Genomic DNA, 72,089 nt, shown 5'->3' with positions numbered 1-72,089 from the left:
TACTAGCCCTTGTCCACTGACTCTCCACTGGAGTGGTACCCTTCCTGGGCAGACCCCTGGCAAGCTTCCCGGTACTCACGGACAATGTTTTTCCCTGGGTTGCTCTGCCTTCAGCTCCACATGTCAGTACCCTGGAACTCCTGGCTCAACATCACACACTCGGTCCGCTAGGTCGACTGCCTGTGACCACCTTCCTTGCTGACAAGAGGAGAGACAGCCATCAGCCTCCTCCTGGGACCTGGCTTCCCACCCAAAGATGCCCTGTCACATGTGCCCTTGGCTTTTTTAGCCAATCCCAGGATGCAACACTCTCTGTGCCAACCCACTGGGACAGCTACAAAAGCCTGTGTGTCACTGGCTGGGTTTCCTCCAATGTCCAACAGGCTCCCCTATTGAATACAGTGGGGACACTCCCTCAGACCAGATAAATCCCATATGGACACATGCAACAGGCAAAACTAACAGTCAGGCTCCCCTGATAAGCAGGCAGGGCAAACAATGCTTTTACCAACCTAGGAGGGTGCTACAATTCTATTACTGTAACCAAAAGGCTTTTTTAGTTTTAGGTGGAGGATGCTGAGTTCAATTGCCTACTTGTAATTTTTTGTCTGTGACCCCACTAAAGATATTCACTAAACTGATTCCTGACTCCAAAATGTATTCTTGTCTTCCATATGCATGCACTATATATATATATATATATATATATATATATATATATATATATATATATATATATATATATATAGTACAAAGCAGCCCTGGAAGAGGACCAGATTTTTAGCTAATCATCAAGAATTGCAAAGTGTCACCAGCACACTGGCATGTGCAAAAAAGCAGGTCATTTATTGTCAATAAATCATAGCGCAGCCTCCCAGAACCTTTTAGGACCCCTTTATCAAGGCAAAAATGAAAATCAACTACTGTGGGCCCAAGATTTAAGCAGCACAATGAACCAATCCCCCACCTCCATTAATGCAATAACACATAGTAAGCAAACACTTAGCAAAAGCAAAATCATTATACATAAACAAAAAGTAAAGAAAACAAAATCCCTGTATAGAAATCCTGTGACTGCAGTGGTTGTTTGTCATTGTTACATTAATAAAGGGGTCCTCTGTGATATTATGATGCAAAAGGATTCCCTTTTTGCTCATGCCAGTGTTCTGTGACACTTCACTTTTTGATGACTGTCTTTAACACAGAAAAATCTGTTGGATGTCACCACATCGCCATCTACTGAATCTACTGGATCATATGATTTCCAGGTTTTCAGCCAAAGCCTAGTTGTCATGCTGGGAGTAGGAGAGTGATAGATCTCAGTGCCATACCGTTCAATGTATTGAAGACCAAAAGGGTACTAAAAACCCTGGCCAGTTCCACCTAAAACTGCAGACAAAACTATGGGTGAATTTCTGCTTGAAGGGCTCACTCTGTGGTACTTTGGGGTGTTCTTCAGGCTCTTAGCAAGCTGTGCTAACCTCTGTTAATCACCCCTATTTACACTGGGTCTAAAAGTGTGTACTAAGCCCAATAGTTCTCACTTTTGAGGGGGGTCGGGGGTGGATGTAGAAACACTGTGGGAAGGTGGTTGAGCACTGTTTGCATCATTTAGACTGGGCGAAGAACAAACCTCAAAGCAGAATGTAAAGCAGAGTAACCCATGTTCCTCTTAAAGCGAAGTTCTGGGCAAAACATTTTTTTTTACATAACAATACCCCTGGGACAGTCAGGGGTAGTGGATTTAAGCAACAATAGCCTCTGAACTGTCCCCTGTTTAACCTTTAAGAAGAAATACTTACCTTGAAAATGTCTTGCTCAGCGCTGCCATCTCAGGTGTGGGCAGCAGAAGCCGGAGCGTCCCTCCTCGTGTCCTCTTCAGTGATGTTGGATTCCCAGAATGCCCTGCTCGTCCCTTCCGGGCTGACGCGCCATCCCGCAGCTGGTTCTGCGCATGCCCAGAAGCTGTTCAGCAGAGAATGACGCGCCTGAACCGGGAGTGACGAGTGACACCGGTGCAGGCGCATTGACTCCTGGGATTGATGACGCTCATCTCCCAGGAGTCAATGCAAAGGAGGAAGTGACGTCAGGGGCCACGGCCGCAGAGGGAGGAAGAGGAAGGAAGGTAAGTTTATTTTCATTAAAAACAAGGTAAGTGAAACAAAAAAAAAATGTTTAATTATCTAATTCTTTTTCAGGTTTTTTTAAGCTAACGGACGGTGGAAATGTCCTTTTTAGGGTGGAACACCGCTTTAAGTAAGTATGTGTAACCACATGGGGCTATAATGCTTTTCTCTTACACAGCTGATCTAAAAGCAGTGAACCCATTGCCGACATAATAATGCAGCCCACAGTTGTAGTGAACAAAGCTGAAGTGCTCCCATACACCCCTTTTTAGCAAATACCAGAATTGCCATATCTCCAGTCTGGGTTTGTACAATGTAGAAACCCTTTGACAATTAGAAAACAGCCCTGAAATTGAAAAATCGGGCAAAGTATAATTTATTAAAACAAGAGAGTAAAAAAAAATATCTATCTATCTATCTATCTATCTATCTATCTATCTATCTATCTATCTATCTATCTATCTATCTATCTATCTATCTATCTATCTATCTATCTATCTATCTATCTATCTATCTATCTATCTATCTATCTATCTATCTATCTATCTATCTATCTATCTATCTATCTATCTATCTATCTATCTATCTATCTATCTATCTATCTATCTATCTATCGTATATATAAATATATATGTTATACACACTGTATATATACATGTTGGAGGCTGCAATTACCTGCCAGCTAAAGGCAGAGCTATTTGCAGAGCATAACACATCTCTGCAGACTCAGAGGCAGTAATGAAATTAGCACTGTTACTGCTCTAAATGGAGACCACTGCTGTGCCAGGCAACAGTCATCATCTACCTTTAAAGGTTAAATCGGTATATGTATATTTATACTGTGTATACTCCTAACAAGGACAGATCAGTTAATATTCTGTGCACTGTGGACATTAAAGGTCAACACTTTGTACAGTGAATGGGTTGGTTAGTGGGGCGGGCATCGTGCCTTACAAACAGCTGACATTGGAGGACTGAGTTTTAAAGAAAACAAAACTGTGTATTGCTTAAGCCTGTCTTTTGCGTCTGGAAGCGTCCATTATAAGTGGGCAGAAATGAGCAATAAATCACGCTTAGTCTTGGGCTTTATTACACAGAAAACAAGCCAGTTCCCTGGAAAGCACTTTATTTACAGTGTGTGAAAGGACAGATAACGGAAATATTGGTTGGAATCTACAGGCTGACAGGAAATATTGAATCACTTACGTTTTAAAGCCGTCCTTTACTAGGATTCTCATAACCCATCATAATAACCAACAAGACAGCTCTTCCCCATAAATCTGATGTTCCTCTCCAGAGGAGGATTACAAAGGGCTTGGCAGGCTGTAATGCAGATATAGGCACTTTTATTAACTCAAACAATGCCAATGAGCTTTTGGGTATCCAAAAATTAATAACATATCTAAAACAGAACAACAGTTTTTATTCAACAGCTGTCTATCCTTGCCTTATACTAACTTTAAGTAAACCCACAGCTTGACTGTAGAGATTTAGGTATTTGAATGTTTATAGCAAACAGCAAACTATCTTTCACAAAATTCCTTACTGATCTCTGTAGTTGCAGGCATTGTGGAGCTAATTATCCTCAAATTTTACAGCAGAAACATTGAAACCATTTAATCACTTGCGGGCACTTATACCCCTTTCCTAACCAAACCAATTTTCAGCTTTCAATGCTCTCACATTTTGAATTAAAATTACTCAGTCATGCAACACTGTACCCTTGTCCTTTTTATTTACACAAATAGAGCTTTCTTTTGGTGGTATTTAATCACCACTGGGTTTTTTATTTTTTGCACTATAAAAAGACCAAACATTTTGTAAGTTTGTTTCTGTCATAAAATTTTGCAAATTAGTAATTTTTCTTCATATATTTTGGCCAAAATTAATACTGCTACAAATCTTTAGTAAAAACAACCAACATCAGTGTATATTATTTGGTCTTTGTGAAAGGTATAGAGTCTACAAGCTATGGTGCCAATCACTGAAAATCTCATATCTTGGTACACTAAAAAGCCAGGACAGTACAAATACTCCCCCAAATGACCCCTTTTTGGAAAGTAGTCATTCCAAGGAATTTAGCAAAGGCATGGTTAATTTCTTTTAAGTAGTATTTTTTTTCTCACAATTCTTTGCAAAATGAATATTTATTTATTTTTTCTTTTTCTTTTTATTTGGTCATCTTAACAGGTTATTTCTCTCACATAGCATATGCATACTTGCAACTACACCCCAAAACACATTCTGCTACTCCTCCTGAGTATGGCGTTAACACATGTGTGAGACTTTCTCACAGCCTGGCCACATAGAGAGGCCCAACATGCAGGGAGCATCATTAGGTGTTCTAGGAACATAAATTACACATTTAATTTCCTGACTACCTATTAAACTTTTGTGAGGCAGTGTAGGGTACTGATGCCACTGATGAGCACTGTAGTGGCACATTTATTTTTTGACTACCTCTTACACTTTTGAAGGCCCTGGAGCACCAGCATAATGGAAATGCCCAAAAAATTACCCCATTTTGGAAAACAAACACCCCAACGCCTAATCTAGGAGGCATAATGAGTCTTTTGAACATGTCATTTTTTTCCACAAGTTTTTGGAAAATGTGGAAAGAAAATAAAAACACATTTGTTTTACACAAAGTTGTCAATTTAGAAGATATTTCCAACACATAGCATGTACATAGAAAATACATTCTACTACTCCTCCAGAGTATGGCGATACCACATGTGTGAGACTTTTTCTCAACCTGGCCACATACAGAGGCCCAACATGCAGGGAGCACCGTCAGGTGTTCTAGGTACATAAATTGATGGGCACTGGTGTGGCATGGAGGAGGTACAGATGAAAAACTGATGTGGAATGGATGAGGCAAGGATGGGCAAGGATGAGGCATTGATGGGGCATGGATGAGCATTGATTAGGCACGAATGAGCACGGATGTGGCACGGGTGGGGACTAGATGAGGCATGGATGGGCACAGATAGGGTATAGTGCATTAAAAAAGTGCAGCTCTATGTTAAAATAAAATAAAATAAAATAAAGAATTATCTTAACACAAATAAACAAAGCTATACATATATACTCTTGTGTGACTGATGGGTGTGAAAATATCCATACAAAGAGAAATGAAGAGAAATTATACAAAAAGGTGGCTATGACAAAGAAGTCCAATTAGTCAACTGTAAATCCTCCAAAATTATGCAAAACATCCAGTGAAACTGAGTGAAGAGCCAACACCCACAGGGAAGAGATAAAGATTTGCAGCAAGAGGGTCAAACACGCATGATACTAATCCACAGCTCCCACATTCTGGGGGGATCCAGTTGGCAAGCTTCACACAAATTATGATAAATCACTGAGGACAGATGACTTGGACTTCCAGACAATCCAGACAGTCCACATTCCATGTAAAAAATGGAGACACCAACATAGTGTAATACCGCTTAATAAAAATGCCTTTTATTAAAAGTCAAGGGAAATTTCAAAGCTCCAAAAAGCAAAGGTAGTACATGGGTGCCCTGGAAAACGATGACGGTTGATAGAAATGTAGGCCCCTTGACTGGTTTTGTCTGAATAGACTTTCTCAAAAGGGAATATTCAGACGAAAAATAAATGTTCATATAGAGTCCATATGAAAAAATTCTCCCACAGAGATAGGAATAAGCCTGTCAGGAAGGCTCTGGCAGAGGATGAGTTAAACCCAAAGGCTAATCCTGGCTCCACCCTTCTTATCAAGGAAGATCACTATTTAAGCTGGATCAGCACACAGGTTCAGTGCTGCTTTGTCTTCAGCCTTGGATACCTGTTTACCTGCACTTGTTCCTAGTTCCAGACCCGGCTTGTCCTGACGATTCTCTGATCTCCACCTGCACCGACCTTGGCTTGTCCCGTGACCACTCCTCCTGTCTGCTCCTACTGGCTTATACGTTACCGATTGGCTCCTGACCCGGCTTGTCTTACTACGCTTCTGTCATTCCCAGATCCGTCCATCCTGCCTGGGAAGCTCCTCCTGTTATCCAGGAAACCCTGCTTCCAGCACCTGCTGCCTGCACAACACCCTGCTCATCGGACTTCTCTGGCAACCTTCACCAGTAGCCATCGTCCGCTTCAAGCAAAACTCCAGGCGCTCGTGCTACTCTACACTCCGGTGTCCCCTGTTTGCACTATCAGGGGTCCCGAGTCAAAGGCGCAAGGGAGGCCTTCCTCACAGTGTCAGGCTCATCTCCAGGTACGTGATAAAGCCAGTTAATAGATCAGTGGATGAAAAGCTTTCCCTTTCCAAATAGAGCAATGATGTAGGTAATGGCACCACCGAATCATGGATAGATGATCCTCAGAGAGACCCGATGCACCAAAACGTCATATAGAATCAAAGACAACACAGAATAGTGCTCTCTGCTTTTACATTTATTTAGCTAAAAAGAAGTTATAACACTCACAAAAGTGCATACCAGTGCACTCAAATGGTAACCAGGCAGATAGCTGTGGGTGACATTAAAAGCATTATTCCTCCTCCAGCACGTGTTACGCCCTCGGCGGGTCTGTGTCAGCGGAAACAGAGTCACGCCGTAACCCTTCACTTAGATATACAGATGCTGCTGTCAGGGAAACCCTAACGCTGCCCATGTCTATATAATTTAGGAAGTGGCATTAAGGAGTCAGATTAAAATTAGCAGCAAAAGAACAAAATGCGCATACAAATGGGAAAAAAAAAGTTAGAAAATATCATGGGAATACTTTTTGCCTAATTCACAGAACCAAGCTGGAAGTGGCTGAGAGTAAAATACAAATTATGCTTTTACCTGGTTCTGAATGGACATAGCAAAATTACACTCTAATCCATAGGGGACACCAAGTAAAAAACCCAACCAAATATAAAAATCAACCCACACCTATCTTATTACAGATGGTTTTCCTGGAGGGCCAGTGCACATCACATGAGGTCCAGTGCGTTTCTTTCCTGCATCAAAAATGCATGAGTAATAGGTTATATGCTTTTCAATGGCATAGTTCACACCAGTGCAGTCAGTTCCAGTGCGTTCCAGTTCCAGAAAAAAAGTAAAACCTGCTGCATTTTTCTGCACTGAACTGTACTGGAACGCTGTAAAATGCTTAAAAAATGCATCGGAACACACCTAAATGCACCAAAAATGCACTGGAACACACATGTCTCTATTTAATGCAAAGAAAAAAGAGGGGGGGGGAAATGCACTGGAACGCATCAAAAATGTGCCAAAAACGCATTATAAATGCACCGGAAAGCATCCGGACTGTGTTTCTATGGTGTGAAGTGGCCTGGATTTGGAGATATTTAAGGACTAGTATTATTTAAAAACTCAGAATTACTTTAAACCCACTGACCGCAATGGATATATTCCTCTTGACAGTTGCCACCAATGTTGTTATGTAATATAAAACAAAATGGAGCGCTCCAAACAAGGTTAGGTAAAAAAACAGATATGAAAAAAGACCCAAAGATAAAATTCATGCCATAATCTTCTACCACGGTGTATGATTTATACAGTCAGGTCCATAAATATTGGGACATCGACACAATTCTAATCTTTTTGGCTCTATACACCACCACAATGGATTTGAAATGAAACAAATGAGATGTGCTTTAACTGCAGACTTTCAGCTTTAATTTGAGGGTATTTACATCCAAATCAGGTGAAAGGTGTAGGAATTACAACAGTTTGTATATGTGCCTCCCGTGTGCCTAATCTTTGGATGTGGTTGAGCAGTTTGGCAATTAGGATCTATCTGGATCTGAGGCTGTGTGATCCTCAATAAATCACCCAATGTGCATTAGACCATTATGGAAATAGTGGTCCATACCATGTGGTAAGAGTCAGTGTGTTCATCGGTGATGGTGGAGGATTATGCTATTGCACCTTTATATGAATCATACACCATGGAGGAATATTATGGCATGAGTTTTATCTTTGGGACTTTTTCCATACCTGTTGTTTTACGGAACCATGTTTGAAGCGCTGCATTTTATTTTATATATTGTCATTTACTACAACCAGTGTATTGTACTAGCTGCTGTCCTTACCTACTTATAAAAGCGTGGGTTAAGTGAGTTTTTTATTTTATTGTTGTTATGTAATATTTCATAATATTGGCTCTGTTTTCCCCATTTATATGAGCTCTTTGTTCTTCTGCTCCCAATTCCAAAAAAGTTGGGACACTGTACAAATTGTGAATAAAAACAGAATGCATTGATGTGGAAGTTTCAAATTTCAATATTTTATTCAGAATACAACATAGATGACATATCAAATGTTTAAACTGAGAAAATGTATCGTTTTAAGGAAAAATAAGTTGATTTTAAATTTCATGGCATCACCACATCTCAAAAAAGTGGGGACAAGGCCAAGTTTACCAATGTGTGGCACCCCCTCTCCATTTTATAACAGTCTGCAAACATCTGGGGACTGAAGAGACAAGTTGCTCAAGTTTAGGAATAGGAATGCTGTGCCTTTCTTGTCTAAAATTGTAAAATTTCAAGCAAGGGGGGCATATAGGGACACATTCATTCATTCGAAATTGTGGAGGTAACCATAAAATTGTTTATGGATTCTAATTCAAGTGCCTCAATGGAGATATATAAAGATGGGTCAGTAGAGTTATGGTATGATGTAAGTTGAGTTATGGTATGTTGTAAGTTGAGTTATGGTATATTGTAAGTTGTGTTTTTTGTGCCACGGAATAATAGATCGATATATTAGGGACCGCAAGACCCACCTTACATTTAGGCTGAAAAAGTGTTTTTGCAGTTAGCTTAAGGTTTATTTTTATCACAAATAAAAGTAAAAAGCGAATTTTGTATTAATTGCAAAATATGAGGAGGGATCCTAATTGGGAGAACACAAAATAAGGAAAGCAACTAAGGAAGATAGACCGTTTTTGCAGACGTTATATGTCCCAGCCATGATATCTGGTATATTCCCCAGGTTTCAAGAAGAACACGCAAGCGACATAGAACAGAAGGGTGATTGGCTTCTTAAAGGGTATCGTAGGAGGGTTTAATAGAGATGCCCAATTAGGGCAATAAAGTAGATTCTCATGGAAAAGGAAAAGTTGTTTTGATTTTAGAAAGAATGTTATCTGGGAGGTTAATTTTGAGAGATTTAGATTTGGCATTATTAATATGTAAGCCAGATATATTATGAAAATGTTCCAATTCTTTAATCAAATTTAGTAAAGTTATTAAAGGGTTTGCTATAATAACGAGGACATTCTGTGAAAAGATTTAATTTATGATGATAACCGGCGAGTTCCATACCTTTTTAATATTCACATTATTTCAAAAAGCTTTTGCAAGAGGTTCAATTGCCATTACAAATAACACCAAGGGAAAGGGAGCATCCTTGTCTAGTTCTTATTTTTATATCAAGGTAAGTTGAGCAGAAACCAACATATTGCACAAATGCTTTTGGTTTATCATAGAGGTAATTAATCCAGTAGCAAAAATTTGGACCAAAGCCCCATTTTTCTAGGTGAAAAATAAAAATTGACCAATGAATTGTATCAAAGGCTTTCCTAATGTCCAAAGACAGCAGGGAAATGGGGGATTTTCTAGATCTAGTGGTATGAATAAGTTGTAGGATTCTATGCAGATTTTCACTTGCTTGTCTCTTGGGTATGAAGCCAACTTGGTTTTTACCTATTAACTTATTGTTACCAGTGTTCAAACTAGTCACCAAAATCTTAGCAAGAATCTTGGCATCGGAATTAAGTATAAGTAGTGAAATAGGGCAAAAATTAGACCAGGTTATGATGTCACAATTTGGTTGGGTATCATACATAGAGAGGCAAGAAATCTACCATCATCTAAGACGTCTCCATGCAATAAAGCAATGTAATAAGATGATAATTTTGTGGCCAATATTTTGTCAATTAAAAAAATAAATAAATAAAGGGCAGATAGGTCATATGGGCCCAATCTTTTTTGCCGATAGTTCTACCTTAACTTCAATAAAATAGTCAGGAACTGGTTAGCAACCAGCAACTGTTGAGGCAATGAACACCATGGTCAGAAGTAGGTAAAGTATAGAATAGTGTATACAGTGCAGGAATCTGTATGGTAAGGAGTACAGGAGTCAGGGGTGTAAAACACACAGAGTGCAGGTACGCAATACGCAGTTTGCAAGGGTCAGGTGTATGTAACGCACAACATGCAGGGGTCAGAAATATGTAACACATGGGGCGCAGGGGTTTAGGAGTATATAATGCACAAGATGCAGGGGTCAGAAGTCTGTAACACACAGAGTGCGTTAGGAGTCAGGAGTATGTAACTTACAGAGTGCAGAGGTTAAAGAAGTATATAATGTAAAGAGTGCAGGGGGCAGTGGGTCTTTGTGCTTCTCTATGCAATGCAAGCAGATCATAGGGAGTAGGAGGGGCTGGCATGGGACTGTATATAGCTTCCTGAAAACATCTCAGCACCTTTGACAGTGCAGTAGAAATGGTCTATGCCATTTGCCATACAATAGAAGATGGGCATGTCTTATGAGCCCCGATAGACCACTGGGACACACAGAGTTCCATAATCTAAATGCAATGGCTACTGAAGGCAGGTTCATACATGCTGCAACACATCTAGGATTAGAAATTTAAAGTAGAACTATGTCAAGACGGTTCTCCTTTACAGAAACAAAAGTACTAAAAGACAAGGAAGGGCATTACTTATTAGTGAAGGGACACCTGGGAGAGAATCTGGTATCATTTTTGGTTTACTGTGCCCCTAATATGAACCAGGTGACCTTCTACCATTCCCTACTTTGATCTGTAACTCTGGAGTTCAAAGGTGATGTTTTTCTAGCGGGTGACTCTAACTTATTGCTAGATCAAATTTTAATCAAATCTCATACATCTCAGCTACATTCTTCCCCTAAGCAGAGCCACAAAGTCGCTCAACTGTTACATCACCATGATCTTTTTGATGCCTGCAGGGAGGCCAACCCTACCTCTCGAGACTACTCTCATTTTCTAGAGCACACAACTGCTATTCCTGTATTATACTCTAGGTCCTAGAGTGTCTCCAAAACAAAGAATGACCTCTTTCAAGATGATTGCAGAGCTAAAAAAGCACTGCTTCTTAGTTTTGGAGCCACTCTAGGTAAATATCAATGGTAATTTAAATTATACACCCCTTGATATTTATATATGGGGATTGTGTAGTTCATCTGTTGTTTCCTCTTTCAGAGGTAGTGAGATTGCATGGTGCTCCTTAGCATTCATTTGAACTATTCCAATATACCTACATGTTTTGAAGTTAAGGCACCCTGCGTAACCTGTGGTTTTCATTCAGGACTGGGGTGACTTCTAGGTAAAGCAATTTTTGTCTTCTGTGCTTACCTCTTATGTATACCCTTGGCTTTAAAGGCATATACTCATTTCATGCTAGTAAAGTATTGGTGAAAATTAAATATTTATTGGAGTCATGTTTACAGTCTCCCACAGGCTTCTGAAACCCTGGGCTCAGTTGTCCTTGATGGTATACTGATATCTAACCACAAAACACATCCATAACAAAGTTCAAGTGTCTCCAACTCAGTTTTATATTTTGAAATCTGGTTGTCACTGCAGACCTAGCAATGTGAGCATTTTTGTTTACAGTTATACAATTTTTGAGATATAAATATGTTTCTATATGTTGTATATAATTACTAATTGTTTGTTATTGTTTTATTAGTTTTCATGAGCAATATCCAGAACTAGATATCTCCTGAAGAGGCTATGTATATGTAACGAAACATGTCAAGAAAAACTAGAATATTTGCTTGATCAACATGTAAAAAACGTTCCTTTATTTGGTTTTTAACATTTGTATGAATAAAATTTTATATTTTGTATTTTAAATACTACTATTTTGGTTTTTATGGAACCTCAAAAACCCTATTATTTGGTACAATTCACTCTCAGCTAAGATAGTCTCAACACCTTGGTCTGACCATGACCCTGTTGTTTTATTATTCTCTAATTTGACGGTCAAATTAGCTAAATCCCATTGAATCTATCCTTAGTGATGAATCGCATTGTCTTGATATCAGTACCCAGTTGAAAACCTATTTTGGTAACAATAAAGCGGAAGAAACTAATCCTGATGTCAACTGGGCAGCACATAAAACTTTCTTCAGAGGTTTTCTGATTCAGCTGTCATCTAGAATTAATAAAGCTCGCAATAGGGTAATCGCTGCCAAAACTAAGGAATACCAAGCCCTAGTTCACCAACATAAACTTCCCCCCCCACCCTGATCTATTAAACAAGCTTGTACAAGCTCTCACAGAACTTAACTGTTGCCTAACTACAAAGGCGGAGAAAGAACTACGCTGGGCTAATGATACATTCTTTACCTGGCGTGATCGACCAGGCTTGTTGTTAGTGCGTATATTTACCCCTAAACACACATATACAGCCCTTCCAAAAATTCGACTCCCAGGAGGCAATCTTTCTCAAAATCCCCCCAAAAAATCTTCAAGAGTTTCAGAATTTCTATACTATATTAAATAACCCACCTTTATTGAAAAAATAGTTACTGAGACAAACCGGTACAAAGAGCAACAATTAGCTACTCTGCATCAGAAGTTTCCAAGAAGCAGAAAGTGGGAACCAGTGACCACAGATAACATTTGGAAATTTCTGGGCCTAAAAATACTTCAGGGAGTGGTGGGGAAACCCCTACGGAAGTGGTATTTGACAACTAATACATTACTTGCCATTCCATTCTCTGGCACGGTCATATCAGAGTACAGATTTTTCCTGATCATGAAAAATTTACACTTTAAAAACAACATAAAAGTATTTGATGAAACTACTCATCCTGCACAAAAACGAAAGAAAATGTGGGAAGTATCTTAAATGATTCTAAAGAATTTCCAACGGAGCTATGTGCCAGAAAGAGATAGCAGCATAGATGAAAGTCTAATGGCCTACAAGGGAAGGCCCAGCTGCGTACACAACATTGCATTAAAGAGAGCACAATTTGGCATAAAAATCCTACATGCAATGCGAATAGTCAACTGGCTACATTTGGAATTCAGTCATATACACTGGAAAAAGGGACAGAATTCAATCCAAAATACAGCAACTATGGAATAGCAACATCTTCCGTTCTTTCACTCATTGAGCCATTGCTAAATCAGGGCTATTGCGTAACAACCGACATCTTTTATATGTCTCCTGAACATTATGAGTTTCTTCTGAAACCCAAAACAGATGCCTGTGGAACCGTTAGGGCTAACCGGTGCAACATGCTGCCAATGTTTGGTAATAAGAAGCTGAAGACTGTAGAAATGGTTGCCTGGCAAAAAGGCAAAATGATGGCACTGCGATGGCGTGACAATGCCTAATGGGTAAAGTTCATAATACCTCCACTGTTATGGTACGCATGAAAGGTGGGAAAGAAATCATGAAGCCACAAGTAGTGATAGACTACAATAACACCATGGGAGGTGTCGACAGAGCCTATCGAGTAATGACATTCTACCCATACCCAACAATGAGGAAACCGCAAAAGAAGTCTAATGACATCTTCTTGAGCAATGCTTGTGGAATGCTTACATTCTGCTAAAAAAAAAAATGGTGACAAGCCTGTGATTCATTGTGACTTCATGTGGAAAGTTGCCAAACGTATCTTTGTGAACCACCAAACACAATTGATGACTGTGAATAGAGCTGGACGTCGTGCTGTTGGCGTTGTCAACCTGGAATGCCTGACTAGTCGTCACTTCATGGACTACATTCCACCAACCGAGAAAAAGTCAGCGCCTACAATGTGCATGGTTTGTTGCTCGAAGCGAGATGACAGTGGAAAGAAAATCATAAAGGAAACCAGGTTCCATTGTCCCGAATGTGAAGTTGGACTTTGTGCAGTCCCATGTTTCAAAATTTTTCGTACCCGGGATGTTTACTAAGCAAATATGCAGAATCTAGTATTACAGTGACTAGTAATATTGCACCCTTGTTTGGACAAATTTCAGTGTTTTTGGTTTGATTACATTATTATTTTTACATTATAATTTAGGATTTCGTGTTTCAAACTCCATTATACCCAGGATGTCTACTAGACTATTGTTTGGACAGGTTTAAGTGAGTTATTCCTAAGAATTACAGGCCTACAATAAAAAACAGCAAGTTTCCATGCAAAACAATGTACCGCTTTGACATTTAAAAATACTGACATAATCAGACCGCCAGGGAGGTTAGTGGCATCCCAGTCTTAGTCCGCAGGGTTCAATATTGAGTTGGCCCATCCTTTGCAGCTATAAAAGCTTCAACTCTTCTGGGAAGGCTTTCCACAAGGCTTAGGGTCCTTTCACGTGGCCCGCATCCGCCGACGGAGGGGGTCTGCTCAGTGGGGGATCGATCCGCTGATCCCCGATGAGCAGGCGGATGACAGCTCCATCTCCGCTCTGTGTGGGGAGATGGAGCTGTCAGATCCCGGCTGTTCTTTATGGGGGAATCGGATGAGAACGGACCGCCTGTCTGTTCTCACGTGATCCCATCTGATCCAAATAGGGTTTTCAACCGTCCGCATTTGATAGATAGGATCAGAAGCGGATAGCAGCGGGTGTCAGCAGAGATGTCTCCGCTGACATCCGCTGCCCCATAGGGATGCATGGAGCATTCGATCAGGTCCGCCTGAAAAACTGACAGTGTGTCTATGCAAATGTTTTGACCATTCTTCCAGAAGCACATTTGTGAGGTCAGGCACTGAATTTGGACGAGAAGGCCTGGCTCACAGTTTCTGCTCTAATTCACCCTTAAGGTGTTCTATCGGGTTAAGGTCAGGACTCTGTGTAGGCCAGTCAAGTCCCTCCACCCCGAACTCGCTCATCCATGTCTTTATTGACCTTTCTTTGTGAACTGGTCCAAATCATTTGGTGGAGGGGGATTATGGTGTGGGGTTGTTTTTCAGGGGTTGGGCTTGGCCCCCTAGTTCCAGTGAAGGGAACTCTTAAGGCATCAGCATACCATGACATTTGGAAAATGTCATGCTTCTAACTTTGTGGGAACAGTTTGGGGATGGCACCATCCTGTTCCAACATGATTGCGCACCAGTGCACAAAGCAAAGTCCATAAAGAATGGATGAGCGGGTTTGGGGTGGAGAAACTTCACTGAGTCCTGACCGCAACGCGATAGACACCTTTGAGATGAATTAGAGTGGAGACTGCTAACCAGGCCCTCTCATACAACATCAGTGCCTGACCACACAAGCGCGCTTTTGGAAGAATGGTTAAACATTCCTAAACCTTGTGGATAGCCTTACCAGAAGAGTTGAAGCTGTTATAGCTGCACAGGGTGGACCAACTCAATATTGAACCCTACGGACTAAGATTGAGGTGCCATTAAAGTTCATGTGTGTGTAAAGGCAGGTGTCCCAATACGTTTGACACAATAGTGTATTTCCCACTGGTAAGACTTCTATTAACTTCCTTTCCCAAAGCTAAAACATGATGGGAGAGAAAATCCCTTCAAAGTGAAGGTCTCCCTGGTTGTCACCAGAACTAGTTTACCTATTGAAAGATTTCCCTTCCAATCCTGCCCTGGAGTCAACCCAGAATTAGGGATTCTTTTAAACTCTCTCTGATAATGGTAAACAGAATAGAATAAATAAACAAATAGAGAAGGTGAATCTCCTTAACGTGGAGCAATCAAAACTTTTCAAGTACACTAAAAGCTCTGCACTTTATCCAAAGCTAAAAAAAAAGTTTTGCTTTTAGTTACATGCTAAGGTAAGACTATGTAACCAAGAGTTTGATGGTTGGCTCTATCAAATCAGATCATTTTCTAGAATACCTAAACTGGGCTTGTTCTGAATACATTATGCATATGCACTGATGCATAACTTTGTCGCCTATATTTTGAATGTCCACAGAAGCCAAGCATAGAAACATAACATTAGAATATTGCTTCTCATTTGTGCTCTAGGCCCCCTCTCTCAGCTGGTGGTCTAGGTGGGCCCAGTGATGGTTTAAAATTGCAGCTAGTAGGTAAGGAATGGCAGGCTTTCAATATAGTTTAGGTTTGCCTAATAGTGATTTTTAAAATTAATTTAGCAATCTTTTTGTAGACATTGAAATGCCCTAAACAAAGGTAATAGTATAGAGCTGCAGTTTGTCTATAAATGTCACAATCATATTTAGTATCACCTAAGGAGCAGGAGTTTCAGTGAATCACAACACACAGCTATAAGTATTTTCAGACTGGCAGAGTCTCCTTCAACTGACACTGGAATTTATTGTCGTGTAAAAGTAGCAAAATAAAACAAGCATAAAAAAGTATTTGATAGTGAGCGATATTAAAGACGGAGAGCTGAGGCAGCAAAAAAATGGGCTCTTTGTGAGTGGAACTTTTCTTATGTTCCTGCTTGACCTTACTGCGGAGAAAGTCAGCAATTGACTTCAGGAAGGGAAATCATAAAAAAAAAAAAAAAAATCTATATGCTCAGGTTCCCTCTCTCTCCCTTTCTTTCTCTACCCCCTCTATGCCTCCTCCCGTCTCTACCCCTTCTCTCATTCTCTCTTTCTCTGCCCCCCCCCTCCTTTGCCCCCCTCTCCCTCTGCTTCTTTCTTTATCTGGTTCTCTTTTTTAACCCCTTCTCTCTCTTACTCTATTTTTTATGACTACCATCTCCCTTTTTCTTTCTCTACCTCCACTTTCCTTACTCTCTGTTTTTCTGTCTGTCTCCCTCTCTCCTTCTTTACCTGTCTTTGTCTCTTTTGTGTCCCTTCTCTCCCTCCCTCTTATTCTCTAACACAGAGGCGTAACTAGAACCTTCAGGACCCCGGTGCAAGAAACTATGAAGGGCCCCCCAGACCCCTGGCCGGGGCCCTTCCCTTCAAGCCTGGGGCTCTTCCCACTGATCCTGGGGCCCTTTATTACGGTCCTGCAGCAGGACCCTTTCACAAGTTCTGCAGTGGGCCCCCTTCCTGCCATCTTGAGGCCTGACAACAGTGGTGGAATGCCAGGGCCGGTCGCAAGTGTGACCTTTGCAATCCTGGAAGTTCACCCACTGGTGTCAGTAATATTTATTTTTTGGTATTTTCATTGTATTATTTTTTATCATTTTAATTTATTTTTTTACAATGTCACTGACTATGACTCTGTCCATTCAGAAAAGGAAGGAGCTGGTAAATTACATATTTACCGACCCCTTCCTGGTTATCTATTGTGACACATCCCCTGCAGCAACCGGCAGGAGAGGGAAGGGAGCACAAGAGGGGGGTGGGGCAGCACAGTAGGGGGGGACCAGGGGAGCACACAGGGGCCCAGAGACAGCAGAACACAAGTGAACTGGATAGGAGGAGCGGTGGGGGCAGAATACAAAGGAACCAATCTCCTCCATTTTACTCCTGTAGCTACAGGAGGAAAAAGGAGAACAGTGATTTCTCTACATGCTGCCCCCGTCGCCCCTCCTATCCAGGTGTACAGGGGAGACTCACAGGCCCCCTAGAGCATGGGGCCCGGTTGCAATTGCAACCCCTGTAGTTACGCCCCTGCTCTAACACTATCTCTCTTTCTCTCTCCCTCTCTTTCTCTGTTCCTTCTTTCTCTCTTTCTCTTTCTTTCCCCCTCTTTCTTTTTGTTTACCCCTTCTCTCCCTCCCTCAACACTACACCCCTTTCTCTACCCCCTCTTTTTTCCTATCTACCTTTCTCTGCCTGTCTCTCTCTCTCTCTCTCTCTCTCTCTCTCTCCGTTTTTTACCCCTTCATTCCCTCTCTCTTCTTCTCTAACACTACCCCTTTCTCTCTCTGTCTCTCCCCTTCTTTCTCTAACCCCTTCTCACTCCATCTCTTTTGCTACGCTCTCTCTCTCTCTCCCACTCTCTTTCTCTGCCCTTTAACTCTCTCTCCCTTTGGTCCCTTTCTCTCTCTCTCTCAATTTCTCTCTCTTTTCCCTTCTTCTCTATACCCCTTCTCTGTCTTTTTTTTTACAGATTCTCATCTCTCTCCCTCTCTCTCTTACTCTTACCCTTCTTTTTCTCTTTTCGTCTATTTTTTTCTCCAGCTTTCTTTCTTTTTTTTTTTTTTTACCCCTTCCCCCCCTTCCTATTCTTATCTATCACTATCTCCTCTGTCTCCCTCGCTGTCTCTAGCCCTTCATTCTCATTCTTTCTCTCTTCCCCTCTTCTTACCCCTTTGTTCTCTTTCTTTCTCTGCCCCATCCTCTTTTTCTCTCCCTCTCTTTTTCTGCATGCTTCTCTCTCTTTCTCTCTCCCTCTAAAATGGAACAAGTAAAAGAAGGTCATTTTTAGGGTTTATATATACTGTAACAGTTTCAATATTTTAATGTAAATGTGCAAAGCAGATCAGCTTGCTGTAAATGATCTGATCACTGTGTTAACATTTAAAGTCGTATCTATGCACAATGTGCATTTATTTATATACATGAGGGCAGTCATATTTTGTCATTACATAAACAGGCTCTGAATTTATGTTTTCTGTTCAACACAGTAATTTAGTGCTCCCTCTTCAACGTAAGTTGATTAGCCCGCTGAGTCACTGAAAACAATGCACTCCCTGTGTGGCTTATCTCAACAGCTGCTAAGTAAGAAACAGATAAAAAGCATTGACCCAATGGGAGCTCCCTCTAGTGGATAGTCTACAAATTTCTACATTTAATACAGGACAAACACATAGAAGAGCAAGATTCTAAAATGTGTCAAATCAAGTCATTTTAAAGTATAAACTAAGAACAATAATTCAAAATACCTCCTAATTAAAAACCCACATTTGTTTGCTTTAATGTTTGATCTCTAAACACTTTCTTTGAAATGTCATTTGTTTATGTGTATCACTTTATTTAATTGTTGGTTATAGGATACATAACTTTATTACAGTAAGAATTTTTTTTTTTACCTAACTTTATATGAGGCAAAGCCTAACTTCTCTGTTCTCTGAAAAGTTTTCCTAATTATCCGTCTCCGTGGTGTATCAAATGGTGTTTTGAATTACTGCAGTTAGCGGCACAACGCCTTCCATTGTCAATATAGCTAAGCATTAAACCTCTGCATTAAACTGCTGATCATAATGAGGAAATCACATAAAGTGAAGACAAGCAGTAGAAGGTCTAAACATTCCCAGTCCCTAAAGGCTGAAGGTAATATGGTTAAAGTGAAAACAAACAAAATGGAATAAATGAATTTCTTATAGGTATTTTGCTTTCTCTTTATGAGGAAAACAAGCTGTGGCTGTAACAGAGATACAAGACGTGTAAGCGTATACATAGAATCAGAATTCTAAGCATTATTATTACATAGAAGCAATGGATACTCAATACATGTCACGTGACCTACAGTGGCAGACCTACAGATCTCATCAAATGTTCACAAGGGACCATATGTTATCCTATATAATACCATTACCAAGAGTCCTAAGAAAACTCTTGTTAATTGTTTTACATGAGATGACTGACATATGGTCCCTTGTGAACATTCAATGGGATTTTGGATGAAAGGTGAGACAGTCTAAAAAACACACTTTTTTTGTCATAATATACAGAAATTGTGCTATTTTCTTCATTGCAACTGTACATGTTTCACTTATTACAGTGTATGCTCCATGTAGTCGATAATTCTCTCTGAAGAAGCCACAGAGGCAAAAGATGTCAGAGTATCTCCTTGGAGTCAAATCTTATCACAAGGACTACTATTATGTTACATTGTTTTTAATGTTGTGATTTTATGGAATTAAAAAAATCTCTCATCTTTTTAACCTATTTGTTGATTTTTTTGGTACCTTAAAAGTCCCATATTTTAAACGTGTTGGTCCATAAATATTTTTGGTGGAGACCATAGTACCTTGGTGTTGTTCAATGGGTTTTATGTCAGTATAAAGAAGAACCCAGCAGTAACAGCTAAAGGCTTGATGACATTACTGGAACTAGCAAACACCCCTATTAATGATTCTACCACATGTACAGTATCTCACAAAAGAGAAAACACCCCTCAGATTTTTATACATTTTTTTTATATCTTTTCATGTGACAACACTGAAGAAATGACACTTTGCTACAATGTAAAGTAGTGAGTGTACAGCTTGTATAACAGTATACATTTGCTGTCCCCTCAAAATAACTCAACACACAGCCATTAATGTCTAAACCACTGGCAACAAAAGTGAGCACACCCCTAAGTGAAAATGTCCAAATTGGGCCCAATAAGCCATTTTCTTTCCCCGTTGTCATGTGACTCATTAGTGTTACAAGATCTCAGGTGTGAATGGGGAGCAGATGTGTTAAATTTGGTGTTATCACTCTCACTATCTCATACTGCTCACTGGAATTTCAACATGGCACCTCATTGAAAAGAACTTTCTAAGGATCTGAAAAAAAGAATTGTCGCTCTACATAAAGATGACCTAGGCTATAAGAAGATTGCCAAGACCCTGAAACTGAGCTACAGCATGATGGCCTAGACCATACAGCGGTTTAACAGGACAGGTTCCACTTTGAACAGGCCTCGCCATGGTAGACCAAAGAAGTTGAGTGCATGTGCTAAGCGCCATATCCAGAGGTTTTTGGGAAATAGACTTATATGAGTGATGCCAGCAATGCTGCAGAGGTTGAATGAGTGGGGGGTAAGCCTGTCAGTGCTCAGACCATATGCTGCACACTGCATCAAATTGGTCAGCATGGCTGTAGTCCCAGAAGGAAGCCTCTTCTAAAGATGATGCACAAGAAAGCCCGCAAACAGTGTGCTGAAGACTGGTAGACTAAGGACATGGATTACTGGAACCATGTCCTGTGGTCTGATGAAAGCAAGATAAACTTATTTGGTTCAGATGATGTCAAGTGTGTGTGGCAGCAACCAGGTGAGGAGTACAAAGACAAGTGTGTCTTGCCTACAGTCATGCATATTGGTGGGTGTGTTATGGTCTGGGGCTGCATAAGTGCTGCCAGCACTGGGGAGCTAAAGTTCATTGAGGGAACCATGGATGCCAACATGTACTGCAACATACTGAAGCAGAGCATGATCCACTCCCTTGAGGGGCTGGGCTTAGGCAGTATCCCATCATGATAACGACCCCAACCACACCTCAAGAGGACCACTGCCTTGCTAAAGAAGCTGAGGGTAAAGGTGATGGACTGGCCAAGCATGTCTCCAGACCTAAACCCTATTGAGCATCTGTGGGGCATCCTCAAATAGAAGGTGAAAAAGCGCAAGGTTTCTAACAACCACCAGCTCCATGATAGAGGAGTGGAAGAGGACTCCAGTGGCAACCTGTGAAGCTCTGGTGAATTCCATGCCTAAGAGGGTTAAGGCAGTGCTGGAAAAAAATAGTGGCCACACAAAATATTGACACTTTGGGCCCAATTTAGACATTTTCATTTAGGGGTGTACTCACTTTTGTTGCCAGTGGTTTAGACATTAATGGCTGTGTATTGAGTTATTTTGAGGGGACAGCAGTTTTACACTGTTATACAAGCTGTACACTCACTACTTTACATTGTAGCAAAGTGTCATTTTTTAAGTGTTTTCACATGAAAAGATATAATAAAATATTTACAAAAATGTGAGGGGTGTACTCACTTTTCTGAAATACTGTAAGTATTTTAACAGGCAGAGTATCCATGGCAGAACACCACAGAGGAAGCCTCTGCTCTCCAAAAAAAGATTGACAAACTGCAACACTACTAGGAAATTGTTTTGTAAACTATGTATGGCGCAAAAAGGGCACAGCTTACCAATAGAGTTGGGTAAACCATTCAGCCCGAGCATGAGTTTGGGCCGAACATTGGCTGTTCGCCCAGTTCAGCGAACACCCAAATTTCAGGATGTTCAGTGGGCATTCACCCCGCTGAACGCCCTGCAATGCACTGCGCATTGCGCAGTGCATTCTGTGCCCTCATTGGACAAAGCTTTGCCCAATTAATGTGCAGTAAAAGCTGGTTGTTAAGGAGTGGGGCTGGGAAGCCGGTCACAGCGTCCTTAACAACCGATTAGTCGTCAACTGTCAATGGGCTTCCCCGCTATCAGCTGAATAAAAAAATTATATAATTGCCATTAAAAAAAATTGTATTAAAAAAAAACTACATGAGGTCCCCCCCAAAATCCATAGAAGACCCTTATCCGAGCATTCAGCCTTGCAGGTAAGGAAAGGGGGGGGGGGGGGTGAGCGATTGGTTCCCCCTCCTGCACCATTTCAAGCCACATGCCCTCAACATGGGGGGGCGGTGCTTTTAGGCAGTCAGGTGTAATCATCGTTAAGGCAGCTCTCTAACTTAAAAGTGAGACTCCTTTGAGAAAAACACATGTTAACTCTTTGTAATCTGTGGCCAAATGCCTACACTCTTGACACTAATGCACTACGGACACATCTTCTCTTAAAGTTTATCTCGCCCTAGGTGTGTGGCATTTCTGAGCCAGTACCACAGAGCTTGTACCAGTCTGCACCAACTTAGCAGTCCCATCACCTCCCTCCCAGTGACTATGATCTGTATGTTGCTATTGGATACAGGAAGCACACTTCTGGTAAACCCATACTTGTTCTTCTCCAGAGGTTCCTAGGTACTCTGTGCTGCGAGGATTGTCCCAGTGTGGGGAACCTGAAGCTAGTGAAGGAGCCAAAGATCAAACCCCTTCTCTACCAGAGTCTCCATCTCCTAGGCCATGTCTCCCACCTCCTTACTGGTTAGCTGCTTAAGCACTAGACACAAGTATGGTTATCTTTAGCAATGGCAATATAGCCTTCTTTGGATAGATTCTCTGCTCATTCCCCCTCTCCTGCTTCTTCTCTCACTTCTCTTGTCTCAAGTTGTAAGCCCTGTTCTTTGGTACGTCATGCATGCACCCCTTTAGCGACCTCACAACAAACTGCAAAGAAAGTGGTCACAGTTGTGACCACAATAAAACTCAGCAAGTAACAGTGCCCCAAAGTCTCTCTCCCACATTACATACAAAAGGTGAAGTATACTTTCAGTAGTATAGTCCAGTTTTCGCCATACAGAGAATACCATAGCATAGCAGAGTATAGGATATTCTATTATCACACAGAAAATCCAGTAGCAGTAATAGTGACAATAAGATATATTACTCTCTCAAGCTCGGAGGTGATAAAGTAAGGGGACTAGAAACTCAGCCACCCCAGATTTTATTAAATAGTAGAGGGTGATATCTTAGTTCAAAGGTAAGTTTATATAAAGATAGGCTACTGTTGACTAGTTGGAACCAAGTGCTAATATCAGGCCCCGAGGTTCCCTTCCAGCTCAGGAGAATAACTTTGTTAGCAAAGAAATACAAAATGTGAAGTAACCTTTTAGTACAGTATATCGGGGAAACCATCAATTCCCCAAGCACACCCAATAAACAATTTTTAGGATGCAGAACATTAGGAACTCCAAGAACAGAAGATAAAAAGGAGCCTACTTCAGACTAGAACGAGGAGACCAGGGGGCATGACCAAAAACAATGGACAAAATCTGCCTCTGTCTCACAACCCCTATAGCATTCAGGAGTGGATCTTAAACCCATTTTATGCATTCAACAGGGAGTAAGATGGCTATGATGGAATATTTTAATTTGAAAAAGTCGATCCCTGGAGGCCAGAACTGACCCTTTGTAAGTTTCTGAAAACTCAGTCCAGTCATCCTCAGTAAGTTGTACAACCAGGGTAGTCCAGCAAGTTTGCGCCCTCGAAAATATAGGATTGGAGTCAGCTAATAATGAGGAGTAATATTGAGAGATCAGTTTAGTATTGTTTTGGTCTCTAAGAAACTTTTCAAGGGCTGTCATTTGTAGAGGGATTTTAAGCAAGCCAAACTGTGCCCGTAGCGCATGGCTAATTTGAAAATAAAAAAAAAGGATGATGGAGAGAGTCCAAAATCCTCCCGGAGCTGGTAAAAGGACTTAAGACCCTGTGCAGTATACAGATGGTTAAGATATTTAATGCCAATAGCTATCCAATAATGGGGAATGCGGGATATTTAATAATTCGCCCAGTATGGGATTGTGCCAAAGCGGATCATTGGGAGAGGAAGTCCACTCCTCCTTAGAAAAACGATTCACCACTATTTTGAAAAGGGATAATGTGGTCGGCAGCATCATCATACCTGGACCAGCCAGAGGCTGTCTGCGGTATATAATATTGTGTAGTGATTAGAGGGAGGAGGCTATAGTGGCCTCTGTAGTAGTACAAGCATTATGAGGGGAAGGATGTAGCCAATCATGTACCACCACCAGTTGGGATGACAAATAGTAAAGGTAAAAGCTTGGAAAGGCAAGGCCGGCCAGGTGAGAGGGTAGTTTTAAAATCTCCAGGGCTATCCTATGGGACTGTTTATTCCATAGAAAAGTTGTACAGAGGGAATCAATTTGTTTAAATAAAGTCTTAGGTATCTTGCAGGGGGCATTTGCTAGCACATATAAAAGTTTTGGAAGGAAAATTATTTTTATCATATTAACTCTACCCATGAGGTTCAATGGAAGATCCATCCATTGATTAGTACAATGTTGGAGTTGTGTGATGAGAGGGCATAAATTGTTAGTTACATATGAGTGCAGGGGTAATCGTACTACTACTCCCAGGTAGCGGAACTAGTGTGTAACTTGAAGTTGGGAGCCTGAATAAATTACCTGCTCAGCCCCAGGGTCTTAGGGAAAGAGACTAGACTTGGACCAATTAATCCGGAAGCCCAAGAACCCACCAAAGTCCTTCATCTCTCTCAAGAGGGCACACAGGGAGTCAGAGGGAGCTGCTAAATATATGAGGGTATCGTCAGCATACAGGGATATTCTCTTCTCTATGATACCGATAACAAGACCTTAAATATCAGAAGCAGAACAAATACGAATGGCAAATGGTTCAATGGCCAGAGCAAAAAGGAGTGGAGACAGGGGGCATTCCTGTCTCGTTCCCCTGGAGATGGAGAACTTCGGTATACAGTATACCTTGATCTCAAAGTCTAGCTTTAACAGAGGTAAAGGAAGCTCTTTGTTTTTGAACTTCAGCTGAAAAATCTGGGAATATTCAAACATTGTAGTTCAGCTCACCCTTGAGTCGTGCAGCAATCAGGGATCGAGGGGGGGGGAGCCAGCTGGGGGGGGCGAGGGGGAGTGCGGTGTGCCCGCTCAATAGCGAAGGTTGCCGGAACAACATCAAGGCCCAGTGTCTTTCTCAGACAGGAGAGTAGAAATTGCTCTGGACTATTCCCCTCCGATTGTTCATGGAACCCCACAAAGCGCAGGTTATTTTGGCGGGATCTATTTTCAAGATCATCTATTTTGGCGCAAAGTGCCATTAGTTTACTGGAGGTTTCCCGCACAGTGACAGTTAGTGGATTTATAGTATCTTCCATAGTACTAATGCAATCCTCAGCAGCCCCTGTGTGATCACGTAAATTTCCGATATCATGCTTCAATAAAGAAAAATTTATATGTATGGTTTCTATTTGTGCAGTTAATGTGGCCTTGCAGTCCTGTATAGCAGATGTTTGGTACAGGCTCACCTTGTCCCTCTGTATCCTGTAAAATCTTCTCTTCACAGGCAGGGGATCATGGAGTGTCAGGGAGTCCAAGGGCCGTGAAGCAAAATAAATCCTCCTGTGTGTTGTGCAGGAGTGGTGGGGCTGCAGTGGCCGAGGAGGGAGGAGGATCACCTGCGCCATTTTGGCTGAGGAACCAGTCCATCGTTTCGGTCATCAAAGCCGATTTATGAGGGCCGATTTTCACCATACCAAGCAGATAGTATGTGCACGGAGTCTCAGGGAGTCAAGCGACAATAACCGTAGGTCGATCGGTGCAGGATTGACAGCAGGATGTAAAGAGGAAGTGTGGAGCTCAGAGACTAGTGTGCTTCTCAGTCTCCCATCAGGCCCCCAGATAAGCAGTTCTTAAAGACATCTTCAACACACATTCCTATACAAAGTCCTCTTAGTGCCCTTAGTGTGACCCTAGTGCTCCTTTTTAGTGCAAGAGTCCTTAACTGCCAGTAAATTCACATGGGGTAGCAATAATCCATAAAAAGGGTCAAGCATAGGATAGCAGAAGTCCATGTAGGTCCACAAGCTTCCTACCCAATTGCAAACCCTAACTGGGCTCCCCCTCATTTTTATAAAATTAGTCTTTTACATTTTCAATAGTGCCTTAAAAGTCCCAAACCCTTAAGGGAATTTTTTTGGTTGTACCCTGCAAGGGGTGGTGCAATCCGACAGAGTAAAAGCTACATTTTGGCAGACTTTCCCCTAACTGACTTCCTTGGGCAATAATGAACACCTATTTTAATAAAATGACCTGTAGGGGACAGTAACCTTCCTGAAAAGAGCAAGAAAAACCTGGCCAGTAGCATTAACCCTTCCTTTCCCAAGAACCACCAACTCACTTGTCAACTATGGATGCAATGGGGTTGATTTACTAAAGCTGGAGAGTGCACAATCTGGTGCAGCTCTGCATAAAAACCAATTACATTCCAGGTTTTATTGTCAAAGCTTAATTGAACAAACTGAAGTTAGAAGCTGGCTACAATGCACAGCTGCACCAGATTTTTCACTTTCCAGTTTTAGTAAATCAACCCCAATGTATTAAGCCTACTTTGTAACAAATGGCCTTTAAACACATATACCTGTACAGTTGAAATGAACAGACTCAGAGCACATACCCCAAGAGCAGAAAACCTTTAAACACTGGGCATTTTGAAAGCACCTGCTTACCTGCTTGCTTGAAGTCATTGCTGCCAAAGGAGGTTTGACCAGCTATTAACTCTGAGGGTGCACTTACTTTTTCATCCACAGTTATGAATGTTTAATGGGTTTATTCAATAAAGACCCCAGAAATTAGAATTGTTTGTGTGTTGTCAGCTTAAGCATATTTTAGTGACTTAGATGAGGATCAGATCACATTTTATGGCTAATAACTGCAGTAATTCCAGGGGATTCCCATACTTTTTCTTTCCACTGTATATGATTTAAGTCTCCATATAGGAGCCTGACCTTCCACAATCCTCCATAAACTGTACCCCAAGCATAAAGTAGGTTCACCCAGGACGATTTCTAATTCTATATAAAATAAATGACCCTTTAAAGTTGTGGGAGAGTATGGGTCCAGAATTGCCAACCACCATGCTGACATTAGCCTAATAAGTAAATAGCATGCTTCCTCTCCCTAGCTTCATTTAACTAATAAGGAAGTATTCATATTGGCGTTGCTCCTATTAAAAAAAGTATTTTACTTGCCTATAAGGCCAAATACATCACAGGGAGAACCCCTTGCTATGCTAAAATCCCTATGGTCAAAGGTCCCCCAGTGGGAAGGTTACCAAATGATAGGTGGGACTTTGGGCCAATTTTTACCAGTTCATAGCCAACATGCCAAAATAATCAAGTTTTTGCTTAAAGAGGAAAGTAATGACATATGTTTTATTATCCATCTCTAAACTTAACCAGAGCAAGTTAGCAGTGACAGTTCCACCATCAGCAAGGTATCTCCAGTGTCCAACATCAGTGGTACATGTGTACCATGTGATGTTTCATTCATCTCTCCCTTGGTCCAGATCTAGTGAACATGAGAGAGGAATAACTAAGACATCCAATGGTAAGTTTTCCTGCACTATTTTCATAGAAGGAACAGATGGAGTAAATATTAGCGCAACTGTTGTGATGTTTAAGTTGTGCAAAGTTCTGCAGTAGCTCCTATTTTAAGAAATGTTGAGCTTGGTGTAAAGTTCATAAACTTGTGGAACTTATAACTTGCAGCCTTGCAGAGATTTAAAAAATATGTACTCTTTAGGGTTGATTCAGAGACTATTTACTTAGCAAAGTCATTGTTCACAGCCTCTACTCCTTTAGTAAATTAACCCCTATGGCTCTATTTGTTTTGTGCTCTAAGTTTTCCTAATGCAACCCTTGCCTGGTCCTGTGCCCCCATGCACTTCTAAATTTTTCCTGAGGGAGCAAGAGCTTCACCATTCCATTGTTGCATTTTTAATTGTGTTTGTAGTTAATATTTCACAGAATTATTCAGGAGATAACTCACCCTGCATTAGGCATTGTAATTTATTTAAACTCTGCTCATACAGGTAGTGATTGAAACCTTCGAAAGATCATATTTCTCATCATTTTGGAAAACATTGCACAGCTAATTACTTTCACAATGACCATGTCTGCGAACAAGTGCTTCCTGAATCTTTTATTGCCGGTGTGAGCTTCAGTTCAATGTCATCTTAGAGATGGTCTTTTGGAAAACAATAATACAAAATCCTGAAATATTTGAGACACATTTCTAAAAGGGGATAGCTTTCATTTATCAATCAAGTTCTATTCTCAGTTAATAGGATCCCCGACTCAGATTAGTGCATTAGGAAAAAATGTAGATTGTTGTAAAGTGAAGTTGACATAAACAGCAGAGGAAGCCTTTTGTTTTCAGAACCATTAGAAGCCAATGACATCACTAGGCCATACTGTTGGTTGAGTAAGTCTACTTTAATTTTTAGTACACTACCCTATTACAACCAAACCTAAACCTGTTAAAGCAAGCTACCCCCATTCATTTTCGATCTACGTTTAATTAAAAATGGAGTCTGGACAAAACTGGGGGTAATAGTCGAAATATAGCATGATCCTCACAAAGTCTCATCCTGTATAAGCTTAATGTAGCACTGTTATCATGTTTGTGTCATCATCTACATTTCTGATCACACCACCATACCACATTGTGTCCTTAAATAGCTGCTGTTTTGTGGAATTCTCTTCTTCATCCCTTTAGACTTCCTCCCAAATGTAAAATGAATCTGTGCTTGGCCCATGCAAAGCAAGCAACAGGTTCACTTTAATGCAAAGTCCAACATCTACCTTCTTCTTGTTCCTCTCCTTTTCTGTACAGATTCTGAATGTTTACACAAAGCTCAATGTAAGCTACGAGTTCAAGGAATCTTAACTCACACAGCACTTTCACACGGAGCGACTCACATGTTTTTCCTTACCTACAAGCATCAATTTTTTCCTTTGACTCCTGGTGCTAAATGTGAGTGGTGGTGCTGATGGAGGGGGGAGGGAAGGTGCAAATGAAAGATAGGTATATGTTACTGGGGTTGGATTAAAGCAAATCAAACTCATGTCTACAACAGATCAGTGAACATTAACCCATTGGCTCTGATGGGAGTGATCCGCAAAACAGTTAATCACTTCCTCTAAACCCACTTTTAAGCATTATGAAAGATCAACACCTTCTAATAGAAATTTAATTGAAAACGGTACCACATTCCAAAATTTGTAGGCTAAAAAAAAGGGGAATTTTCGATCTTTTTTGGTATCTATTGGATTTTGTTGGTACCTATTTAGATCACATACAATCAAGATCAATAAAAACAATGACAATTTTATTACAAGAATACATCCATATAATAAATGTTACAAAAAACTTTTAAGCATTACCAATTCTCATGACTAGGGTTGAGCGGACACCTAGATGTCCGTGTTCGACGGGTTCGGCCGAACTTTAAAAAAAAGTCCGGGTCCGTGTCCCGGACTTTTACCGAACTTTTCCCGGACACCGAACCCCATTGAAGTCAATGGGGACCCGAACTTTAAGGCACTAAAATGGCTCTAAAACACCAAAGGAAAGGGCTAGAGTGCTGCAAATGGCAGCAAAACGTAATTAAGAGCATGGCAAGTGCTCTGCAAACAAATGTGGATAGGGAAATAACTTAAAACAACAAAAAAAAACAGAAAAATAAAACAATGTTCTTCTTCATCTCTGAAGGACGAGGCCCATATGGAGTAGGAGGGAGGTTGAGGTGGTGGTGGATGTGGCGGTGACATAGGCGTGCGCACAGGGTGTGCTGGGTGTGCCTGGGCACACCCTAATCACCTAGGGCACATAGCATTGCCAGTGAGGAGATGGGAAAGATCTCCCTGGGACCTGCTCTGCTCTATTTCTCCTTGCCTACAGGTACATGGCCCCGATACATTACTCTCCCTGCTGGCAAACACATGCATGTGTATTTCAACTTTGGGGTGCACACCTTAATGCAATAGGCTGCGCACACCTATGGGCGGTGTAGGTGGAAGCGGCGGTGGAGGAGGACCAGGGCCGGATTAACAGCATCATGGGCTTGGTGCTGAGGATTTTGAAGGGCCTTAAGGGCCGTGCCTTGCCATGCACCCAGAGGAGGAAGGGTGCAGCCATGCATGCCTAATTCAACATGGGATGCTGTCTCTGAAGCCCATAAACACATCCATGCATTGCCAACTGTCCCTCCTTGTCCGGCCTTCACGCTGTGTGGGGAGGTTCTGAGGGTGCTGCCTGGGGAAGCGAGCATAGAAGCCAGACTTCTGTGTTTACAAGTGACAGAAGAGCGGTAACAGTGAATATGGCCAACCCGGGGCCTATATAAAAGGTAGGGGCCTGGAGCTGCAGCTCCAATAGCCCCTACATTAATCTGGCCCTGAGGAGGAGGACGAGGTAGCCAACACTGCTTCTTTTCAAAAATTTTAAATGAGGGTACACCCCAAAAGAGTGAGAAAGAGCAAAAATGGAACAATGGGTGGGTAAGGTCGGTATCCATTGCTATTCTGCATAAGGTACGGAAAAGTCCCGTGGGATCCATGCCTGGTTCATTTTAATGAACGTGAGCTTGTCCACATTGTCTCTGGACAGGCGGCTGCGCTTGTCTGTTATAACGCCCCCAGCCGTGCTAAATACCCGTTCAGATAATACACTGGCTGCAGGGCACGCCAGCACCTCCAAGGCGTAAAGGGCAAGCTCAGGCCATGTGCCCAATTTGGAGACCCAGAAGTTGAAGGGGGCAGACCCGTCATTCACTACATGTAGGCGTGTGCACACATACTGCTCCACCATGTTGGTAAAATGCTGCCTCCTGCTAAGACGTTCCATCTGAGCTGCTGGTGCTGCTGTTTGTTGTGGCGTGCTGACAAAGCTTTTCCACATTTCGGCCATGCTAACCCTGCCTTCTGAGGTGCTGGCGGTGCCCTGGTTGCGTTGGCGACCTCCTCCTCCTCCTCCTCTGCCTTGTGCTTCCACTGTGGCCCCGCTGTCAGATGGGAATGCCAGCAGCATGGCGTCTACCAGCGTGCGCTTGTACTCGCGCATCTTGCGATCGCGCTCCAGTGAGTGAATTAAGGACGGTACGTTGTCCTTGTAACGGGGATCCAGCAGCGTGGCCACCCAGTAATCAGCACAAGTTAGAATGTGGGCAACTCGGCGGTCGTTGTGGAGACACTGCAGCATGTAATCGCTCATGTGTGCCAGGCTGCCCAGAGGCAACGAAAGGCTGTCCTCTGTGGGAGGTGTATCGTCCGTGTCCTCTGTATCCCCCCAGCCACGCACCAGTGATGGCCATGAGCTGGCCTGGGTGCCACCCTGCTGTGAACATGGTTCCATCTCCTCCTCCAGCTCCTCCTCCTCATCCTCCTCATCCTCCAGAACTGTGCCCCTGCTGGACAATTGCGTCCCTGGCGTTTGCGTGTGCAGGAACCCACCCTCGGAGCCCCTTGCGAATGACTGCCCTGAAAGCCTTGGAAATGTTACCTCTTCATCCTCCTCCTCCTCCTCCTCATCCTGTGCCACATCCTCTTCCATCATCGCCCGAATTGTTTTTTCAAGGAGGCATAGAAGTGGGATAGTTAAGCTGAGAACGGCGTCATTGCCACTGGCCATGTTGGTGGAGTACTCAAAACAGCGCAACAAGGCACACAGGTCTCGCATGGAGGCCCAGTTAAATTAAATAGCGGAATAGAAAATATGATCCAAAAAAAGTGTATGTATATCACACGTACACAACCTCACTGGGCCCCAATTACTATTGTTTGTACCCCTAAAAGGCTAGATGAGGAGTAGGGGGAGTATGGAACAGGCAGCACCCTCAAACCTTCAGAAGTATGAGATGAACCCCAACAACTTGGAAAGGTGGATCTCTCTCACACGTACCAACACAGACTATCCCCCAATTTAACTGATCCCCAAAGGTTTTTGATTAAATAGCGGAATAGAAAATATGATCCAAAAAAAGTGTATGTATATCACACGTACACAACCACACTAGGCCCCAATTACTATTGTTTGTACCCCTAAAAGGCTAGATGAGGAGTAGGGGGGGTATGGAACAGGCAGCACCCTCAAATCTTCAGAAGTATGAGATGAACCCCAAAAACTTGGAAAGGTGGATCTCTCTCACACGTACCAACACAGACTATCCCCCAATTTAACTGATCCCCAAAGGTTTTTGATTAAATAGCGGAATAGAAAATATGATCCAAAAAAAGTGTATGTATATCACACGTACACAACCACACTAGGCCCCAATTACTATTGTTTGTACCCCTAAAAGGCTAGATGAGGAGTAGGGGGGGTATGGAACAGGCAGCACCCTCAAACCTTCAGAAGTATGAGATGAACCCCAACAACTTGGAAAGGTGGATCTCTCTCACACGTACCAACACAGACTATCCCCCAATTTAACTGATCCCCAAAGGTTTTTGATTAAATAGCGGAATAGAAAATATGATCCAAAAAAAGTGTATGTATATCACACGTACACAACCACACTAGGCCCCAATTACTATTGTTTGTACCCCTAAAAGGCTAGATGAGGAGTAGGGGGGGTATGGAACAGGCAGCACCCTCAAACCTTCAGAAGTATGAGATGAACCCCAACAACTTGGAAAGGTGGATCTCTCTCACACGTACCAACACAGACTATCCCCCAATTTAACTGATCCCCAAAGGTTTTTGATTAAATAGCGGAATAGAAAATATGATCCAAAAAAAGTGTATGTATATCACACGTACACAACCACACTAGGCCCCAATTACTATTGTTTGTACCCCTAAAAGGCTAGATGAGGAGTAGGGGGGGTATGGAACAGGCAGCACCCTCAAACCTTCAGAAGTATGAGATGAACCCCAACAACTTGGAAAGGTGGATCTCTCTCACACGTACCAACACAGACTATCCCCCAATTTAACTGATCCCCAAAGGTTTTTGATTAAATAGCGGAATAGAAAATATGATCCAAAAAAAGTGTATGTATATCACACGTACACAACCACACTAGGCCCCAATTACTATTGTTTGTACCCCTAAAAGGCTAGATGAGGAGTAGGGGGGGTATGGAACAGGCAGCACCCTAAAATCTTCAGAAGTATGAGATGAACCCCAAAAACTTGGAAAGGTGGATCTCTCTCACACGTACCAACACAGACTATCCCCCAATTTAACTGATCCCCAAAGGTTTTTGATTAAATAGCGGAATAGAAAATATGATCCAAAAAAAGTGTATGTATATCACACGTACACAACCACACTAGGCCCCAATTACTATTGTTTGTACCCCTAAAAGGCTAGATGAGGAGTAGGGGGGGTATGGAACAGGCAGCACCCTCAAACCTTCAGAAGTATGAGATGAACCCCAACAACTTGGAAAGGTGGATCTCTCTCACACGTACCAACACAGACTATCCCCCAATTTAACTGATCCCCAAAGGTTTTTGATTAAATAGCGGAATAGAAAATATGATCCAAAAAAAGTGTATGTATATCACACGTACACAACCACACTAGGCCCCAATTACTATTGTTTGTACCCCTAAAAGGCTAGGAGTAGGGGGGGTATGGAACAGGCAGCACCCTCAAACCTTCAGAAGTATGAGATGAACCCCAACAACTTGGAAAGGTGGATCTCTCTCACACGTACCAACACAGACTATCCCCCAATTTAACTGATCACCAAAGGTTTTTGATTAAATAGCGGAATAGAAAATATGATCCAAAAAAAGTGTATGTATATCACACGTACACAACCACACTAGGCCCCAATTACTATTGTTTGTACCCCTAAAAGGCTAGATGAGGAGTAGGGGGGGTATGGAACAGGCAGCACCCTCAAACCTTCAGAAGTATGAGATGAACCCCAACAACTTGGAAAGGTGGATCTCTCTCACACGTACCAACACAGACTATCCCCCAATTTAACTGATCCCCAAAGGTTTTTGATTAAATAGCGGAATAGAAAATATGATCCAAAAAAAGTGTATGTATATCACACGTACACAACCACACTAGGCCCCAATTACTATTGTTTGTACCCCTAAAAGGCTAGATGAGGAGTAGGGGGGGTATGGAACAGGCAGCACCCTCAAACCTTCAGAAGTATGAGATGAACCCCAACAACTTGGAAAGGTGGATCTCTCTCACACGTACCAACACAGACTATCCCCCAATTTAACTGATCCCCAAAGGTTTTTGATTAAATAGCGGAATAGAAAATATGATCCAAAAAAAGTGTATGTATATCACACGTACACAACCACACTAGGCCCCAATTACTATTGTTTGTACCCCTAAAAGGCTAGGAGTAGGGGGAGTATGGAACAGGCAGCACCCTCAAACCTTCAGAAGTATGAGATGAACCCCAACAACTTGGAAAGGTGGATCTCTCTCACACGTACCAACACAGACTATCCCCCAATTTAACTGATCCCCAAAGGTTTTTGATTAAATAGCGGAATAGAAAATATGATCCAAAAAAAGTGTATGTATATCACACGTACACAACCACACTAGGCCCCAATTACTATTGTTTGTACCCCTAAAAGGCTAGATGAGGAGTAGGGGGGGTATGGAACAGGCAGCACCCTCAAATCTTCAGAAGTATGAGATGAACCCCAAAAACTTGGAAAGGTGGATCTCTCTCACACGTACCAACACAGACTATCCCCCAATTTAACTGATCCCCAAAGGTTTTTGATTAAATAGCGGAATAGAAAATATGATCCAAAAAAAGTGTATGTATATCACACGTACACAACCACACTGGGCCCCAATTACTATTGTTTGTACCCCTAAAAGGCTAGATGAGGAGTAGGGGGAGTATGGAACAGGCAGCACCCTCAAACCTTCAGAAGTATGAGATGAACCCCAACAACTTGGAAAGGTGGATCTCTCTCACACGTACCAACACAGACTATCCCCCAATTTAACTGATCCCCAAAGGTTTTTGATTAAATAGCGGAATAGAAAATATGATCCAAAAAAAGTGTATGTATATCACACGTACACAACCACACTAGGCCCCAATTACTATTGTTTGTACCCCTAAAAGGCTAGGAGTAGGGGGGGTATGGAACAGGCAGCACCCTCAAACCTTCAGAAGTATGAGATGAACCCCAACAACTTGGAAAGGTGGATCTCTCTCACACGTACCAACACAGACTATCCCCCAATTTAACTGATCACCAAAGGTTTTTGATTAAATAGCGGAATAGAAAATATGATCCAAAAAAAGTGTATGTATATCACACGTACACAACCACACTAGGCCCCAATTACTATTGTTTGTACCCCTAAAAGGCTAGATGAGGAGTAGGGGGGGTATGGAACAGGCAGCACCCTCAAACCTTCAGAAGTATGAGATGAACCCCAACAACTTGGAAAGGTGGATCTCTCTCACACGTACCAACACAGACTATCCCCCAATTTAACTGATCCCCAAAGGTTTTTGATTAAATAGCGGAATAGAAAATATGATCCAAAAAAAGTGTATGTATATCACACGTACACAACCACACTAGGCCCCAATTACTATTGTTTGTACCCCTAAAAGGCTAGATGAGGAGTAGGGGGGGTATGGAACAGGCAGCACCCTCAAACCTTCAGAAGTATGAGATGAACCCCAACAACTTGGAAAGGTGGATCTCTCTCACACGTACCAACACAGACTATCCCCCAATTTAACTGATCCCCAAAGGTTTTTGATTAAATAGCGGAATAGAAAATATGATCCAAAAAAAGTGTATGTATATCACACGTACACAACCACACTAGGCCCCAATTACTATTGTTTGTACCCCTAAAAGGCTAGGAGTAGGGGGAGTATGGAACAGGCAGCACCCTCAAACCTTCAGAAGTATGAGATGAACCCCAACAACTTGGAAAGGTGGATCTCTCTCACACGTACCAACACAGACTATCCCCCAATTTAACTGATCCCCAAAGGTTTTTGATTAAATAGCGGAATAGAAAATATGATCCAAAAAAAGTGTATGTATATCACACGTACACAACCACACTAGGCCCCAATTACTATTGTTTGTACCCCTAAAAGGCTAGATGAGGAGTAGGGGGAGTATGGAACAGGCAGCACCCTCAAATCTTCAGAAGTATGAGATTGTGTTCACTGTACCCCACAAAGATTGAGTTCACTGCACCCCACAATGATTGTGTTCACTGCACCCCACAAAGATTGTGTTCACTGCACCTCACAAAGATTGTGTTCACTGTACCCCCCAAAGATTGTGTTCACTGCACCCCACAAAGATTCTGTTCACTGTACCCCACAAAGATTGTGTTCACTGCACCCTAAAAGGATGTTGTTCACTGCACCCCAAAAAGATTGTGTTCACTGTACCCCCCCAAAGATTGTGTTCACTGCACCCCACAAAGATTGTGTTCACTGCACCCCAAAAAGATTGTGTTCACTGTACCCCCCAAAGATTGTGTTCACTGCACCCCAAAAAGATTGTGTTCACTGTACCCCCCAAAGATTGTGTTCACTGCACCCCACAAAGATTCTGTTCACTGTACCCCACAAAGATTGTGTTCACTGCACCCCAAAAAGATTGTGTTCACTGTACCCCCCCAAAGATTGTGTTCACTGCACCCCACAAAGATTCTGTTCACTGCACCCCACAAAGGATTTTGTTCACTGCACCCCAAAAAGATTGTGTTCACTGCACCCCAAAAAGGATTTTGATCACTGCACCCCAAAAAGGATGTTGTTCACTGCACCCCAAAAATGATTTTGTTCACTCCACCCCAAAAAGATTGTGTTCACTGCACCCCACAAAGATTGTGTTCACTGCACCCCAAAAAGATTGTGTTCACTGTACCCCCCAAAGATTGTGTTCACTGCACCCCACAAAGATTCTGTTCACTGTACCCCACAAAGATTGTGTTCACTGCACCCCAAAAAGATTGTGTTCACTGCACCCCAAAAAGGATGTTGTTCACTGCACCCCAAAAAGGATGTTGTTCACTCCACCCCAAAAAGATTGTGTTCACTGCACCCCACAAAGATTGTGTTCACTGCACCCCAAAAAGATTGTGTTCACTGCACCCCAAAAATGATTTTGTTCACTGCACCCCAAAAAGGATTTTGTTCACTGCACCCCAAAAAGGATGTTGTTCACTCCACCCCAAAAAGATTGTGTTCACTGCACCCCAAAAAGATTGTGTTCACTGCACCCCACAAAGGATTTTGTTCACTGCACCCCAAAAAGATTGTGTTCACTGCACCCCAAAAAGGATGTTGTTCACTGCACCCCAAAAAGGATTTTGTTCACTGCACCCCAAAAAGATTGTGTTCACTGCACCCCACAAAGGATTTTGTTCACTGCACCCCACAAAGATTGTGTTCGCTGCACACCAAAAAGGATTGTGTTCACTGCACCCCAAAAAGATTTTGTTCACTGCACCCCAAAAAGATTGTGTTCACTGCAGCCCAAAAAGATTGTGTTCACTGCAGCCCAAAAAGATTGTGTTCACTGCAGCCCAAAAAGATTGTGTTCACTGCAGCCCAAAAAGATTGTGTTCACTGCAGCTCACACACAGAAAAATGGATGTGGATCACTGACACCTGCCTATCTCCAATCCCACACCACACAGCAATATCGATTGTAGTTTGTAGAACACAGTTTCCCTAAAATTCAGCAGACTCTGTCCCTAACAGGATTGAGAAGAGATCGTAGATCAGGATTGAGTGCAGATTCACCCCACCCCCCACACAGCAATATCGATTGTAGTTTGTAGAAGACACTGACCCTATAATTCAGCAGACTCTATCCCTAAAATGCCTACAACTCGCCCTGCCTAAACACTCCGACCTGTCCCTCAATTCTATCCGGACACAAATGGTTTTTTCCTGCCTATCTTTCCCTAATCAGCAGCCAGCACATTGATGTGTGCTCTGTCCCTTAGCTAAGCAGCAGAATGACGCTGCTGCGGCGGCTGCCTCGAACTTATAAAGACTTGGTCACATGCTTCAGACGGCCAATCACAGCTACTAAGACATTTGCAGGCATGGCTGGGATGGCTTAAGGCACACCAGTTAAACGATTGTTGATTGGCTGTTGAAAGCCCGCCATGAAAAGAGCGCCAAAGCATGCAAAACCCGGAAATAAAACGACCGAACACGGATTTTTACCCGAACATACAGTAAAGTGTCCGTGTCCGTGTTCGGGTAAAAAAAATCCAATTATTCGGTACGAACACGAATAATACAGTCCGTGTTCGCTCAACACTACTCATGACCTTTGTTAGACAGATCCCTCTTCCGTTCCTGTGGCCACTAAAATCCATGTTTTATTTGAAGTTTGCAATAATAATCATTCGAGATACAATAATGCATAAGATTTATTATAAATGGATAATATTAATAGATTCTTGCCTGAATTATATTAGTGGGACAGTGTCAATGTGATAATTAGAATTGGGTATGACTTTAGCTGTGCCTATATAATTTTACAGGCATACAGACCTGTCCTGCCTCCTCAGTGGCCATTCCTAATGATAATCTGACACAGTCAGTCGTGCTAGTAGTTACTTTTCCAGAAGAGAATAAGCTATTGAGCTCTAAAAACAACATACTTTTTTCAACACAGCAGCTATGTGCAGACAGGTACACATGTTAAAAGGAGTCTAAAGACCGTACACACGATAAGAAAATCTGTAGGGAAAATTCGTCCGACGACCGATCTGCCGATTTTCGGATTGTTAGTATGGTGCTTTCGACTGCCAACTCCGACTTTTCGGCTGACAAAATCCTGATGGGCAGGCTATATAATTTTTGTCATCCGTAATACAACGTCCGATTTTCGTCTCATTAGTACAGATTTAGACAGAAAAAAATCTTAAAGCGGTTGTAAACCCTATACAAAAAAAAATAAAATAAAAAAACCTGCAAGACAAAGGCATAATGAGCTAGTATGCATCGCATACTAGCCCATTATGTTTAACTTACCTTAAAACGAAGCCCCAACACGGACCCCCGGACATCGATGCGGGCGCTGCCATGATCCCTCGTCGTCTCTTCCGGGTTCGGCGGCTCCGGCGCGCTGATCGGCCGGAAGAGACGGCTCCAGCGCGCTGATTGGCCGGAGCCGCGATGACGTCACTCCCGCGCATGCGCGCGGGAGTGATTTTTCCGGCAAGCTCCCGGCAAGTTAATTGAAGGTCCCCCCGGACCTTCAGAGTGCATGCGCCGCTCGCGCGAGCGGCTGCATGCACTGTAAATATCTCCTAAACCGTGCCGGTTTAGGAGATATTATTTGTACCTACAGGTAAGCCTTATTATAGGCTTACCTGTAGGTAAAAGTGTCAAAAAGCGGGATACAACCGCTTTAAGAGCAAGACTAGGCATGCTCAGAGACAAAAGAACACATACAAAGCAATCCAACACATGACATCACTTCTGAAGTAGAATTCTGTCGTACGGGAAAATTCGTATGAAAATAACCTCTTCACTTTCCACATCAGACTAGCATGCCACAAAAAAATGGACCACAGATTGTTCGATAATCTGATCGTGTGTACGGGGCTTATGGCTTCTTCTGAACAAGAGACAAGTAAGTGCTATTGTAGTGGGAAACATGTCAGCGGGTCACCCTGCTCCTCCACTGCTATTTCCTTGATGTTTTTCCCTACTTGGCAACTTTCTAAATAAAGGTGACTTCTGAAGTATTACGGCCATCCGAACTTCCTTTTTCTGTCATCATGTAGCTTCTCCTGCTGGCTGTGAATGAAAATACAAAATAGTTATATGATACTTTTCTGACTATAGGAAGAAGAAAAATATTAAAATGCATTTTTTTAAAATTCTTAACAAAAACATTGACAAAAAAATATGTACAGCACCATTACACTTCCCAGTTAAAGAAAGTGCCAAAAAATGCCCAAACACTATTTTCATCTTTGCCTACCCTGAGGAGTTTTGGCAAGGCTCTGTTCCAAGCAGAAAACGTTTTCCCACAACTTGACAGATTTCAAATCATTTAAAATAGAAATTAAAAGAAAAAGAAAAAAAAAGTGATTTACGTGGAGTTCACTGCAATTTAATTACACAGGGTTACTAAAAGATCAAAATTACAGAGGTGAGCAGCATTGGTAATAGAATGGAATTGCCCAGGCACAGCCTCAGAAAGTTTCAGAGCTGCCTGTCGCTGGGAAATCTCCACGCTTTAAAGCGTTGACCTTTTATTACATCACTCAAAACTGGAATGAAAGTCTTTCCCTAGAGGCACAACAGCAATGCATAAAGGCAAGTGTATTAATCTAGAAGAGCAGCCGTTCCCTGTGGGTGACAAGTGGCACCTATCCAACCAGCCAATTTAAATTCTTTTTTTTTTTTTTTTTTTAGATGAATTTTTAAATTTTGCCTAAGAGATGATGATTTATTGAGAGGGAGATGTAAGGCAAAAATAACACCTTGTTTTATCATTATGTTCCCTGCATTTTTTATAAGAACCTAAAGCGACTTAAAAAAAAAAGTTAACCTGCAAAAGAAAAGGCTGTCCAAGCTGCCCGACACACTACAGAGAGACACAAAGCACACATGCAGCATTGTTGGCGGCTCTGCATTGCACAATGCACAGTAGTGTGTCACTGTGTATAGCACTGGACTGCAACACAGGTGTGCAGGGAAGGTGCATTGGGGTGCACTGGTGTGAATGGGCCCTTATACCCACCTGTCCTGCCATCTATTCCACCCTCGTCACATTGACACACTCCCATGTGTGTGATGCCTGGTCCCCTGTTGTGTGCTATGGTACCTTCCACTAGCCCCTGTCGCTATAGAATGCAATACTGATGTAAGGGCAGGCAGCAAATGTCCATTGTGGGGGATGCAGGCACCTGACACTGCTGAAAGTGTCAAAAGTGAAAAATGTTTAAGCATCTATAGGTATGGAGTCCAGATTGGAGAAATGGGTATCAAAACATCTTCTTTTGCAAGTTCTGTTTCCTTAAATGTTTTCATCATATGACCATGCTTTCACGTTTATCTACCAACCGCACTCACGTGTATCTATCAACCGCATTTGGCATTTGGCACTTACTGTGAGGCCTTCAGGGCCTCTGCAGACACCATTATGTGTTTTCCTCTGATATTTTGTAATTGATCTTTATGAAAGATGAAGAAATGTTGCATACAGAACAAGTTATTTTTAACTACTTGAAGACTGGCCTGTTTCACCCCCCTCTTACCAAGGCTGTCACACTTTGAATGACAGTGACTGTACCAAAACATTTTTGTAGATCCTTTTTTGAGACAGATAGAACTTTGTTCCACTGACTAGTTTTTTTTTATTTGCTATATAAAGGGTACAAATTTTAGACAAAAAATCTATTCCTTACTTTATTTTATAAAACTTTGCAAAAAAATATTATTTCTTTATAAATTTTGGTCACAATGTAATCTGCTACATTTCTCTGGTTAAAAAAAAAAAAAAAAAAAACCCTCAGAAACAGTGTATATTATTTAGTTTGTGTGGAAGTTATAGGGAGGGATTTACTAAAACTGGTGCAGCTGTTCGTTGTAACCAGCTTCTAACTTTATTTTTTGGAGAAATGTTTGTTGGGTGCCTCTGCTGAAAAACCAATCCTCCAACTAAGTCTAGGCGGGGGGAGAAAAAACGGGGAGATGGGTGGACTTCTGATGTTGTGCAAGTGCACCACGCTGACACTGAGGGCAGCTCTTGGGAATGGCAGAAGCAGTTCCAACTAGTAGACAAGGAAAAAGAAAGGCACCTCTGAGGGTAGCAGACAACACTTTAATGACGAATGAGCACTACTGCACATGCTCCAAAACGCGTTACCGCCCCCTTACATAACCACACTCGGTGCAGTCCACGAGTGAGGCATGCGTTCCACCACAGGCTCGCATTGATTCACCGCTCCTGATTGGGCTCCCCTACTGGCGTCATCTCGACTGCTGCTGGAGAGTCAGAAGACGGGACGAGTCGTGGGACCAGGAAGAGACCCCGAGCCGTGAGGACACATGTTATCCCAATTGTAAGTCTGCTTATCGTTTGTGCAATAAAGTGTTGTCTGCTACACTCAGAGGTGCCTTTCTTTTTTCCTCAGCTTCTAACTTTAGCTTCTTCAGTTAGGCTTTGACAATAAAACCTAGCTCATTGGTTACTAGGCATAGCTGCACCAGATTCTGTATGCACCGGTTTTAGTAAAGCTCCTCCATAGATTCTACAAACCATGGTATATATATATTTAAAATTGATCAATTCTCATGCTCTGAATGCTTATCTCATTTCTTGAGGCCCTAAAATGCCAGAACAAGTACAAATACAGTGGAACCTTGGTTTGCGAGTATAATTGGTTCCAGCAGCTTGCTTGTAATCCAAAACACTCGTATATCAAAGCAAGTTTTCCCAAAAGAAAGCATTGAAACTCAGATGATTCGTTCCACAAGCATTTAATGGTATAAATAAAGATATGCTGTATTATATATAAAGTACATTCCTGTGCAGTAAAAGTATGCCATCTCCTCTGTTAAATAACATCATGTGGGGGCGTGGCTTGCGCGCAAGCTGAATGGCTGCATGAGCTGAGAGCTCCCTGTAACCGGCCGGAGAATCCACCAGCATCGGGGCAGCAAAAAGCCATCAAGTCTCCAAAACTGATCCTCGAGCACCCCTGACTCGTTGGGAACATGTCTTCTCGAAAAAGAAAGGACGAGAGGGGACCTACAAAACTTACGGCCTTCTTCTCTAAACCGCCAACGAGGCCCGGGAAGTCCCAAGATGGCGCCGCCGCGCCTGAGGAGAGAGGAGATGACGCGGCCTACACAGATCTGCCGGACGCGCTGCTGCTGTTCCCGGATGACCGAGCACTTGACCAGTCCTCATCACCCTCTCCGGCAACCCCGGTCACGGGCAGCCCCGCCAAGACCCGCATGAGGATGGAGCCGGAGGACGTGTCCGATCCCGCTGTGAGTACACCACTCCCGGCTATGTGTGCCATGTCGGCGCTGCAGTCCTCTATTGCTGCATTCCCCACCACAGGACAACCTGTGCTAGATACCACTATGAAAAATATGCTGATGACCTTCCAATCATCACTGATGGCGAACTTGTCTACTATTATGCAGAAGTTTTCATGTGAGATGTTGCAGATGGGCAGGAGAGTGACACATATAGAAGACAAGATGGAGGAATGCACAGACACAGTGAATGATCTCATTGATGCTTATAATGTACAGCGAGAGGACACTGACTGGATTAAGCATAAATTGGCGGATCTTGAAGACCGATCTCGCCGTAATAATATCAAAATTAGAGGTATCCCTGAGTCTGTGCAACCTGCTGACCTACAACAATATGCAACTACTATGTTTTCTTCTATGGTTCCAGAACTTACACCTATAGAGCTGACAATAGACCGGATCCATAGACTCCCCAGACCCCGTCATCTTGAGGATTCTGTCCCCAGGGATGTACTTTTACGCATACATTTTTACCCTGCTAAGGAAAGAATCCTACAAATGTCCAGGAAAATGGGCACGCTGCCAGCTCCGTATGAGGCTATTCAGCTATATGCAGATCTGTCTCAGCACACTCTCCAGCAGCGACGGCAATTGAAGACCCTGACCAAGGCTCTCTTCAACCATAAAATCATCTATAAATGGCGCCACCCTGCCACGCTAATGGTCACGTACAATGGCATTCCCCACACCATCTCCACCATCGAGGGAGGAATGAAGCTACTACATTCTTGGGGTATCATTCCGGAACTCCCCAAGGGCTCACATGAAGGCGCAAGACCCCCCCTTCCACCTAGATCCAGATCTACACAGGGGTCCCCGAGTTTCAGGTTTTAATCGTGTATTCAGAGCTACCCCTTACTAGCTTCACATAGTCCGGCCGGGCTACAAATGTGTGATCACCTACTTTTCCTCACGTTCTGTTCTTCCACTCTTGTGGACAACCCCCGATTTGTTTCAGCAAGCCTGTCATAGGGTTACACTTGCTGGATATTGGCACTTGTTGCTTACCAGACCGTAAAGCATAGTTTCTACTTTTAGTGCCGGTGCACACTTGTACGAGTTTTTGTGTTATAACTTTTTGATTTCTTCTCACCAGAAGTGACCTTTACTAATTTGCAAGTTTTGACCCATCGCAGTATTTCAGCAACTGATTCTGAGTGACTAGTGTGTTGTTCTAGGAGTGACCACCGTTGCCCTCCCTGCAGAGCTCTCACCGTCTCCTGTGTCCTGTGCATCTACCTACAGCACCACGAACAGTTTCCGTCCAGCCCCACCTATCCTGGTAAAGTAACTGTGCATTATACTGATCAGTGTATCTGCTTCCACCATCAGTAAGCGATGTCCTTTACCATTGTGTCCATCAATGCTAGGGGCTTGAACCACCCTGCCAAACGGGCCTCTTTGTGGTCCACAGCATGCTCGCTTAAGGGAGATATCATTTGTGTACAAGAAACGCACTTTGCTAGTTCTGCCACCCCAAAATGTAGCCATAAGCACTTCCCTAACATCTATATAGCATCGGGGAAAAAGAAACGCAAGGGAGTTCTTCTGGCCATCAAGCACTCTCTGGTGTTCCAGCACCATGAATCTATCCTGGACCCCAAAGGGCGTTATATCATACTCAGATGCTCTATTGACAATAGACCATATACTATCGTGAACCTGTACGCACCCAACAACCATCAAATGCCTTTCATTCGCTCTGTGATAAGTAAAGCTAAGGCACTTCAATTTGGCAATCTCCTTGTATGTGGAGACTTCAACCTAGTTCCGGACAATGATTTGGATTCCTCCGCAGTGTCTAAACGGCATAATTCTTCTTTGTCAAAGTTTCTGTGGACCAATGATCTCTATGACGTGTGGAGGTGCTGTCATGCGTCGGAGAGGGACTACTCCTTCCTCTCCCCGCGTCATGGCACCTACTCGCGCATAGACCTATGTGTCTCTGATAAGCATTTATTAGAACGTGTTTCAGCTGCTGAGCTCCATACGGCCACCTGGTCGGACCACTCCCCGCTGAGCATTACAATTTCGCATGGACCACCAGCATACTCCACTTTTGTATGGAGGTTGCACAATCATTTAATTTCTAAACCGTCCTATGTTGAGGAAATCCAACTGCACCTTGACAACTATATCTCTGACAATTTACACCATGATTCTGATCCGTTGGTCGTGTGGAATGCTCACAAAGCAGTCTTGAGAGGGGTATTCATGCAGTTAGGAGCCAGGGACAGGAAGAGGAGGTCACAGCAAATAGACGAGATTACCCGTAAACTTTCCTCCCTGGACTCGCGACACAAACAATCACCTTCTCCCGCCTTGCAATCGCAAATTTTTGCCCTGCGACAGGAACTTAGAGCCTTCCTGTTGGAAAAATTTAGCACTTCTCTTAAAAAATGGAAAGCTACCGCTTACTCCACTAACAACAAAGCCACCAAAGCAATGGCCCTACGTATTAAAGGGCAAAGAATTAAATCCAAGATCCCCTATATGCTTTATCCTGATTCAAAAACAAAATTGCTTAAGCCAAATCTCATAGCTAATGCTTTCAGTTCCTATTACGCATCCCTATATAATCTCAAGGATGATCCGATGACACACCAACCCTCCCCACAGGACATTGCTTCCTTCCTTGACCACATTAAACTACCATCTATTTCCTCTACTGATCTGGAGTCCCTTAATCGCCCCTTTTCAGATCGGGAAATTGCCGTAGCCATATCGGAGCTTCCCAACCTGAAATCTCCTGGCCCCGACGGTTATTCGGCCGAGTATTATAAAACATTTCAGTCTTCATTGATTCCGTTGTTACGTGGGGTATTTAATAATGCTGCTTCCTCCTCTTCTTTCCCTGGTGAAATGTTATAGGCTATGGTTGTAACTTTACCCAAACCTGGCAAGGAGCCCAATCAACCCCAGAACTTCAGGCCTATTTCCCTTTTAAATATGGATGTAAAAATATATGCAAAATTGATAGCTACTAGGTTGGTGGACCTGCTTCCCTCCATAATCCATAAGGACCAATCGGGCTTCACCAAAGGCCGCCAGGCGTCAGACGGCACGAGACGCGTTATCAATGTTATCCACCAGGCGGGCCTCTCTGGAACGCCTTCTCTGCTCCTATCCTTGGACGCGGAGAAGGCGTTCGACAGGGTCCACTGGGGATTCCTTTCGGGTGTCCTCCATAAATTCGGCATACACGGGTTCATGCATAATGCCATCATGGCATTATACTCTGCCCCTTCAGCGATAGTTCGCACCACAGAAGCCGTATCCATCCCCTTTAGCATTACTAACGGTACCAGACAGGGATGTCCTCTCTCCCCACTGATCTTTAATATGATTATGGAAACCCTTGCTGAACACATTAGATCCAACCCCAAAATTTCAGGGATCCGTATATCGGACCAACACCACAAAATCAGTCTGTTCGCAGACGACGTTATACTTATGGTAACTGATCCCTCCACCTCCCTGCCGGAAATTCAGAGAACTCTTCAATGGTTTGGAGAGGTTTCGTTCTATAAAGTTAACGAAATGGAAATCTCATATCTTGGGCATAGGGATAGATGCTGTAACGAGCAATCTCCTCCAAAAGCAATTTCCTTATGTGTGGGAAGACAAATGCATTTCTTATCTTGGCGTTCAGTTGACAGCTTCCACTAAATCGATATTTAAGCACAATTTCATCCCCGCCCGCTCCTCTCTACAAGATAACCTCAAGAAGTTGGCGTCCTCTGAGTTCTCCTGGCTGGGGAGGTTGGCAGCCTTCAAAATGATGTACCTTCCCCAACTACTCTACTTATTCCGCACGCTTCCGATCCCCATACCAAAATACTATTTCAAATCCCTCCAATCGATGATTTCTAAATTCATCTGGCAAGGTAAAAAGCCTAGATGTGCGCATGCCAAGCTCATTAAACATAGATCAGTGGGGGGAGCAGGTTATGTGGATGTGCAAGATTACTACACCGCGTCAGTTCTCACCCAATTACAGGACTGGTTTAGATCGGTTCCCACGACTTTGTGGGGCTCGATCGAAGCCTCCTATTGTATTAAAAAGGACTTAATGGCCTGGCTTATGGCAACCACCTTAGGAGCTAGGATACCCTCCCATTTCCCACCATTTATGAAAGCGGCGGCCACGGCCTGGAGGATTTTGTTAGCACAACAGTCCTTAGCCTCAGAACAAACCCCTCTTCGGATCCCCATTACGGCACTGCATTCCCTTATGGATTGTGCATACTTCATGGAGTGGCGGAGGAAAGGTGTTGAATATATAGATGACTTGTATCAGGGTACCGAGTTGCTGTCATTCCCTGCCCTCCAAGCTAAATTCCACCTTCCCCCCACATTTTTCTTCACGTACATGAGATTAGTTCATTTTCTGCACTCGACTGCACCATGGCCGCAGTTCGTCCCCACCCAGGCTTGGAAATATCTCTCTGCTTCTGGACCCGCTAGACAAAAGGGAATCACCCTCTTCTATAACCTCCTCCAACATAAAATGCTATTCACCAAGACCACCCCTCACATACAATGGGAAAGGGATTTGGGGAAAACTTACTCGGATCGTCAATGGACCAGGGCACTCCAATCAGTCCATAAAGTTACTAGCTGCTCCAGTTTATGGGAGTTATCGTTAAAAATTTCTCTTAAATGGTACCTGACCCCCTCGAAACTACACAGATTTGATAGTAAGTATGATAATACCTGCTGGAGGATGTGTGGGGAGGAGGGTACTCTTTTCCACACTCTGTGGCAGTGTCCGAAACTACTACCTTATTGGAATGGTGTGTTTGCAATCATATCGGAGGTAGCACAGAGGCCTATGTCACGCAATCCGAGTTTGGCGCTGCTATCACTCGGGATAGAAGAAGTCCCCAAGGACCTGAGACACTCAATATTACATATTTTGTTAGCAGCAAGACTAGTTATTACCCGGGCTTGGAAACAAGAGCTTCCCCCAACTGCTGAGGATGTTGTTGGCCTTGTCAACACGCACTACATGTTTGAGCGTACTCTCTCCCTTAAACACAGCACTGCACGGGATATAATCTTGCAGTGGCAACCTTGGATACATTGGTCTAGGCACAAAGCAGTAGTTTTACCTCCTAGCTAGCTCACTTTTCTCTCTTGAAATGTTTATTGTGTAGTTACCTATGGAGTGGCTCCGCCGCGTAGTCTCCGTTCTCGGGCACAGTTTTGATCCCCGTGGGGGTGTCCGGGAGCGGGGGGGTATGGGGTGGGCCCGACCGTTTCATTTCCCTATACGGGACCACGGGAGACGGGAGACACTAGCCTATGTGTGTCAACCGGTGGTCACAAACATACTATGGTTTGTGTTGTATGTTACGTCACTTCGTTTGGATGTCTTTTGAGTTAAATCCAGTATGGAAATTTGTTGCTTGCATCGTTAAGTAATTCTACTTGCTTCTGGGCGACAGATGAAGCGTATGTTAATTTCGAGCTGTTTATATTGTAAATGAGGCCATATTGTGGTCTTTTGGAATGTTGTATTACTACTGAAATACCTTTGCTTTTCTTTGTATGTTCTTGACAAATTCTCAATAAAAACTTTTAAATTAAAAAAAAAATAACATCATGTGTCCCTGTGTCTGCACTGCACACAACAAATGCCGATCCATACTTTATTAGAGCGTCTGTGGCACTGTGTGATTCCTTAGCCCTGCTCTGCTGCTCTCCTCCCCTCCTCCTCAGATGACGTCAGCAGGAGTGATCGGCCCCTCCCGCCGGGGAGAGCAGAGAGGACGGAAACCAGAGAGAGACACAGGGACGAGGAATCGTACACAGTAAGTGCAGGGAAACACTCTGAAAAGTACATATTGGCATCTTCACATACAGTAGAAGCACTGGGACACATAATAATATGTGACAGAGGGCATTAACAGAGGGGATGGCATGGTTATAGTGTAATAAAACTGCTCGTATATCAAGACAGTGCTCGTATACCAAGACAGATTTTTTTTAAAAATGTTGCTCGTCTTTCAAAATGCTCGTAAACAAATGCACTCGTAAACCAAGGTTCCACTGTACTTACAAAATGACTCCTTTTTGGAAAGTAGACAGTCCAAAGTATTTATTAAAAGGCATGGTGAGCTTTTTTAAGATGTACTTTTTTACTATAATTCATTGTAAAATGATAAAAGTATAGTTGTAATTTTAAATTATTTCTCACACACAACCTAGACATACTTACATTTACACCCCAAAAAACATTATGCTATGCCTCCAAAGTATGACACCACATGTGTGAGACTTTTTTACTGCCTAGAAGCATTGAGGAGCCCAAAATCCAAAGAACCCCTTTGGGCTTTCTTGGGGCCTAATTACACATTTTATTTCCTGAATACCTATCACGTTTTTAGAGGCCCTGAAGCACCAGGACAGTAGAAACTCCCATAAATTGACCACATTTTGCAAAGATAACACCCAAGGTATTTTGTAAGAGACATAAAAGGTCTTTTGAAAATGTCACAAGTTTTTGGAAAATGCAGAAAGAAATTAAAAATAATTTTTACACAGCATTGCCATTTAATAAAATATTTTTAAAGTACAGCAAAGAGATACTTGGTATAACACCCTAAAACACATTCTGCTCCTGAGTATGGGGATACCATATGTGAGAGGCTTTTTTACCGCCTAGCCACAGAGAGAGTCCCAAATCCCAAGAAGCATCTTCATGATTTCTAACTGCATAAATTACACATCTAATTTTCTGACTACCTATCACATTTTTGGAGACACTGGAGTACCAGGACAGTGGAAGCATCCTCAAAATGGCCACAATTTGGAAAGCAAACACCCCAAGTATTTTTTTTTTAAGGCATAGTGAGTGAATTAAACCCCAAAACACATTCTGCTACTGTACTCCTCTTGAGTATGGGATACCACATGTGTAAGACCTTTTCACTGTTTGGACTCATGTATCCGACATTGCATCTTTTGTATCACAAAAATCAACCAACAATGTATAGAAAACAATCTACTGTAATGCTCGCCTCTGTATGAGTGGTCAATGATAATAGCATAGTGTTGCATCATCTAGAACAGTCCCTATTTCTAAAAGCCTTGTATGCCTAATATACTGGTACATGGCTGCCCTCATAGCACAATACTATTTTATTTTATACTAAAGGGAAAACCAAAGAATACCTGTGGTTTCAGTAGTGCAGTTGTCCAGAAAGGATGGTTTGGACTGGTGTCTTGTAACAACATAGTCAGGGAGATGCACAGATGGGTAACTACTGGTGCCAGGCAGAGACGTGGTCAGAACATAGCCAAAGCATTGGTCAAGATGGCAGCTAAAAATGTGGTCAGTATGCGAGCAAGGATGAGTCCATTTGGCATGCAAAAACGCAATCAATTAACAAGGCAGGGTCAGTTCAGGCCAAAGCAATAAACTTAACTTTACATAAGCAATGACTTGATAAAGCGCATGGCACGAAACATATAGTCATGGCAACAAGATAGTTTGTGTTCCACCCTGGCTCCTGGTTTCTTCCCATAAGCTGCACCTGTCCGGCTGACGTCACCATACCGGAACTACAGTAGAGTGATGCCATCCCTGTGTCAACTGGTTTCCGGCTCTGCATACACACCGCTCAGCGGTCCTTGGAAATTGATTTCTCAGCATCCGTGTCGCTCGCTTTCGGTGCCCTTGTCCACTCCAGCCCAGGGTGATGTAAGCAATTCATATTCTTTTTTCCTTGGTCCCCATTACCAATAAACTTTTAAACCCCCTTTTTTACTGGATGTCCACCTGGCTTTTTAATCCTTTGCATCCCGGAGTGTTTATGCGCTGCCATTTTCATGTACTTGTATCAGTTCAGGCCAAAGGCTGAGATGTGGTAAATATTTCTTTATTGTGCAGACTTGCTGACTGCTCCCTTTTCAGTCTTTGTGGAAAGCCCTTGCGATTTGGTCGCACTGTACCAAAAGCTACAGTTTGTTACAGATAAATGTGTCAGAAAATTGGCAGGCTGGTATACAAAAAGGCAATATAAAGGTAGTATCCCTAATGGAACAAGAGTGACATAATGTCCTACAATATTTTCACCTCTACCCATATACAGTATGTTGGGCATCCAGGGGGCTCCAGGTGGCTATCCTTCCCTTTGTAAATGCGGAAGTCATACGTGTACCCTGTGGCCCTCTCACAAAGTTTATATAACTTCACCTATATCTGGAATGTTTATTAGTACTATAATGTTTGATTCCAAAACTGCCTTAACAATAAAGGTCTCATTAACACAGATATGTTTGTTAGGAGTATAAATTTGAGAACATTTTTGGGGAAAAAAATAGCCTAATTTTGTAAAGTCTGCTGTATTCGGGGTGATTTTATGGAGGGCACAGGGAATTGTCACTAAATGCAAGAAATGTCATAAGAAACAGAAAGAAACCGCCTTTTGTGCCACCAAACAGATTGCATACTCATACTGAATAGAAATGAATGGTTCATTAATAATCAGCTGATGCACTTTCTGTGTTCTAATGAGAAAAGCTGCATTTATCAATACATAATTACAATGCTGTGTAAGCAACAGCATTTGACATCAGACTATTTCAGGTCCCTGTAAAGCACAGCCTAGACTGTGGGGGGCAGGGCATGGAATCAGATAGTGGTACTGCAGTTCAATAAACATGCTGGTAGGAGGAGAGAACCGAGTGACAGACAGATTAGCTCATCAGTCTTCTGCTTTTACTATTCAGTTATGGCTTGGTGATGGACTTGACTTCTAAATGTTACTGAACTGCAGCAGAGAGAAAACAATTATTTTGCCTTGCTAGGCAGAGCTGTGTAAATTTCAAGACTGGATAGACATAAATACAAATCCCTTGGCAATTAGAATAACTACCTTTTATGTATTTTATCAGTGTCTTTAGCTGTTTCCCAGGAGTTTAGTTGTAATAGTTTAGTTCTTTATGCCTAACCAATACGTCATCCTTCTGTTACATCTCAGCTTGTTCTTCTTATGCTGTGACCCACCAACGCACTCTTGTCAATGTGTTCATCCTCAGTTCATTATCTTAGCCTACATATAAACATACAAGAACAATAATGAATACCAACATGGTAGAACTGATTGGTACATAACATTGACATTGTATATGCTGTTATAGATATATTTGGCCTTAATTAGGCATTAGGTGTGTAGCCAAGAGCCAGACACATGATAATTAGAGTACTTTTCCAGTAATTAGCGTGCACTTAGTACTCGGTTTAACAATACCATTAGAAAAGGATTTGTCATCAGGAGCTAAAATAAGATAATGGGAAAGGAGAGCGATGAGGAAAAAGGAAGAACAAGCTGTGAAAATCTATAAGGTCAAAAGATATTTTGCAACCTTATAAACTTCTGAGAGCCATCTTCAAGTTTTGGAGATAACAATGTGAAGTGGATACACTAGTTGGTTATTAAGGTGTACGAAATGTCTGGCACCAACACAAATATTTGTATTATATCAGGGGAAACTGCCCCCTGCTGGAATACACAGATCAGCCCTTCAAATAGAGAGTGTGTTTGTATTATGGAATTATAAACAAAAGGTACCACATCCCTAATCTGTATAAGATCTATACTGGGAAAGATATCCCAAAGGATGAAACCCACAGCTAGAACCTGAGGTGTGCAGGTAAGTGCTGGGGTGAAAGGACGAAAGAAAAACCAGTGTGGGTAAGAGAGGAGAATAGAAGAGGGGAGACGGAAAGGGGGAAGGAGGGGAAAAAGGAAGAAGAGGAAAAAGGGGGGAAGGAAAGAAAGGAGAAAGTAAAAAGGGGAAGGAAGAGGGGAACGGAACAGGGGGGGGGGGGCAGGAACCAAAGAAGGATAGGGCAGGGGAACAGGGAGACAAATGAAGATAGGAATGAAAAATGGGAGGGCTAGTGGGACTTTTAAGGTACCAGATAATTCAAAATGATAGATACATGGTTAAAAACTAGAAATATTTATTAACATAACATCTTAAAATCAAAAACAAACAATACAACATTGATACATGTATTTTGACATATACAAGAAGGACAATGTGTGAGACATAAGGCAGTAAATAAATGATGAAGATGAGTGGGTCCAATGATGAACATCAGACCAATCCCGACATGTTTCGCGGGCAACAGTGCACCGCTTCTTCAGGGGAATAAGAACATATCAGTGTACAGTGCCTGTATAATACAGCGACAACAAACATTTGTTATTGGTTCAAATACATATATGTATAACATCAAACATGCCAATATGGAACATCAAGATGCATCCAAGACCGCCACCATAGAGAGATCCACTACCAGACCAGTTGGATTGAAAACTCCCCAAGAAAAACGTCTCACCCGCGGATGTGGAGGGGCATATGAGGTAGGATAAAGATGTAAGTATAGTAAACTGAAGAAACCTCCACCGCCAAGAAAAGAGGAGGAAGGTAAGAAAGAAAAGCCTGTGTATAAGGCTAGCATATATACCTTATTCAGTGTCTGAAATAGACACGTTTATATAGTCAAAATGAGCGGGGTTAAAAGCAGGAGGTATCAAGTATGGCGGCCAAGTTGGAAACCACCACGCGGGGTAATGATCTGTTGGGATGGAAATCAAAAAATATACCTGTAATCCAGAATCTATAAAGTATATCCCCATTAGGTGATTGGAAAAAATGGGTGGAAGGGAACTTTACCTGCAAAAAATGGAAGATAAGCCCTTCCTGGTAAGGATAGGTAGCTTGAGATCTAGATAGAGCCCAAGTATGGGCTATTATACTTATATCGCTCGGTCAGGGGGGGATAAGACCAGCCGTCAAAGACTTCTATATAACATTGCCGAAGAGATGAAAAAATTCAGGAGTTAGAAAACCCATCTATCACCAGGTAACAGATGCACCAGTGTAGTCCAAAATTCTTACCCGCGTGGGACCGCCATACCCACACACGCCAACTCCTGAGTGAGTGAATGAGACGTTTGATCCCACCTAATATGGCTCTCAACCCGACACCACGCTGCGCATGACGTCATGCGCAACGTGGGCGGGTCAGGTCCTCAACTGCGCGCGCATCTGGGGAGGCGCATGCACAGTGTCGTTCTGATCGGGCCTTGCAGCCATTGGCTGCAAACACTGATCGAATGCTGGTTTTCCAGCATGACTGTTCCTCAGAGACTGAAAGTCAGCCAGTTCCTGCTGAACCACTTGATTTTTGATCCATGTGTCCTCTGCTTAAATCTATTTAAAAAAAAAAGAAAAAATGCTCCATCCCCCACTTCACCCAGCTATCCTGTCTAACCTGTATAGAAAAGATGTGCGTACTTACCTATTTTTACTCTTCTGCTGGTCCACCGCATGATATTGCAGCTCTGGCTCAGGGAGTACTTAACAACAGCTGGGAATTTCGGGAGTTGTGACATCATCCATAGGCTCCTATAGGCCAGCCATTGTTGGTTCTCCTTCCTCTCCCCTGCAACAGTCCCTCACTGACACAGGGGAACCAGAGCTGCAAGATTATGTGACTGGACTGGAGTGGATTAAAATAGGTAAGTAAACATATCTTTTTTTATAAAGGTTAGGCAGGGTAGGTAGGAGAAAGGGGGAAGGAACATCTTTACAAATAGTTAGACTTAGGCTTTTCTTCCACTATAAAGCAGATCAAGTTTTACAGATACTGTATTTTGTCATGTTACATGTATGTATTGTGAGGATTAGCATAAAGGGTAGACCTTTAAGAACACAGTCCACTCGCCAAACCTGTGGATATGGGCTTTCTGCCCATTTTGATATAACAAAGGTTCCTCCTTGCTTTTAAGCAACCCAGCTTTGGCGATGCTGGCTGTCAACTTAATAGAATGCAGTCTCTCAATCCAGAACACGATTGTATTTACACGCTGCTCCTGCAGCAACCCTATCCCTAGATGTTGATCTGGTCAGTGCAAACATACTTACACCCCTAGTTCTTAAGTGCACTTGCTGTTCACTTGAAGCCCAATTGCAGCACACTTGCACAAAAATAGGTGCTGGTCACCATCAAACATGGGCCTAGGTTTGGAGTCTTCCCACCCAATACTCTACAACAGTGGCGGCTGGTGCTCAAAATTTTTGGGGGGCACAAAAAGAAAAATGTAATAGGTATTGCTTCGCGCCAAAAAACGCAGTAAAAAATTGCGTGACTTTGAAGTCATGGTACAGGCATGGCACAGGTGATGGTATAGGCATGGCATAGATGATGGTACAGGACATGGTATAGGCATGGCACAAATATGGTATAGGCATGGCACAGATATGGTATAGGCATGTCACAGGTCATTGTACAGGAGATGGTATATGCCCCCTTTCAATGCAGAGACCAGCGTGCATGCCCCCTTTAATGCAGAGATCAGCGTGCGTGCCCCCTTTAATGCAGAGATCAGCGTGCGTGCCCCCTTCAATGCAATGAACACTGTGCTGTGCCCCCTTCAATGCAATGAACACTTTGCCCCCTTCAATGCAATAAACACTGTGCTGTGCCCCCTTCAATGCAATAAACACTGTGCTGTGCCCCCTTCAATGCAATGAACACTGTGCTGTGCCCCCTTCAATGCAATGAACACTGTGCTGTGCCCCCTTCAATGCAATGAACACTGTGCTGTGCCCCCTTCAATGCAATAAACAATGTGCTGTGCCCCCTTCAATGCAATAAACACTGTGCTGTGCCCCCTTCAATGCAATGAACAATGTGCTGTGACCCCTTCAATGCAATAAACACTGTGCTGTGACCCCTTCAATGCAATAAACACTGTGCTGTGCCCCCTTCAATGCAATAAACAATGTGCTGTGCCCCCTTCAATGCAATAAACACTGTGCTGTGCCCCCTTCAATGCAATGAACACTGTGCTGTGCCCCCACAATGCAATGAACACTGTGCTGTGCCCCCTTCAATGCAATGAACAATGTGCTGTGCCCCCTTCAATGCAATAAACACTGTGCTGTGCCCCCTTCAATGCAATGAACACTGTGCTGTGCCCCCACAATGCAATAAACACTGTGCTGTGCCCCCTTCAATGCAATGAACAATGTGCTGTGACCCCTTCAATGCAATAAACATTGTGCTGTGCCCCCTTCAATGCAATAAACACTGTGCTGTGCCCCCTTCAATGCAATAAACACTGTGCTGTGCCCCCTTCAATGCAATAAACACTGTGCTGTGCCCCCTTCAATGTAATGAACACTGTGCTGTGCCCCCACAATGCAGAGTTAAGCGTGCGTGCCCCCTTCAATGCAACTGTGCTGTGCCCCCTTCATTGCAATGAACACTGTTCCGTGCCCCCATCAATGCAGAGTTCAGCGTGTGAGCCCCTTTCAATGCAGAGCGCCACAGCATTGTTCCCAATCACTGCAGAGCGCCACAGCATTGTCCCCAATCACTGCAGAGCGCCACAGCATTGTCCCCAATGATTGCAGAGTGCCACAGCATTGTACCCCAATGATTTCAGAGTGCCACAGCATTGTACCCCACTGATTGCAGAGTGCCACAGAATTGTACCCCAATAATTGCAGAGTGCCACAGCATTGTACCCCAATGATTGCAGAGTGCCCACAGCATTGTACCCCAATGATTGCAGAGTGCCACAGCATTGTACCCCAATGATTGCAGAGTGCCACAGAATTGTACCCCAATGATTGCAGAGTGCCCACAGCATTGTACCCCAATGATTGCAGAGTGCCCACAGCATTGTACCCCAATGATTGCAGAGTGCCACAGCATTGTACCCTAATGATTGCAGAGTGCCACAGCATTGTACCCCAATGATTGCAGAGTGCCCACAGCATTGTACCCCAATGATTGCAGAGTGCCCACAGAATTGTACCCCAATGATTGCAGAGTGCCACAACATTGTACCCCAATGATTGCAGAGTGCCACAGAATTGTACCCCAATGATTGCAGAGTGCCCACAGCATTGTACCCCAATGATTGCAGAGTGCCACAGCATTGTACCCCAATTATTGCAGAGTGCCACAGCATTGTACCCCAATGATTGCAGAGTGCCCACAGCGTTGTACCCCAATGATTGCAGAGTGCCACAGCATTGTACCCCAATGATTGCAGAGTGCCACAGAATTGTACCCCAATGATTGCAGAGTGCCACAGAATTGTACCCCAATGATTGCAGAGTGCCCCAGCATTGTACCCCAATGATTGCAGAGTGCCACTGAATTGTACCCCAATGATTGCAGATTGCCCACAGCATTGTACCCCAATGATTGCAGAGTGCCACAGAATTGTACCCCAATGATTGCAGAGTGCCACAGCAACGTACCCCAATGATTGCAGAGTGCCCACAGCATTGTCCCCCAATCAATGCAGAGACCAGCGTGCGTGCTCCCTTCAATTTAATGCACTTACCTGGCGGCGGCGGGTTCTCCCCTCCTCGATCCAGTTCGTCCTCTTCTGCGGCGGCGGCGGGAAGGTGAGCGGCTTCTCCCTCGTTCTCCGAGCGGCGGTGACGCACGCACCGGCACCGCCCCCATTGTGACGTCGCGATCGGATGTCCTGGATGATGATTGGTCCAGGCTGGAGACTGGACCAATCACAGCCAGGACATCACGAAGGTGGGGGTGGCCAAGCGCTCTTTCCTGTGCCCAGGTTTCGCCCCCAGAAGGCAGCCAATCCGCGCCTTTCTGGGTCGTAAACCCCACCCCCCCTTTAGCCACCACATAGGACGGTCAGGCCGACGAACCAATTTTTTATTTTTCCTAACTTTATTGTTCTTTTTTTGTCTTTTTTTTTTTTTTTTAAGGGGGCGGAGCACTGGCGCCCCCTATGCATGGGCTGAAACTGCTCTACAATGCTTTCAGAATTCATAACCCATTCCAGGATTTTTCAATCCTCAACCAACTGAAAGGCCAGGTTTCTTCCAACAAGATATCCCAAAGCCCCTCAATCTGCATGGGTGAGAACCCTTGGTGACACCAATTCCTCTCTACACTGTAAAATGGCACAGCCCATTCACATTATGCTGGGTAAAATGTAAATGTAACACTAACAGATACATGTATATTTAAAACAATCCACATGCACCTTTTTCAGGTGTATTTGGTCCACTCTGTTGATATCACAGGTTCTCTTTATCTTTTTCTCCCCTGGCAATGGGAAGATTCTTAATCCTGGCAAGTGATACTGCTGCTTTAAGCATTCTCCTGTGAGTCCAGGTTGGTGGGCAGATCCATGATAACATAGGCTCACCAGAAGAGGGCTTAAGGGTGCAGACTGTCATTCAAACCAGAAGAGCAGCGGTGCTGGATCATTGAATGAGTCCATGGGGGACAACACCAGGGATTTGCTTTTAATTTTTAAGAGCAACCAGGGGTCTCATATGTTTGTCTTTGAGCAGACAGGGGTCTCATATGTTTGTCTTTGAGCAGACAGGGGTCTCATATGTTTGTCTTTGAGCAGCCAGGGGTCTCATATGTTTGTCTTTGTCCAAAGGGGAGTTGGGCTTTATAATGTCTAGCTGATAATATATAAAATGCATACCTAAAAATACCTTGGAATGGATTTCATTTTACAGGCATTTTGAGTTACAGAATTTACATACAGAAGTGAAGCCGCTAACAGCATGGATCTGCTGCTTGCATGATAAGTGAACGACGACTATCAGAACTCAGGTCACAGCTGTGAGAAGGGAATGTTTTGCTGACACTCCCAAAGTCTTCAATGAGCTGTCAATAGTGCAGTCAGAGATTTCCACCTAGTAAGCACAGTTTGTGTCTGCCAGTAAAAAAACATAAATCCTTAATGTTTTAAACAAAGTTGTTGAACAGGTTTATGTAACATTTTTATTATTAGTAGTAGTATTATTGGTATTTGTACTACCAATAGTAGTAGTAGTAATAATACATTTTATTTGGGTACAGGTTTATGCAAGTTTAATTATTACTATAAGTAATAGTAGTAATAATAATAATATATTTTATTCAGAAGCAGGTTTATGCAATATTTTAAATTTTACATGCCAACAATTTTTCTTATGCTGGTCAAGCAAACTAATATATCATACAAACTTTAATAGGTTAATGCAATTTCAAAATAATAAGAAAAAAATTGCAATCAGCACAAATATATAAATCAAGAAAATAATAATGATTTCCCAGCTGAACACTAATCGGGGGTATTTACAACACCTAAATAATAATCAAAAGTATATTAAAGTGCAGCGCAAAATGAGCGAATCACAGTTCAATAATAGCAAAATGAATGAAAGTATCCAGTTTGGTGAAAAACAGAGCCCAGATAGCAGAAGCAGAGAGCATCCACATGTGGAAAGCAGATCCAGAAATCAAGTAATTGCATGACAATCCCTCCACCTTCGAGATAAATGCTTGCTCACCTTAAAAAAAGGACCCCTGAACTAAAAGGGACACGTGCATTTGACTGCCTGTTAGTTTGACTTTTGCATTTTTTTTAAATTGAACTGTCATTGCCTCATTTTGCGCTGCACTTTTATATTCTTTTAATTTTAAAATGATTTTCCTACATTTCAGACACTTTAGATGAATTGGCCATTAAAGCCCCGTACACACGATCAGATTATCGAACAATCTGTCATCCATTTTTTTGTGGCATGCTAGTCTGATGTGGAAAGTGAAGAGGTTATTTTCATACGAATTTTCCTGTACGACAGAATTCTACTTCAGAAGTGATGTCATGTGCTGGATTGTTTTGTATGTGTTCTTTCGTTCCTGAGCATGCCTAGTCTTGCTCTTAAGATTTTTTTCCCTCGAAATCTGTACTAATGAGATGAAAACCGGACGTTGTATTACGGACAACAAAAATTTTATAGCCTGCACATCAGGATTTTGTCAGCCGAAAAGTCGGAGTTGGCTGTCGAAAGCACCATACTAACAATCCGAAAATCGGCAAGTCGGTCGTCAGACAAATTTTCCCTACAGATTTTCTTATCGTGTGTACGGGCCTTTAGGGTAAAGTATCTTTAGATAACCCACCCCTACTCCCGGTGGTTATATTTACCCAGCCAGGCTCCTCCTCCTCCACTCTTAATATTCACCCTGCTGAAGCCCTTGCTAGCCAATCAGGGCTCCCAAGTGTAAGGAAGCATGTGACCTCCCCATGAGACAGTACTAAGTGGCCAATTGCCATGTCCCAGCATCATCATGTGGGGAACCTATAACATCATCCCCCTGTCTAACCTCCAGCACCATATTACACCAGAGCTTAGACATGCGGAGATTCTTTGGTATCTTGGGAGTGTGGCTCCATAAGTACGGTGGGGTGGGCTATATCCAGACACTGCCACTTTGCTTGGATTGGGCAAAGTAACATTGTATTTTTAATATGTAGCTTTAATTTCACAGTCTCTGTTACAGGGTGACAATGCTCTGTCCCTGTTAACTGGGCTCTTGTGTTGTCACCTTGTCACACATGCTTCCAATGGACACCACAAATGTCCATTTCAACATGAATTGTGCAGACATGGTCAATGCAGGCATTTCCTGATGTTGACAACAAGGACCCATGCCTACTTAATGCGTGATGAAATGGTCCTTTGTAGTCTCCATCAAAAGTCTGTGTGACAGGGTGACAACACAAAGTACAATTAGAGGACGTGGACTGAGTATTGTCATTTTATAACAGGTTGCAGATTTCCAAAAAATGAAATTGACTTTTGTAAATGACAAAAAACCAGTGAAGCTCATATACAATTTTAGTAAGGATGCTTAAACATAGCTGAATGACTTTAGAAGGTATATATAAACTAAAAGGTGTTTTTCATATACTGTATTTGTCCTAGGTTAATTAATATTATTATACAGGATGTACAGTAAATTACACTTTGCTACAATGAAGTGAGCGTACAGCTTGTATAACAGTGTAAATTTGCTGCCCCCTCAAAATAAATAAACCTCTGGCAACAAAAGTGAGGACACCCCTAAGTCAAAATGTCTAAATTGGGCCCAAAGTGTCAATATTTTGTGTGGCCACCATTATTTTCCAGCACTGTACTCTTGGGCATGGAGTTCACCAGAGCTTCACAGGTTGCCACTGGAGTCCTCTTCCACTCCTCCATGATGACATCACAGAGCTGGTGGATCTTAGAGACCTTGCGCTCATCCATCTTCTGTTTGAGGATGTCCCACAGATGCTTAATATGGTTTAGGTCTGGAGACACGCTTGGCCAGTCCATCACCTCTACCCTTGGCTCTGCTTCAATATGTCAAAGTACATGTTGGCATTCGTGGTTCCCTCAATGAACTGTAGCTCCCCAGTGCCGGCAGCACTCATGCAGCCCCAGACCATGACACTCTCACCATCATGCTTGACTGTAGGCAAGACTGTCAGGAAAGGAATCAGCATTCAGCAACAATAGAATGCTGGATGCAGAGCAGGTGTGTCACCACGCCCATCTCCCCAGCCCTGGCCCTATATAAGACACTCTCTGGCTGTGCTTCAGTGCTGGTTTATCATCAGCTCCTGTACCCGTGACCTGTTCGATTGCCTGTTGTTCCTGTTTATCCCGGCTAGCTCCTTTGACTTACCTGCATCTCTCCTTCGTTTGACCTCGGCTTGCCTGACCACCCCTTACTCTAAAAGACACCTCTGCTGGATCTCCTGTGTACCGACCTTGGCTTGGATCCCACGGACTCTCTCTCTTGTGCGGCCCTCTGTACCTTCATCTCCTCGGACTGATTATCTGTGTATGACCCTCGGCCTGGCATTAACCTTTGTCTCTTTTCTCTGAGCATCTATAGATCTCCTGGAAGCGGTCCTGAATCACCATCCATCCATCCATCCGGGATCCATCCGCATCCAGTGCTCCTTGGGACGTGTCATCTCCTGTTTCACCACCAGGGGTGATCCGCACCGAGCTGCAAGGGAAGCCCTCTCAGCACTTCGGCCTCCACCAAGGTAACTGACAGCATAAACCAGCCATGTCAGAGGCCGACAGAGGTGCTTCCCCGCTCGAGGCTCTGTGCCAACAGGTTTCAGCCCTGACCCAGGCCGTACAAAGACTACAAGATGGTTACTTCCAGCTGGAAGGTCGGGTACTTAACCTAGCCGGCTCCTCCTCCCCGACGGACCCTACTCAGCCTGCCACTAGCTCGCTACCAGCTCCGTCCCAACCGGATCAAACTAGCTCCGCCCATTCAGTTTCAGCTCCGCCACCAGAGCCACGGGTGCCCACGCCAGAACGCTTCCGTGGGGAGCGAAGGAAGTTCAGGGCCTTCAAGAATGCCTGTTTGTTATATCTGGCTCTCCAGCCCAGGACCTTCTCCTCTGAATCCGTTAAAGTAGGGTTTATAATTTCCCTATTGGCTGACGAACCTCAGACTTGGGCACACAACCTCCTGGAACAGAAGAGCCTGATCCTAAATTCCGTAAGCTCCTTCTTTGAGGCTATGGCCCAATTATATGAAGATCCCCAGCGCACGGTCACCGCAGAGTCTGCCTTACATGCCCTACAACAGAACAAACGCCCGGCCGAGGACTACACTGTAGATTTCCGTAGGTGGGCAGCCGACACGGACTGGAATGAGGCAGCATTGAAGTATCAGTACCGACATGGCCTCTCTGAAGCTCTAAAGGACGAGCTTGCTCGAGTAGAGACACCAGCATCCTTGGAAGATTTAATCTCCCTTGCCATCCAGATGGACAGGCGTCTCCGGGAAAGACGCTCAGAACGCCTCCAGGGGGCTCGAGCTACTTGGGTCATGCCTAAGGTTCCATTTGCTGCCTCTCCTCTTCCTGGACCAGCTGTCAATGCCTCTGCAGATTGTGAACCCATGCAGATTGGGCTAATTCGTTCCTCCCTAACCCCCGAAGAGCGACAACGTCGCCGCCAGGCGAACCTCTGCCTATACTGTGGAGCTCCTGGCCATTTTCTCCGCAACTGTCCTGTGAGGCCTAGTAAGTGCTATTCACGGTCTGTTCTGAACTGTCAGGTCTCTGAGCCGTCCCCTGCTCACCTTACCCTTCCTGTCTCCCTACAGGTAGCCGAAGAGAGGATCCAGCTGACGGCAATTATTGACTCCGGAGCTTGTAGTTGTTTCCTGGACTGCACTCTAGCTAAGAAACTAGGAGTCCCCCTGCAAGTTAAGGAGCAACGGCTTCAAGTCTTTCTGGCCGACGGGTCCTTGCCTAGCTCCGGACCCGTGACCAAAGAGACCTATCCGGTTCTTACTATCACAACCCCGGGCCATCAAGAGTTCATCCGCTTCGATGTCTTGTCCTCTCCCTTATTCCCGGTAATCCTAGGCCTACCTTGGCTCCAGGCTCACAATCCCCAAATTGATTGGGTAAAGAAGAAGATCTCCTTCTCATCCAACTACTGCCAGGATCACTGCTTCCCTCCTGGACCCAATGCCCCTGCCGCTTGTCTAGCCGTCCAGCCGGGCCCAGACCCCCTTGAAGACCTTCCTGAAGCTTATCGGGACTTTAGGGATGTATTTGACAAGAAAAAGGCTGATGTTTTACCCCCTCACAGGCCCTACGACTGCCCTATTGAACTTCTCCCAGGGGCAGAGATCCCTTTCGGAAGAATATTTCCCCTGTCTGAGAAGGAATTGGAAACTCTTCGAACCTATGTCAATGAAAACTTGGAAAAGGGGTTCATCAGGCCCTCATCCTCTCCAGCGGGTGCTGGAATCTTCTTTGTTGAGAAGAAAGATGGCACATTAAGACCCTGCGTTGATTACCGGGAGCTCAACAAGGTGACCATCAAGAACCGCTATCCTCTCCCTTTGATTCCAGAGTTGTTTCAGCGCTTCCGGACTGCCCGGGTCTTTACTAAATTAGACCTCCGAGGGGCATACAACCTTATCCGCATCCGAGAGGGGGACGAGTGGAAAACAGCATTCAGGACCCGGTTTGGCCACTTTGAATATATGGTCATGCCCTTCGGGCTGTGTAACGCCCCGGCCACTTTTCAACATTTGGTGAATGACATTTTTCGAGAGTTTCTGGACAACTTCCTAATTGTGTACCTAGATGACATCCTGGTCTTTTCTTCCACTCTGGAACTCCACCGGATCCACGTTAAGAAAGTACTAGCCACCCTGAGGAAACATGGGCTCTATGTGAAACTGGAGAAGTGTGAATTTGAGAGAGAGTCCATCCAGTTCCTAGGGCTCATTATCTCAACAGGGGGTGTTTCTATGGATCCGCAGAAGGTGAAAGCAATTCTGGAGTGGCCAGCCCCGACAGACAAAAAAGGAGTTCAGCGATTTGTGGGTTTCGCTAACTTTTACAGAAGGTTTGTGAAGGGGTTTTCAACAATTATTACACCCATCACCCAACTTACGCGCCAGCAGATCCGCTTCCGCTGGTCACCGGAGGCTCAGTCAGCCTTCGATGAGTTAAAGAACCTGTTCGTGACCGCACCTATTCTCCAACATCCGGACCCAGCTTTACCCTACATCCTCGAAGTGGATGCCTCGGAAGTAGCCACAGGGGCTATCCTGTCCCAGCGACAAGGCCCAAAGGCCTTACTACATCCGGTAGCGTTCTTCTCTCGAAAAATGTCACCCCCAGAGAGGAATTACGATGTGGGGGACCGGGAACTCCTGGCCATTAAATGTGCCTTAGAAGAATGGAGGTACCTGCTGGAAGGTGCAATGCACCCTATTATGATATTCACGGATCACAAAAATCTAGAATATCTTAGGGCCGCTAGACGCCTAAGACCTCGGCAAGCCCGGTGGGCTTTATTTTTCTCACGCTTCAATTTCCATATCACCTACAGGCCAGGGTCGAAGAATGGAAAAGCGGATGCCCTGTCCCGGATGTTTCCAGACTCTCCCAGCACAACGGAGCCCAATACCATCTTGTCAGCTCAAAACTTTTTCCTGATCCACGCTGACCTACAAACCTCAATTCAACAAGCCTCTACCCAATGTACAGGACTTGAAGCCGAGTCTCTAAAGAAACGGAATGGACTCCTCTGGTACCAGGAAAAAATTTTTGTTCCCGCACAAGTGAGATTGATGGTCCTCAAAACCTTTCATGACCACAAACTTGCTGGACATTTTGGGGTGAGAAAAACCTACGAACTTATTCAACGCCGCTTTTGGTGGCCTCAACTGCACCAGGACTGCAGAATGTATGTGAATTCCTGCATTACGTGCCAACGGAGCAAAGGGGCAAAAGTCAAGTCATGGGGCCTGTTGAGGCCATTACCGATTCCTGAGCAGCCCTGGAAAGGTTTATCTATGGACTTTATAGTTGAGCTACCACCCTCAGAAGGGTTTACCACCATCCTAGTAGTCGTAGATCGACTTTCAAAAATGGCTCATTTCCTGCCCATGGTGGGCACTCCTTCTGCCTTGGAAACAGCCAACGCATTCATCAAAGAGGTGGTCAGGTTACATGGACTTCCGAATAATATAGTATCAGACCGAGGCGTTCAATTTACCTCTAGATTTTGGAAGGAGCTCTGCAAGGCCTTGGCGGTTGGAGTGTCCCTGTCCTCTGCCTACCATCCACAAAGCAACGGGCAGACGGAAAGAACAAATCAAACTCTAGAACAGTACCTCCGATGCTTTTGCACCAGCTCTCAGGACAACTGGGTCTCCCTGCTCCCATGCGCAGAATTCGCTTACAATAATTCTGTACACTCTGCAACCAACCAAACCCCGTTTTGGGCTAATTATGGCTTCCATCCTTCTTTCTTGCCCAACTTGGACCAGGAAATCACGGTTCCCGCAGTCCTGGATCGTCTGGCTGCCATTAAAGCTAATTTTCAGTTACTACAGGACAATATTCAGAAAGCCCAACAGGATTATAAGAAATTCTTTGACCTCAAACGGAAGGTGAACCCTGCACACAAGGTGGGAGATAAGGTCTGGCTCTCGTCAACTAATTTAAAACTTTCTTGCCCATCCAAGAAGTTGGGGCCAAGATTCATTGGTCCTTTCGAGGTCAAGAGAGTGGTGAACCCTGTGGCCTTTGAATTAGTCTTGCCCGGTTCTTTCAAAATTCACCCGGTGTTTCATGCCTCGCTACTGAAGCCCGCAATACCGAGCCCATACCCGGGGAGAGAAGAGGTACCACCTCCTCCAGTTGCAGTGGAAGGGGAGCCTGAATTTGAGATTGAGACTATCTTAGATTGCCGACGGAGAGGCAATCGCACTCAATACTTAATTAAATGGAAAGGATACCCCCCGGAGGACAATTCCTGGGAACCATTGGATAATATCCATGCTCCTAAGCTTCTGAGAGAATTTCATAGCAAATTTCCGGAAAAACATGGTCAGAGGGCATCCAGAGGCTGCCCCTCGGGGGGGGGCACTGTCAGGAAAGGAATCAGCATTCAGCAACAATAGAATGCTGGATGCAGAGCAGGTGTGTCACCACGCCCATCTCCCCAGCCCTGGCCCTATATAAGACACTCTCTGGCTGTGCTTCAGTGCTGGTTTATCATCAGCTCCTGTACCCGTGACCTGTTCGATTGCCTGTTGTTCCTGTTTATCCCGGCTAGCTCCTTTGACTTACCTGCATCTCTCCTTCGTTTGACCTCGGCTTGCCTGACCACCCCTTACTCTAAAAGACACCTCTGCTGGATCTCCTGTGTACCGACCTTGGCTTGGATCCCACGGACTCTCTCTCTTGTGCGGCCCTCTGTACCTTCATCTCCTCGGACTGATTATCTGTGTATGACCCTCGGCCTGGCATTAACCTTTGTCTCTTTTCTCTGAGCATCTATAGATCTCCTGGAAGCGGTCCTGAATCACCATCCATCCATCCATCCGGGATCCATCCGCATCCAGTGCTCCTTGGGACGTGTCATCTCCTGTTTCACCACCAGGGGTGATCCGCACCGAGCTGCAAGGGAAGCCCTCTCAGCACTTCGGCCTCCACCAAGGTAACTGACAAAGACACACTTGTCTTTGTACTCCTCACCTGGTTGCTGCCACACATGCTTGACACTATCTGAACCAAATAAGTTTATCATGGTCTCATCAGACTACAGAATATGGTTCCGGTAATCCATGTCCTTAGTCTGCTTGTCTTCAGCAAACTGTTTGTAGGATTGCTTGTGCATCATCTTTAGAAGAGGCTTCCTTCTGGGATGACAGCCATGCAGACCAATTTCATGCAGTGTGCAGCGTATGGTCTGAGCACTGACAGGCTTATCCCCCACCCCTTCAACCACAATGCTGGCAGCACTCATACATCTATTTCTGAAAGACAACCTCTGGATTTGATGCTGAGCATGTGCACTCAACTACTTTGGTTGACCATGGCGAGGTCTGTTCTGAGAGGAACCTGTCCTGTTAAACCGATGTATGGTCTTGGTCACCGTGCTGCAGCTCAGTTTCAGGGTCTTGGCAATCTTCTTATAGCCTAGGCCATCTTCATGTAGAGCAACAATTATTTTTTCAGATCCTCAGAGTTATTTGCCATGAGGTGCCATGTTGAACTTCCAGTAACCAGTATGAGAGAGTGAGAGCAATAACACCAAATTTAACACACCTTCTCCCCATTTACACCTGAGACCTTGTAACACTAACACGTCACATGACACCGGAGAGGGAAAATGGCTAATTGGGCCCAATGTCGACATTTTCACTTAGGGGTGTACTCACTTTTGTTGCCAGTGGTTTAGACATTAATAGCTGTGTGTTGAGTTATTTTGAGGGGACTGCAAATTTACACTGTTATACATGCTGTATGCTCACTACTTTACATTGTAGCAAAGTGTCATTTCTTCAGTGTTGTCGCATGAAAAGCTATAATAAAATATTTACAAAAAATGTGAGGGGTGTACTCACTTTTGTGAGATACAGTATATAGTGCCAACAGTTTGCGCAGCCCTTTACAAAAAGAAGGCAGACATTACAGCTACAATACAATTTGGTACAAGAGGAATCAGAGGGCCCTGCTCGTTAGAGCTTACTAAGAAGTTCTCTTTTAACAATCCAGTAACAATAATGCACATATGTATTCCCTCCCCAGCAATGGGCAACCTGCCAAGTGTGGCTTTCTCAATTTTCATGTCAGTGTGCTGACTTGACAACTATTTTAAATGCGTGAACTCACCTCCCACTATCTTTTGCATTTTGCTATTTTTCTTTACAATTCCTCACCTTCCCCATGTATCCTCTGGAGTAATGAAAGGGGCTATTAAAACAACATGTTTAAGGAGAAAAAAGGTGGGAATGAGGCATGAAGATGACAGAAATGTAAAAATATTATTTCTCAACCTTGTCCGAATGTGACATTGTCTTTGTAAAGATGAACTAATTATCAAAAATGAATAGTGAAGGGAAGCCCCCGAGCTGAGGAAATGACTTCTTCCAGCTTACATCTGTGAACTTAATATTAAGAATGATAATTGTGATAAAATATCATCAGAACAAAAAACTGATTTAGTCTTTCACTGACAGATCTAAGCAACTAATATATTCAGAGGCTGCGAAATTCTTGAAAGGTAGGAAGGGATTGTACAATATGGGCTTGATTTAATAAAATCAAACATGCTTTTCACTTTTCCTATTTCCCTTAAGGGAAGTTACAATGAATTCTACTCTAGAACTTAGTGAATGAGTTAAAGTTCCGCTGACTTCCATCATGTAATCAAATGCAAGCAAAAATGCGTTTTTTTATTTTTATTTTTCCTGCACATGATTGGGGTGTTCTTTGCAAGGTGAAATTTGATCACTTTCACTGAGCTCTGGGTAAATTTCCCTTAAAAAATACAACTTCCATTGCAAAGTTACCAGCCTTTTTGTCTTTAGTAAATCAACCCCTATACAGCCAAAAGTTTATACACTCTTGATTATCCCGTGTCTATATGGCCAAAGGAATGTGGACTTTCCTCCAAATTAATAAAGTGGAATTTCACTCAAAAGGGGGGGGGACTCCCCTTGCCTCATCTTTCCCCCTCCCACAGCCTTCTGGGACATGTCACATGTCTCAGTAGGCTGCAGGACCTTTCATGAATCACCATGTGAGCTTGTACATGTGCAGTGGAGAGATAGCTGAGGTTCTTCAGGAAGCCACAACCCACTCCCAGATCCAAGATGGCGGCAACCCACTCCCATATCCAAGATGGGGACCCGCATCAGTTAGAAGAATTGGCTATAGGAAGACAACACTGGACACCAGGCACTGGTACATACCTGGATTTGTAGATGCTGACTTAAAAAACAAATAAAAAAAACAAACCAAAGTTTCTCTTTACGTTTAGTTGGGAAGGATGCCAATGATACTGCATAAAAATACATTTTAGACAAATGTACACTTCCATCCTTGTAGTAACAGTTGGGAAATACCTATTTCTGCTCCAGCATGACTGTGCTCATGTCAACAAAGCCCAGTTCATAAAGACATTGTTTGAGTTTGGTTCACGGAAGATAAGTGTGCCGCTCAGGCTCGTATAGTGAGGAGCAGTGTAGATAATGTTTGTGTCCACTGTTGCAGGAGTGTCGGCGAGGGAGTGGAGCTCGTCCCAGCTCCTATGACTACTAAAGAGATGAAAGAAGCAACCCCCTATGCCGCATATCTATGCGTGTGATGTGATGGAAGAGACAACCTCAGCCTGGGCTTCTGCCAAGCCATGCCCCCAACACATTTGCCCCGAGAATAATCATCGGCATGGAGAACCCATAAGCATGGCAGAACATAAGAGCATCATCAGTAGTCACTGATAAGAGCTGACAAGTGTGTGCAATTGCTCGTCCTGGGCTGTAAGGTAGGGATGAAAAAGTGGATTGTACAAAGGAAAGTGGGGGATGAAAACCAAGAGAAGAGAAAATATGCTGGGATTGGAAAGGTGGAATGGAAATATGTTTAAAGCTGGGAGATGGTGAACTGGAAAATGTGGATGTGTGGTAATAGGAAGTGGTGCTGCATGTACAAGGATTAAGAGGTATTGATTAAAGTGAAAAACTGAGTAAAAAAATGAATAAAATAGGAATAAAAAATAAATGAATGAGAATTGAAAAATAAAAAAGTGAAAAATGAAAACTGACGGGGCATGAAAAATAAGGAATAAATAAATATTAAAGTGGAAAATGGGATAAAAAATGAAAATAATTGTGAAGTGAGAATGAAAATGAAATTAAAGAAGAGAAATGAAAAATAGTGAAAATGATAAATAGACATGTGTGTGATTGTGATGGGGTGAATGTGAAAGAATGTGCTGGAAAATGAAAACTGAAAAAATAATGAATGGTGCAAATGAAGAGAGGGATGGAAAAAATGGATGAATATATGTGGGTGGGGAAATGTGTGGGGATGAACGGAATAGAAATGGGAAATGAAGCAGTGAAGGAGAACACTATGTATTCCAAAGTGGAATGGGACGACCCAGCTCTATGTGGTGAAGAAAGTATGAAAATATGTCAAAAAGTATAAAATTAAAATATTTTCTCCTAAAACAAAAAAAAATGTAATATCTTATACTCCCTGTAGGTTAATTAAAAACAGAAAAAACTTTTATTTCAATATGCCTGTTTACATTTTTTTTTTTGTATGTTTCATGAAAAGAAGGGGGTTTTCTCTTATGACTATAGGCATAATGTTAGACATATTATTATTAATGAGATCTCCATATCATTGCAAAAATACTCAAGGAGATTCAAATTTATGATGTGACAAATAGATAAATAAAATATATTGATTATGTATTTTGTTTATGACTGGTGTTAAATGAGATGGAAGAATTCATTTTTTGTTTTTTAGAGTAAAAATACAACGTAGGAATGGATGTTGGCGTAAATTACTCACAGTAGTGAGTGATGTCCCACTCATAGTTGAGACCTCTTGGAATTCTGGTGTCCATCTTAAAAAAAGAGGGGAAAACAGTCACCACTGCGCACCAGGCAGTTGATTCTTTCGATTATTTGAACTCTAAGGGTTTCTGTGTTTCTGTGATTATCAGTGACTACTGATGATGCTCTTATACTCCCCCATGCTTATGAGTTCTCTATCCCCATAATTAAGCTCCAGGTGGGTGCCCAGACTGAGATTGTCTTTTCCTTCACATCACATGCATGGATGTGTGACATCAGGGATTCCTTCTCTCCTTTCTTTAGTGTTTGAGTTTGGGATGGAGGAACCTGAGTGGCCTTCATGAAGACCTCAACCCTACTGAACACGCTATTGATCCTAACTGGACACATATGTTCCCACAGACACACTCCAAAATTTAGTGGACACCTTCACAGAGGAGTTTAGACCACAAAAGAGGGTCATCTCTCTCAAAGAGCCCTGGGGTCAGTGAATACCGATGTAATAAGCCAGGAGATGTAACATGTAAATTTCTGCATTTCAAAGACAATAAAGCTATCATGCAGGGAATGCACAGGAGGCCAAATTTGGAGTTTGAGGGAGCTAAACTGTACTTCTTTCCTTATGTGTCCCACCATACATTGGAACTGTAAAAAACCCTTTGCCCTCTGCTGGACACCCTGCAAAATGTGGGAGCTACATATTGATCATATTGATAAGGCTTCCCTTTCCAGCTTACAGCCACTAAAGTGGGGGTATTGGTCAGCCTTTGAGCCAAAAATGACCTTCTGCAGTTTCTATAGGTGATCAATCTGTCAGAGGTTGACTTCCCTGGCTGGAGAGGTGTTAGAACCTCACATCAACAAAGTAGAAGTAGAGTTTGGCGAGAGATCCATGATATTAAGCCCCAGATTTTCATGTTGCAAGAAACCCGCTTCATGCCTGGGTCGATTCCTACATTGCTGCTTTACCTGTTTAAACATTGGTTTCAGAGCCTGTCTTCTACCAAACGAGCCAAAGGTGTAGCTATAGCCCCTTTGTTCCTGAGACACACTTGGAGGAACCATGGACAGATATATTATGGTCAAAGGTACTCTTTATGGCAACCCACTTACATTGGTGAAAATGTATGCCCCGAATTCATGTCAGGTATCCTTTTTGGACAAGGTCCTTAATATCTTACAAGATTTCTCCTCTGGATTTGAG

The sequence above is a fragment of the Pelophylax lessonae genome (assembly GCF_965119305.1).
Source record: "Pelophylax lessonae genome assembly, chromosome: 9".
NCBI classification, from domain to species: Eukaryota; Metazoa; Chordata; class Amphibia; order Anura; family Ranidae; genus Pelophylax; species Pelophylax lessonae.
This window is presented reverse-complemented; position numbering follows the sequence as displayed.